The sequence below is a fragment of the Callithrix jacchus genome, chromosome 1 (genome assembly GCF_049354715.1).
Source record: "Callithrix jacchus isolate 240 chromosome 1, calJac240_pri, whole genome shotgun sequence".
NCBI lineage: Eukaryota > Metazoa > Chordata > Mammalia > Primates > Cebidae > Callithrix > Callithrix jacchus.
Genome location: NC_133502.1, coordinates 53,495,162 through 53,567,250, shown reverse-complemented (window position 1 = coordinate 53,567,250; position 72,089 = coordinate 53,495,162). Strand labels below are relative to the sequence as shown.

At 35.4% G+C, this 72,089-nt stretch overlaps 1 long non-coding RNA gene across 1 annotated transcript; it reads left to right on the top strand.

Annotated features, from left to right (window-relative positions):
• The first annotated feature begins 33,256 nt into the window (after positions 1-33,256).
• Positions 33,257-57,326, top strand: LOC118152981 (uncharacterized). The gene is made up of 3 exons (XR_004742073.3): positions 33,257-33,366; positions 34,476-34,547; positions 51,464-57,326. It is a non-coding gene; the product is annotated as an uncharacterized LOC118152981 (long non-coding RNA).
• Positions 57,327-72,089: the final 14,763 nt, after the last annotated feature.

The window sequence follows — 72,089 nt, the reverse complement described above, 5'->3', positions numbered from 1 at the left end:
AAGAATATTTATCCATATTAAATGTATTAATGAGCTCATCATTCCAACATGTAAATTGTCTTTTGGTTTTTGTTCATATAGAGTGATCACTATTCTTCTTCTTATATAACATTTACAAAATTTGATGCCAATACCTTTTTCATGCCTTATGAAACTGCCTTTGCAAAACTTATAACAGCAAGAAAATTATGACACTGAAAGAGATCTGCTCTAACCAACTCCATCTGCTTCTCACCCCCAAGCTCCCCTTGTTCACTTCTGAGCATAGAATGGACTAACTTTGGGAGGAATTTAATTTATATTTTAAATGATAATAGCCCTTTCCCAATACAAAACCAGATGAGAGGGGCCTGAATTCTGCTAAGATGTAGGGTTAGTTAAATCATACCAGCCATTACTCAGGAAGTCACAATATTTGTAATTTCCCCCATTCACTATCGTAGAACCTATGAATACCCTTTTGAGATGTCCTTTCAGGCTTTTGGATTTCTGAACACCTATGGCCCCACTCAAACCCATCAATCTTGGCTCAACTTGCCCTGTGACCCCCACCCAGAAGCATACTCGGTACACAAGGACCATTTTCTATATCCCTATGACTGCATCCCCAACCAATCAGTAGCATCCATGCTCTTGTCTCTCAAATTATCCTTGAGAAACTCTAGCCCCTGAATTTTCAGGGAGATTGATTTGAGTAATAACTTTGCATCCCATGTGGTGTGGCCCACCTCATGTTGATTAAACTCTGTTTAATGCAATGCCATGGTCTCACTTAATTGTTTTTTTCTGTGCAGTGGGCAAGACAAACCCATTAGGTAGTTACACTTAGATTATACTATTAAAACAAGACTGAAGGCAAAAATCATGTGCTACATTCTCAAAATGTTTCTACATTAACCCACTACATACTTACCTACTTGTATTATACTCTATTAATCAGTAGGCTCAGCTACTTTATATCCACAAATATTATCATAACCTCCCTGAGAAATGGTGCTGAAATCTAGACAGTTTCCACCAACTACTTGTACCAGTCTAGTATTTGGAATATATTAATCTGCTATGTCTTGCCATATATAGAAAATATTTTTTCAATTTTTATTGTTTTGAATCAGTGTAAAACATTTCCTAAGGCAAATAACTAAAATTGTAATTATTTACATATTATATTAATATCAAAGGGAAAATTCACTCAGACATGTCCATATAATGTCTCAATAATAATTACATTATTTAACTTTGAAGCATCTCCCTTGAGGCAGAGTTTTGGCCCCATGGCCTTTGCCACCTGGTGCCATGCCTATAATTAAGTTAAGTTACAGGCAAAATGGACTTTGCAGATATAATTAAGTTTGTTGATTAGTGGCAATTAAGATTATGGTATTATTCTGTATTATGGAGGTAGGGCAAATATAATCACATAAACTCTTACAAAACTTTCTTTGTCTGGATGCAGGAAAAATGTGACAGAAGGGAAAGACAGATTTAAAACATGAGAAGGATGTGATGTACTCTTGCTGTTTTAAAGATGAAAAAGCCTGACTAGGCATGGTGGCTCAAGCCTGTAATCTCAGCACTTTGGGAGGCAAAGGCAGGCAGATCACCTGAGGTCAGGAGTTCAAGACCAGCTTGGCAAATATGGTGAAACCTGTCTCTACAAAATACAAAAATTAGCCGAGTATGATGGCAGGTGCTTGTAATCTCAGCTGCTCCAGAGGCTGAGGCAGGAGAATCTCTTGAACTTGGAAGGTGGAGGTTGCAGTGAGCCGAGAGTGCGCCATTGCACTCCAGCCTGGGTTGAAACAGAGAGTGACTATGTCTCAAACAAAACAAAACCAAAACCAGGAACTTCAGTCCTGGAACTACAAGTAGCTAAATTCTGCCAACAATTCTAATAAACCTAGAAATAATACTCTTTGAGCCTCTAGATTTGTTATATAATTATTTATGTAAATTTGCTGATTTATTACATAGCAATAGAAAACTGTATTCCCTCAAATAATTATTAAGTAAAGATTGTGTCCATAAATTATACCCTTCATTTTATAGTTTTCTAAATTATCCAGAATGGCAAATGAATCAATTAAAATGTAGATTATTTCACAATAAAATTGTTTAAACAAAAGTAAATATTTTATTATGTTTATTTATAAGTACACACAAACATATATATTAGGTACTATATTCTGAGCACTATGTAGGGTCCTAGGGAAAAGTTCTCTCTGAAGGTTCACTTATAAAATCATCTTGTAAAAGACAGATTAATTGGAGATGGTGAAAAAGCATATAAATTTGTTTAACATGTATACATGGGAGGCTTCAGAAGGAAGATCCTAAGTTACAGGTGAAATTTCTTGATATGATTTGGCTCTGTGTCCCCACCCAAATCTCATCTGGAATTGTAATCCCCACATATCCAGAAATGCACCTGGTGGGAAGTGATTGGATCATGGGGACAGCTTTCCATATGCTGTTCATGTGGCAGTGAGTGAATTCTCAGGAGATCTGATGGTTTTATAAATGGCAGTTTCCCCGGATCTCCCTTTTCTCTCTTGCTGCCTTGTGAAGAAGGTACTTGCTTCCCCTTTGCTTTCTGCTGTGATTTTAAGTTTCCTCAGGTATCCCCAGCCATGTGAAATTGAGGGTCGATTAAACATCTTTCCTTTATAAATTACCTAGTCTCAGGCATTTCTTTATAGCTATATGAATATGGACTAATACATTGATCCTTTTATGCTTAGGTTCAATAAACTATGGATGGTGATAAAGAAATACAACTTGACAAACAGGGTACGCTTTACTACTAATAGACTAAGTGGGGAGCCCAGGAAGGCCTGTTTCTCCAGATTTTTCTTGGCCTCTCCAAGCACGCATTCTTTCCTTCTGGGTGTCGGGCAGGACCCTCGCTGGAGTGGGAGTCTTATGACCTACACGTAAGCAAGGTAGGTCAGATCATTTCCTCATGGCCAGTTTTTTATTTTTTATTTTTGTTAGATTTATTTTTATGTACCTCACATTTTTAGTTTCTATTATTTTTTTTATAGTATTTTAGGTTTTGGGGTACATGTGCAGAACATGCAAGATAGTTGCATAGGTACACACATAGAAGTGTGTTTTGCTGCCTTCCTCCCCTTCACCCACATTTGGCATTTCTTTCCATGCTATCCCTCCCCAGCTCCCCAACCACTGTCCCTCCCTTATTCTCCCAAATAGACCCCAGTGTGTAGCACTCCCTTCCCTGTGTCCATGTGTTCTCATTTTTCATCACCCGCCTATGAGTGAGAATATGTGGTATTTGATTTCTGTTCTTGTGTCAGTTTGTTGAGAATGATGTTCTCCAGATTCAACCATGTCCCTACAAAGGACACAAACTCATCATTTTTGATTGCTGCATAATATTCCATGGTGTATATGTGCCACATTTTCCCAGTCCAGTCCATCATCGATGGGCATTTGGGTTGGTTCCAGGTCTTTGCTATTGTAAACAGTGCTGCAATGAACATTCGTGTGCATGTGTCCTTATAGTAGAACGATTTATAGTCCTTTGGATATATACCCAGTAATGGGATTGCTGGGTCAAATGGAATTTCTATTTCTAAGGCCTTGAGGAATCGCCACAGTCTTCCACAATGGTTGAACTAATTTGCACTCCCACCAACAGTGTAAAAGTGTTCCTATTTCTCCACATCCTCTCCAGCATCTGTTGTCTCCAATTTTTTTAATGGTCACCATTCCAACTGTCATGAGATGGTATCACAATGTGGTTTTGATTTGCATCTCTCTAATGACCGTGATGATGAGCATTTTTTCATATGTTTGTTGGCCTCATGTATGTCTTCTTTTGTAAAGTGTCTGTTCATATCTTTGCCCATTTTTGAATGGGCTTGTTTGTTTTTTTCCTGTAAATCTGTTTGAGTTCTTTGTAAATTCTGGATATCAGCCCTTTGTCAGATGGGTAAACTGCTAAAATTTTTTGCCATTCTGTTGGTTGCCAATTCACTCTGGTGACTGTTTCTTTTGCCGTGCAGAAGCTGTGGAGTTTGATTAGGTCCCATTTGTCTATTTTGGCTTTTGTTGCCAATGCTTTTGGTGTTTTGGTCATGAAGTTCTTGCCTACTCCTATGTCCTGCATGGTTTTGCCTAGATTTTCTTCTAGGGTTCTTATGGTGCCAGGTCTTATGTTTAAGTCTTTAGTCCATCTGGAGTTAATTTTAGTGTAAGGTGTTAGGAAGGGATCCAGTTACTGCTTTCTGCACATGGCTAGCCAGTTTTCCCAACACCATTTATTAAACAGGGAATCCTTTCCCCATTGCTTGTTTTTGTCAGGTTTATCAAAGATTGTATGGTTGTAGATATGCTGTGTTGCCTCCGATGCCTCTGTTCTGTTCCATTGATCTAAATCTCTGTTTTGGTACCAGTACCATGCTGTTTTGATTACTGTAGCCTTGTAGTATAGTTTGAAGTCCGGTAGTGTGATGCCTCCCACTGTGTTCTTTTTGCTTAGAATTGACTTAGCTATGTGGGCTCTCTTTTGGTTCCATATGAAGTTTAAGGTGGTTGTTTCTAGTTCTGTGAAGAAGGTCATTGGTAGCATGATGGGGATAGCGTTTATTCTGTAAATTACTTTGGGCAGTGTAGCCATTTTCACGATACTGATTCTTCCTAACCATGAACATGGAATGTTTCTCCATCTGTTTGTGCCCTCTCTTATTTCACTGAGCAGTGGTTTGTAGTTTTCCTTGAAGAGGTCCCTTATGTTCCTTGCGAGTCGTATTCCTAGGTATTTTATTGTTTTTGTAGCAATTGTGAATGGCAGTTTGTTCTTGATTTGGCTCTCTTTAAGTCTGTTATTGGTGTATAGGAATGCTTGTGATTTTTGCACATTGATTTTATATCCTGAGATTTTGCTGAAATTGCTTATCAGTTTCAGGAGTTTTTGGCCTGATGCAATGGGGTCTTCTAGATACACTATCATGTCTTCTGCAAATAAAGACAATTTGGCTTCCACCTTTCCTATTTAAATACCCTTTATTTCTTTTTCTTGCCTGATTGCTCTGGCTAGAACTTCCAGTACTATATTGAATAGGAGTGGTGAGAGAGGGCATCCTTGTCTAGTGCCGGATTTCAAAGGGAATGCTTCCAGTTTTTGCCCATTCAGTATGATATTGGCTGTTGGTTTGTCGTAAATAGCTTTTATTACTTTGAGATACGTTCCATCAATACTGAGTTTTTGAGGGTTTTTAGCATAAAGGGCTGTTGAATTTTGTCAAATGCCTTCTCTTCATCAATTGAGATAATCATGTGGCTTTTGTTTTTGGTTCTGTTGCTGTGGTGAATTACATTTATAGACTTGCGTATGTTGAACCAGACTTGCATCCCTGGGATGAATCCTACTTGATCATGATGGATAAAGTTTTTGATGTGCTGTTGCAAACGGCTTGCCAGTATTTTATTGAAGATTTTTGCATCTATGTTCATCATGGATATTGGCTTGAAGTTTTCTTTTCTTGTCAAGTCTCTGCTGTGTTTTGGTATCAGGATTATGTTGGTCTCATAAAATGATTTGGGAAGGTTTCCCTCTTTTTGGATTATTTAGAATAGTTTCAGAAGAAATGGTACCAGCTCCTTTTTGTGTGTCTGGTAGAATTCGGCTGTGAACCCATCTGGACCCGGGCTTTTTTTTTTTTTGGTAGGCTTTTAACTACTGTCTCAGCTTCAGACCTTTTTATTCGTCTATTCATAGTTTCGGCTTCCTCCTGATTTAGGCTTGGGAGGAAACAGGTGTCCAGGAATTCATTCATTTCTTCCAGTTTTACTAGTTTATGTGCATAGAGTTGTTTGTAATATTCTCTGATAATGGTTTGAATTTCTGTGGAATCTGTGGTGATTTCCCCTTTATCTTTTTTTATTGCATCTATTTGGTTGTTCTCTCTTCACATAGTCAAACACTTCTTGGAGACTTTGTTCATTCATTTTTTGTGCTTTTTTCTCTAATCTTGGTTTCTTGTTTTATTTAATTGAGTTGATCTTCGACTTCTGATATTCTTTCTTCTGCTTGGTCAATTTGGCTGTTGAAACTTGTGCATGCTTCGCCAACTTCTCGTGTTGTGTTTTTCAGCTCCTTCAATTCATTCATATTCCTCTTTAAGTTGTCCATTCTTGTTATCATTTCCTCAAATCTTTTTTCAAGGTTCTTAATTTCTTTGCATTGGTTTAGAACATGTTTTTTTAGCTCATGGAAGTTTCTCATTACCCACCTTCTGAAGTCTGATTTTGTCATTTCGTCACACTCATTCTTTGTCCAGTTTTGTTCCCTTGCTGGTGAGGAGTTTTGGTCCTTTGTAGGAGGCGAGGTGTTTTGGTTTTGGTTGTTTTCCTCCTTTTTGCGCTGGTTTCTTCCCATCTTTGTGGGTTTTTCCACCTGTCGGCTGAGTAGTTGCTGACTTTCTGATTGGGTCTCTGAGTGGATGCCCAGATTATTGATGATGAAGTATCTCTGTTACATAGTTTTCCTTCTAACAGCCTAGCCCCGCTGCTGTACAACTGCTGAGGTCCACTCCAGGCCCTGCTTGTCTGGGGTATACCTGTAGCAGCTGCAGAACAGTGAAGGATTCTACCAGTTTCTTCTGCTGCTATCTTTGTCCCAGAATGATGCCCGCCAAATGTCAATCTGATCAGTCCTTTTTGAGGTGACTCTTTGGATATACAGAGGTCAGGGAGCTACTTGAGGAGGCAGTCTGTACTTTATAGGAGCTCAAGTGCTGAGCTGTGAGCTCTGTTGATCATTCAGGGCTGTTAGGCAGTTACGTTTAAGTCTGCTGCAGCAGAACTCATAAAACCCCTTTTCTTCCTCAGATGCTCTGTCTCAGGGAGTGAGGGCTTTCTTTATGAGTATCTATTGCACCTTCCTGCCCAGCTAGGAGGCAGTCTAGTCACTATTTGCCTGCCGTGGGCTCAGCCCTGCTGTCTTGGGCTCCGCCCTGTTGCTGTGGGCTCTGCCCTACTGTCGTGAGCTCCACCCTGTTGCCGTGGGCTCTGCCCTGTTGCCCGTGGGCTGTGCCCTGCTGTCGTGGGCTCCACCCTGTTGGCGGAGTCTCTGTTACAGCGGGTTGCCTCGGCAATGGCAGGCTGCATCAGCAATGGGAGTGTACCTCAGTAGGAGCGGAATGCTTCGGTAATGGCGGAGGCCCCTCCCCCACCTATCTGCACCATCCTGGGTTCAGCTGTGCCTGCAGTGAACCTCTCAACCCTGAGTGTTTTGAATCGCTGTTTTGTTTGTCCCTTTGGGGGCCAGACCCGCCGAGCCTGATCACCTGGCTCCCTGCCTCAGAGCCCTTTTTATCCCTTTTCGAGTTGAAAGGTTGACTCTCTCCCAGCTGTTTCCGTCTCTTGCTGATAGGGCACCGAGATCTGTGTGATTTCTCGTGCAGCGACCCACTGCGCTGGCTCAAAAATCATTTCCCAGGAATCTCCTGGTCTGGCTCACCATCCAAGTCCCATTTAATCAGATGGTTATGCTAATCTGCCCTCACAAATCTCAGATTGCCGGTTTAACAGGGCACCCAGACCAGTGCGTTTTGTGCGGAGTGCCACTGCGCTGCGGCACCGGTCAAAATGGCAGTGCCAGCTGAAACAGCTGCACTGGTGTCCCATGTCTCTCCTACACCCGGGAATTTTCCCTTTCTGTGGGCAACAAAGATCCGTCTGGAAATGCAGCTTGGACTCACCCTCTGCATCTTCACTGAGAGCTGCAATCCTGAGTTGCTCCTACTGAGCCATCCCTCATGGCCGGTTTTTATACAGAAAGGCCAAGGTGAAGTTAAAGTAATATTTTCAGGTTTATGTCTGGCTTTGGGAACAGGTATTATGGTTTCCATTACCCGCCTTTGGGAAGAGAGATTCTAGTTTCCACGGCTAGCTCTGGCAAGAATGGGACTGCGACACAGGAGGGCCAGAAATGATCAGAAGAAAACCTGTTTCTGAGGCTGCTGCTGAGGCCTTTGATTTGGGTTAATGTTTATTGACAACTGTTTCCAACAATTGTTTTAATGCTATTTTAAATTTCCAATTATTGATTTTTAAACCTTTGACTTGATCTATCAGGCTTCTCTCTGATAGTAGGATATTTTATTTTGGATACTTTATACCACTTATGTTTAACTATGATGTTCAGAATTATATGTTTAAATTATATGTATATCCCATTTTTTTGAAAGCATGAAATTTGTAAGCCAGTAAAATGGTTATTAGCCATAACCAGCAATCCATAGTTGTGTAGTGTCTGCTCCTTTTGCTATTTTGTCATTTGTTTATTTATTTATTTTTATAAAGACAGGGTTTCACCATGTTGATCAGGCTGGTCTTGAACTCCTGACCTCAGATGATCAACCCACCTTGGCCTCCAAAGTGCTTGGATTACAGGCGTGAGTCACCACATCCAGCTTATTTTGTCATTTTTTAAATCTCTCTTCAATTCTAAACTAATACTGTAATATGTTTATTTTGTAAAATGAAATACATTTACATCTTTTCTTGACAACTACGTAAGGATTTCGTGGCAGTTCTTAAAGTAATTTTTCCTCACTTTACTATAAGTCAAATGTTCTTTATTAATAAATATATATTTATGTCTTATTTATTAATTTATTAATATAATCAAGCAATCACTTTTGTCATTTGTGAATTGAGGATTTATTAAGCTATTTTAAAATTTTGGCAAACTTTTAAAAAATGTATCTTATAAAGTTTTAAGAATCACTAATTAAAAATATTATATTATGAAAGAAGAAAGAATAAAATAAAAAGGGAATATTGATTCCTTTTACTGTTTAATAAATCTGTAAGTCATTTCAATTACACAAAAATTTTTATAAGTAAAAAATGTATTTTATAAATTATTTGCTTTGTGTCAAAGAACATATATGTCCCAAATCTATTGCAATGTGATTCTACACATCTTTCCTCTGGCTACCATATATTATTTAGAACAAACTAGACAGTATCATTTTTCTCCCACGTTCAATAACATAAAAATTCTACTTTTATGCAATGTTTTAGAAAGAGTTTACATTTTTCTACATAAATTTTCAACATTACTACTAATTTGAAGAGACAAGGTAGAGAACAAACATACTACTAAGTTACATAAATTCTCTCATTTAATCTAAAATTATTCCTGTCCAATATGTGCTATTATTCTCATCTAAAAAGATAAATAATCTGGAGTTCAGCATATTTAGGAAGGTCATTTAAATCATATCATCGGAGAGATTAGGAGCCAGTCTTGAGGAACTACAGTGTGTCTGATTCCAAAGTCCCTGCTACTTATAACATAATCAAATGCCTCCAAAATCTCTAGGTTACCACAAAAATTTACTAATATGTTGTTTCTCTCAACACTACATGTCTTTACCCTTATATAATGTCAAAGTTTAGCATTTTAGATAATAGATTATTATGTATTAGTGTTGGAGCTCACAGAGACTATTTAGCATATAATTAGCAGTGATAAATTACTGCTTTGACTATGTAAGAATGAGTGTAAGCCCAAATCACTTCACTTTTCAAACGCTTGCCTAATTTGAGTGTAGAGGAAATTTCTGCTTTCGGAATGATGAATAACTAAAAACTATCCAAGATATTTTTGCTCAGTGAAACAATCTATGTGCTGTCCACCTTCCAGGAGGTGAAACTGCTTTCCCACCTGCTACTACTGCCATCCCACTTGAAGGAAAGAAGCCAATGGGTATGGGACCTGGTCTGGGATTGCAGGCAATGAAAAGGGTCAAAGCGTCTTTTCTTGCAGCTAGAAAACTATGGTGGCAGGTAGACAAGACATGGCATTGTATTTGAGTTCCTTCTAGAAATGCAAGAAGTTTTAAATAACAACAATCTTTAAATGGCATTTACTGCATTAATAATTTAAAGAAGAAAAGCGGTAAGTCTCTGTAGTCAACAAGAAGTTATTTCATGAAATTCAATAATCATTAATGCTTTTTGCAAAAATACTCATTAAAAGGGGAATACAGTAGTTCAATGACAGGTAAAACATTCCACAAAAAATAGGATTCTGAAAAAAGATTAATCTTGCATAGGTGGTCTGAAAATTTGAAGCACTCATTGGTGATATCTACTAATGCTGGTTGAAGGCTGGAACCTGGGAATTTAGGCTGGGCACAGACAGAGGGAATCTGCTTGGGGGTGGAGCAATAAGCAGAACTTTTGGCAGTAACAGAGTATGCAATGGCAAAACTGGACATCACTGAAATCTGTACATGTTTAGATTATTCTTCAAGACAGATGCTGAATCTCATAGCTATGCTGGACAAGAGGCTTAAGAACGAAAATCAAAACCTTAGAAAAACCAAGTAGAATATCCATCTTGGGCTTAGAAGACAAATGTCTACATAAGAGGCGGTCTCCGAGATTACATGTGAAGGATTAAATTCCTTGAGAGAGTGCCAACTTGGCACTGAAAATTCTTATTTTTCCACTCTTTGGAGGAGTTTTCCTGTTTCAGCAGGCTTGAGGTCTGGTTGGGTACCCTCCTGGGGAATAGGGAAATCAATTAAGATTTCAGTAGCTGAAAGTTAGGGATGGAAATGTCAAATTGGAGACAAGAAATCTCGAGGGTACAAATTAAAGATACTTGCTGTATTTTCAACCCATGTCAGGCTAGGCCAGAACTTCTAAAAAGCAGCATAAATGTTTTCACTCTTTCAACATTGAGACACGCAAAAATCACAGTGAAAAGCACATGGAGGTTCATTCACAAACAAGGGCAAAGTAGTGGTGGGCTCGTTCTTCCCAAAATGCAATCCAGGTTGAACTAAGCTATCTGTGATTGCCTGCACTCTCTCTGCTTAAGAAGTAAACTTTCACTGGTGGGAGATATTGTCTCAAATCTCTAGATTTTGATAAATAAAAAAAAAAATTATTGAATTAAAAACTAAGTGTTATAAAAATAGATACAGCAGTATAAGAGAACAGACAGACAATAAAGGCAGACACATAAGTAACAAAAGTATTGAAAATAGCATATATGAACACTGAATTCTTTGTGATAATTATAATTGGGAAAATGTTTTTAAAAACATGTAAAAAGTAAATGAAATTATGAAGAGTTTTTACCAATAATTTAAATAAAAATAGAATCACAAATAAATTCTAGAACTCAAAGGCACTTATCTAAATGGAAAAGCCAATAACTATATGGTTTAGCATCAGGCTGAACATAGAAATCAGCATTAGCAAAAGGATGGCAGGTCATTAGAAGTGTCCAAACTAAATAAAATATTCCTTCTAAAATGAGAGAAAATTGGCCAAGCACGGTCCCTCATGCTGGTAAGCACAGCACTTTGGGAAGCCAAGGCAGGTAGATCACCTGAGATCAGGAGTTCTAGACCACCCTGACCAAAATGGCAAAACCCTGTCTCTACTAAAAATACAAAAAAATTAGTTGGGCATGGTGGTGGGCACCTGTAATCCCAGCTATTCGGGAGGCAGGGGCAGAAGAATCGTTTGAACTGGTGAATCTGACGTTGCAATGAGCCAAGATTGTGCCACTGCCCTCCAGCCTGGGAATAGAGTGAGACTCTGCCTGAAATAAATAATAAATAAATAAATAAATAAATAAATAAATAAAATGAGGGGAAATCTAGAAATGTGACGATCAACTTCCTATGTCAACTATAATTAAACAAAATGTTATAACATTAAAAATAAAATACAATTTTTCTAAAACAGAATAATATAACCAGAATTGCCTTTGGATTATGTCATTGGTGATAGAGTATGCCAAATTCTCCACAAATAATTTATTTAAAATAAAAAGAAAGATATAAAAGTCAAAATAATAATAATGCACTATTAACTAGCAAAAAATAAACATAACTTAGCATTTTCTCTACTTATTGAGCAATATGTTTAAAAATAAATTTTACAGAAGATGCAAAGTACCATAACTAGAAATTTATAAAACTTTTCTGAAAGTGGTCAAAGAAAACATAAATTGCTAGAAATATTTCATTTACTCATGAACAGGAATATTTAATTTTGAAAGAATACTAGCTTTTCACATTTCTTCCATTGATATAATCCAATTTCAATCGAATTAATAACAAATATGTATGGGCTCTAAAAAGCTTGTACACATTTTTATTGATGAACAATGGTTCAAATAGTTAAAACTTTCCATCTGCTTTTTGAGGTTTTATCACACTGATTAATGTAAAGCTAGATTTGATTACCAATCAAAAATAACATTTGATATATTAATATCATATATTTGCAAGAGGAGTACATTGGTAAAGGCTTTGTCGTTTTAAAGCTTCAGATTATATTTGAAATTATAATTTTGCCTTATTTTGAGTATATCTTCTAGATCCGATTGCATTCATGATGAAGAATTGAAATTCGGATACTTACACGTTTTTGTGGTGGTAGTTTGTCTGATTAAATTCTACAAAATCACTGGTTTTGTGTTTCTATCAACTTGCAGAACTGCTTCATAAATTCAGTTGACATTTTCTTTTCCAATAACAATATATTACTTTTAATATTACACTTTTAACTTTAGAAAATAATGTAGCTCATCTAGACTCCAAATATATTAGCATTTCATGTTTGGGGTAATTATATTTAAAGTCAGATCACTTTAATATGTAACCAATTACAATTCATCTCTCAAATGTTGTCTACAGTCAGTAGTACAAATGGAAAATACAAGAGGTCAAACTGAAAATTATGGAAAATCTAATTGAGATCTTTTCCTTGATCCATACCAAATTAATGTTCTCTCAAGCTTTTATAATTAAAATGCAATATTCTGTAGAACAGTGCAATTATACAACAAAGCAGATGGCAGGATAGGGGATAAAAATTAATCCTGAACCACTTGATGAGTTATGAGCTACAGTTTCAATTTTGCAAGAGGTATTATTATGGAGTACTTAATTCACTAATGGAAATACTTCAGCTTCCTCCTAAGTCAAATGAGTTTGATTGAAAGTATACGTTATCTATAAAATTTAGTGCAATGTTGAAAATTCTATATTAAATGTTAGTAAATTATATCTTATATAGTCATATAGATATCATCATAGGCTATCTAAAGGGCATATCTGATTAGTTCACTCCAAGTTTTAAAACTTTTAGATGTGTATCCATTCAATTACAGCAGAGTTTCTGCACGTTGTACTCTGGACATTTGGGGTCAGATAATATTTACTTCGAGGGCTATTTTGCTCAACATGGTAACACTGTTTAGTGGCATCTTTGGTTCTATTGCTATCTTCATTAGCAGCTCCTATCTCAAGATATGACAATCAAATTCTCTCCAGGCATTACCAAATGTTCCCTGGTGGGCGAAATTGCTCCCAATTGAGAATTATTTACTTACAGTATAAAGTTGAAATTATTAAACAGAATATGAAGGCCTGTGGTGACTTTATTTATTATCTTTCCTTTTCCCTGCCTTTTGTTGGAAAAATATTAATTCTTTTGTGTTTCTCTGCATTCACCTTATGATTTTCAACCTCTGTGTGTTTACTTCTGTTCTCCCTTCTACCTAATCTGTCTTTGTGACCCCTTCACCTAGCAATGGGATTAGTTTCTTTTATAACTTGACTTAAAACTAACCTCTAAAAAAAAATTTTTATAATGCACCAAAAACGAGTTAAGTGCCTTGCTTTGGGGATTATTTACTTCCTTCAGTCTATCTCTGACTTTGCACTTACCACATTGGAAGCAAGGCTTAGCAGAGGAAAGTGTCACAAGGTCATTTAACACAAACACCTAACTCTACGGACAAATTCTGGCTGTTGTTAAAGAAAGACTTGTGAAAGTAAAGCAGAAAGATGCTTTACCAGCAATATTAACTATAGTGTTAAACTATCATCTATCATCTATCTGTCCTCTATCTATTATCTATCTATCTATCTATCTATCTATCTATCTATCTATCTATCTATCATCTATCATCTATTTTTAGTATAGTTTCCTCTAGTCAAAGAAGGTGATGGTGATGCTATATACTCATACACTGATGCACTCATGTACAGCATGAGTACTTCCATATACTTATGCACACCCATCCAACGCACCAAGTCATGGGGCAGGACCTTGGGAACATGTGAGGATCTGCACTCATTCCAAGGGTAGTCCTATGCCCTAAGAAATTCGCCATGAAATAGCAAATACTAACACCATGGCAGGTAAGGAAAGAGGCTGCAGAAAAATAAAAACACATTTTTTAAAAGATAGGTTCTCCACATTTTAAATTTGTATTTGGCATCACAGATTATTTAGGTGAATCTACTTCTGGATGTAATAAAATTTCTGTTCAGGAAAAATCAGACCTCCACCACAACTTAAATTTTGATAATTTTTAATTTACTTAATAACACTAGATTTCTTACGTTTAAGTCTTCAAACTCAGAATCCAGACTTTGAAGGTTATTTTCTATAAAAGCAGGTAATAACATCATAAAACGTGATACTATTAAAATTCAATATTTTCTACAATTTTTAGTAGACAGCATCAGAATGAACTAGTTGTATGCAAGCATGTCAATGACTCAATAAAAAATTATTGATTTGAAAAATTATCTTTAAAATTTTTATAGCTCAATATATATGACCTTATCGAGCCCATATTTTATTTGCCAGAGTTGCAAAGGTTCAATTCATGAAAACACTCATTTTCATCACTAAGTCACAAAATGCTATATATAATGAGGATATGTAATCTCACAATTGCTAGACAGTTATTAAAACTACGTGAAAATTAACATTACATAAAAAAGACAGAAAAAGTGAAAATGTCAAAGAAATCACTTCTAAAAATATTATTTAAAAATTATATGATTATTTCACATTTTATTAGTTCCAATTAAGACATTTTACTTTTTAAAAACCATCATTAGTTTTATATTTGAAAAGCCAATTATGCACACAAAATTAAGTAGCTAATAGGGACAAAAAATTATCTTCTTGCTCCAGTTATAAGAAAATTATAGCATACAGTATCTGTCATTTTGTGATTGGCTTATTTTATTTAGCATTGACATCCTTCAGGTTCATTTATATTATTATATATGGCAGGATTTCCTTCTTTTTCAGGTTCAATAATACTCCATTCCATGTTTATGACACTTTTTAAAGTATTTACCTGTGAATGGACATTTAAGTTGTTTTCATATTATGGCTATTGTGGAAAGTTGCCTTCCAACAGCTAAAAACTTTCAATTATTCACAATGAATAAGCAAAGAGTACAAAGAGACAATCATATAGCATATGCCTCTTGATATGATGCTTTAGAAAGTACTCTTTCAAAAAATAATTATGGATCTGTTCAAACATTTAATTATATCAGCAAGCTTACTGGAAATTCACGAGTCAGAGAAACATGTTAAACAATAGCGTTTTAACAGCGTACCAATATGCTAATTTGTGTTAAAAACTAAGTTTTATATTTTATTTGCTTTATAGTTTTGAGAAAATTATTTTATAGAGACTTTAATATAATTTTAATATAGAGACAACTTTCGGTTGTCTATAAAATGATGGTAAAATATATAAGTTTATGAATACATAGCCTATGCATATAAATATAAATGGAATAAAACAGAGATTAGCATAACAATGCTTCCAAGGAAAAATGAGTTCCCTTATTTGCCCTCTTCTATTTTTCCTAACTTGCCCAATAATCTCAATAGTCAAATTCTCTCAGAGTTGGCTGTGGTCCCAAACAGAAATTGGTCTCTGTGGCTGCTCTTCATCAATAGAATAAGCAGTAATTCATTAAGAAGATACATTCCGAAAATAGATTATTTTCTGATGTGTAATGAATAGCCAAATAATGCTCTGAACAAAATTCAAAGATTTCTCAGCAAACACAGAAAACAAACAACTGCCCCAGCTTCTATTGCCCCATTGAACCACCTGTCTACTTTGCCTCTATACTCTGTTTCTTTCCGAGTACATAAGATACATTTTCCATGTTGTTTAGCAAAGACCAACACTACCAGATCCCATTCCCTCTCACCTACTTGATGACACTGCTCCCACAATCCTCTGTACTCTCTCTGGAATCGTTTTGTGTTCTCTGCACTTTCTACTGAATTTTTAACCACTAGGAGGCAAATATTCAGACCGTCATTCTATCTTAAAAGTAAAGCTCTTTAACCCTGTTTTCACCTTCACATAATTGCTCATTTCACTTTTTCCCTTATATTAAAACTCCCCCATTTTGACATAAATTTGTCAAGACTTGTTTATAGTCATTGTGTCCAGATAAGTTTTCTTTGCTGCTTCATCCACAGCTCCTAGACTTTTTCATAATATAAACCTCCAAGGCCTAGACCTTGGCCATTTTTTCAATGCCCCCTCCTTTGGTTGTCTCAGAAACAGTCTGATAGTGTTAAACTATCTAAATGGTCTAAATAAAGACCATTCCAATTTACAACTCTAGGATGATTCTGTATCCCAGACCTATATACTCAGTTACCACTTGGATATCTAGTAGGTATTTCAAAATTATAATGTAAAAGCCTGAACTCTTGATCCCCCTGCCTTCAAATATGCTATTCCTGCAATCCTTCACATTTTAGTAAATGGCGACTCCATTCCAGATTAATTTTTAAAAATAATTACTAATTCCTTTATTAATCTTGTGCTAACATTTAATCCATTACAAGTCCTGTTTATGTACCTTCAACATATAATTTAAAATCAAACCAATTCTCAACCATTTTATGGTAGATGATATTTTGATACCCCTCCCAGATTTCCTTTATGGAGTAAACTCCCACACTCTAGCTTTTTTGAATGTTGCCCTCAGTTGACTAAAGAAACAAATATTGGAGGGTGAGAGCAAGTTAGATCTCATCCAAATGTTCAGTTAGTTCAAATCAAATTCATACTTACAGACAGGGCCATCAAACAACTCTGAAATGGGATTTGTGCCGCAGTGCCTACTCCTATTGATTTGGTCAGTGCCAGAGTTTGCCAGAGTCGTTTTCCTTAGTTTCCACCCCACACCCTGCCTCTTTATATTATGCTTCATTCCATACTTTACAGGGTATCTGTTTTGTTTTTCGTGAAAATTATTTCTTCAGTAAGTGAGGCACACCACATTCTTATCTCTGATCTATATTGCTAAAATATTTTTCTTTTTTCTTGCTTTCACTCTTTCCCTTCTAGTTTATCACAAACATAGTATCTAGAATACTCTGTTAAAGCAAAGGGCAGGTTATTTTATGTCTCTACTCAAAATATCCCAAAGGTTTCTCACATTGTTCAGGATAATATATACAGTGTGTGTGTGTGTGTGTGTGTGTGTGTGTGTGTGTGTGTGTATATATATATATAAAATGTACATTCTCTTTCTCTCTCTGTATATATATATGCATGTGTGTGTATATATATACATATTCTCTATCTCTATATATGCATGTGTGTGTATATATAAACACACATATATATGTATATATATATATACGCACACATGCATATATATATAGAAAGTGAGAGAAAAAGAGACTGTACAAGCATTTGAAGGCAATAAATGTATTGTAAATTGTCATTGAATTATTGTTAGACATTTCCTTGATAAAAATATTTATTATTGTCACCAAGAGGCAGCTATTTGCACAAAATAATCTATTTATTTGATGTTGACTAGTTGTTTCCTTGTCAACTGCATTCAATAGCGATGCTTAGTCACCAGATGGTTTGTAGAACGATCTGTGTACTCCATAGACTAGCATATTGATGCAAATGAAAACTTTCATAAAAGGTTAAAAATGACAGAAATATACACACACACACACACATATATATATATCAACTGAGTTGCCCAAAATATATGTTTCCAGCTGTTTATGTTCAATGTTCATTGTTAGTATTAAAGAGTGATATTTTACTCTAGGTAATAAGCACCAAAATGCATTGAACAGATTTTTTCTTTTTAAAGAAGCAAACAACAACAACAAAGTTTAGTGATTAAGGCAATTTCACCAGAAATTATCTTACCACAATACTCACTGAACATTTTAAGATACGCACACCATTCTAACACATATTCTAACACATAACGATATGTAATGCTTTTCAAGCTTAAGAATTATTTGCTGTATTTAGGGAAGAAACTACAGTATTGGGGCCTCTCGGCCTCCATAACTGCATAATCCAAATGCTTATAGCCAATCTCTTTCTGCATTCTCTATCTATATCTATATATATTTATCAATTAATCAATTTTTCTGTCATCCTAATGATAATATATAGTTTTTCTGAAGAACACAGACGGTTAAATAGATTTTTAAAATTTAATATTATAAATGTTTAATTTAATTTCTAGGAACAGTAGTGTCCTTAGCCACAGTACAGTACTCAACATCTTCCTCAACAAAATACTCGGTAGGTATCTCTAATAACCCTCAGTCGTTACTAAGACCCACGCCACAGATATTGCCGCTGAATCTTTCAACAAAATATATTATTTCATTTTTTTGGTAACATTCAATAAATTGTAGGGGATAATATTTGATACAATTATAATCTCTAAATCAAGTGTTCCTCTTACATATATTTCCTTGGAATACTGATAACCCATATTCATTGCTAAATTGAACATTGTCTGACATAAGCCCTAATTAGATCGCTAGGTCAACACTACTTGAATGTTACCAATTACCGTGATACAGGCAAATATAAGGCAACTGAACCCATAAAGGTTTAGATTGATCCATTTGATTTCTACTCAAATTTAAGGACTACCTCAAAAACCTAAAACTAAAAGGACTAAAGCTAATCATTGAAATCTATGGGAAATAGTATTAATCATGTCTTATACTAGTTATTGTAATACTATTTTCTAAGATACCAAATAGATATGGCTATACATATATTTAGAAGTGATACATTAAATAGCCATTCCTTGTCTCCCTGTATATAAACACAAAAGCTCTTTAATTTTGATGTCCCTATTGTCTTCAGGTTTTAGTCATACTGAGGGAATGTGTTCTCTTTCTGGGTCCACAAGGGGGCATAGTTATAAGGGCAAGAACTTACCAGCACCATGGCCCATCCCATCTCTCTCCATTCCAGAGATTTAAGAGTTTATGTTTGAATTTCAAGGCCGGGTGAAGAAAGTAAGAGTCAATCACTCCGGCGGAAGTTCTAAGTAACTCCTTTCATTGGCCAAGGGTCTTAGAGAAGGTGGGGATTCCTTCCAGGTTAAAGACCCCCTTCTTCCTCACCCCTTCAGCTTCCATGTTTGGATTCCTTTCCATGAACACTCCCTTCGTGGAAGCTGTTATTCTCTATCCTGGATTTCCCCTCTGGAGTCCTCTTCCACCCTTTCTCATGGAGGCCTGTCTTCCCCTCTTAAACTCCATCTCTCCCTCTATTCCCTTCCACTCAGTGTGGAAGCTGCTTTCCTATCCTGGATTCCATCTTTCTGGATTCTCTCAGTGTGAGAGTTAGCTGTTTTTTTCTCTCTCATTCTCCTGTTTCTCTCTATTTAAATAAATCACTTTCTACAAACACCTTTGAGTCCAGCATTTACTGCACACGGTGCACTGTGCCGTGGTCCCCTCTCTCATTCTTGAGAGGGCAGGAGACCAATAACCTGGAGAAGCGTCCTCTCAGGGGAGCTGAGGGCACCCTGAACCCCAATATTACAATACATGCGTGTTTTGCTTTATCATCACTAAATTGAAATAGCCAATACCTATTTTCCTTTTAACGAGAAGGTCAACAACCTTCCATCTAGTTATGAATCATGGGTTTAAAAAACCTCATCATATTTTTCAGAATTTATTAACTATGACTTAAATTACTTTAAATTTTCTTGTAATTTTTCTTTTAGTCAATACATGGGTAATTTTTTGCTGGATTCCAATAATAGGGGAGCTCTGAGATTGATTCCATATGTCAGTTTGTATCTTTAGTCCATATGGGATGTATATGCCCAACAAAAATATATAGCTTTATTTAAACAAAGTGAGTAATTTAGCACATGATTTATTCCAGTAGTGTCATTTCTCCATTCCTGACGTGCAACAATCTGTTCAACATTTTATTTCAATTATTGAAAGATAGAATTAATAAATTAGAAATTAACAGAATTAATAAATTCGTATTATATAAAAATTAAAATAAACATTAAATGTGCCCAAATAACTAAAGGAAGCCATATCTAAATTGAGCCAGTTGAATTAAAGTGTAAGAATGATTTCCACTAAAGAGAGAATATCCATAAGAGTGTGTGTGTCTGTGTGTGTGTGTGTGTGTGTGTGTGTGTATAAACCCAGAACCAAAAATTCTGGTTTTGAAAAACAAAATTCTGATGTTGAAAAGTACAACTGAAAAATGTTTTAAATCTGTAAAAAAAAACTCAAAAGCATGTTTGAGATGACAAAATATTCAGCATCTGATCTGAGGAGAATAAAGTCAAAAAAGAATAAAGAAAAGTCAGCCAGGCGCGGTGGCTCACGCCTATAATCTCAGCACTTTGGGAGGCTGAGGCAGGTGGATCAGAGGTCAAAAGATCGAGACCATCCTGGTCAACAAGGTGAAACCCCGTCTCTACTAAAAATACAAAAATCAACTGGGCATGGTGGTGTGTGCCTATAGTCCCAGCTACTTGGGAGGCTGAGGCAGGTGAATTGCTGAACCCAGGAGGCAGAGGTTGCGGTGAGCCGGGATCGTGCCACTGCACTACAGCCTGGGTAACAACAGCGAAACTCCGTCTCAAAAAAAAAAAAAAAATCAGAGCCTTGGAGACCAAGAGGACACCATCAAGCATGTGCATATTAGTAATCCAATCATTACTGCAGGAGTAGTTTAAGACCTCTCATGATGCTTACTCCTCCAGAAACAGATTATGTTCCTTTGTGTTATGTCTACAATATAACCAGAAATCAAGACTTGCTTTAATGTAGTTTCACAAAATGGGATGATTTTAAGCCTTGCTATTGGCTCTAGTGAGAGCTGGTCTACTTACCTTTTTTATGAGTCTACTTACCTGATTTATGGGGCAGTCTTTTGAGTCCTAACTCAAAATAAATGGAAAGTTTACTAGCTGCCTTCAAAGTGACAAGACATGGGATTCCTTTTTTTATAGCCCTAGCATCTTGAAGTTGTCAGTGATGCTAAGCATCTCAGGATTCTAGGGCCCTTTTCAGAGGATAACGAAAGCAGCCCCTAATTCTAGGTTCCGTTCTACAACTTTATATATCAACTCTTTAATTCTAGCTCAGTAATTTGTCACTGACTTTTTAGTTGTCAGATGCCTTTCAGCAGATATTTTAACTTTTGAAATAGTATGTTTAATGATGTTTACTGGAGAGATCAATGAAACAAAACACACACACACACAAAAATACTAGTGACATTTCAAGGTAAAGTTTCATTATCAAAATAATAACGAGAAAGGTTAAGATGCAAGCATACAAATATGAACCCATTTTATTGTTTAAATTATTTTACTATGTCAAAGTTATATTGTTTAAGATTGAAAACTCTTCTAATTTAGTATTGCAGCTTAGTTACCATGATCAATTCTCTCAAAGATAACAACAAAAAAGGGATGGATGAAAACTGTGCATTAAAATGGATCAAAGAGTTAATGATACAACAAGGGACTACTCAAAATCTACAAAAAATGCTTTCCCAGTTTAGAAAAAAGAAAAGTAAGCCTGGTATTTAAAACTGCTTTAGTCTAAAGATCAAAGAACATGGTAAATAATGTGGATACATCTGAGAAAATCTAACTTTACAGAGTATTATCAATATCATGCAATTTTAGAATTACACAGAAAAATAAACACATGCATTTGAACAGAACTAATACTAACAAAGGTTAATATTCTAAGATATTTGCAATGTCAGGAGATGAGTAAATGTACCTCTTAATGTTAAGCTTGATGGAATGCAGAAAACTATTGTATATTTTATATGCAGAAAACTATTGTATAGTGACTAATGAAAACAGTGTAAACTTTAAAACTAGTTGAGAGAAAAATGAAATTATAATACATATTATATCCAAAAGAGCATGGATTATCTTTCATCCCAGCTCTGGCTGGGTCATCCCTCCATGAAGATGGTCTCTCCAACCAGCTGGGATCTGGGATCTGTAACTTCAATTCAGTCCTCATCTTTGTGGGTGGCCCTTTCATTCTGTTCAGGCGCTGACTTGCCCACTGTTCACCTGGACCTACTGTTCACCTGATCCAAGCTCCAGTGCTCCAGACTGGAGAGCCATACCCCCTCACCACCACATCTGAATACACTTCTTCTCCTGTTTGTACTTTAACACCCACACAAGCTCAGCATTTTAACACTTCTTGGTCTCTGACATCCCACAGATATCAGATGGAATGTGATGGTTGCCTCCATGGGACAAAGTAGGCTCTCCTGTGAAACATCAAATAAGGAATATGAAGATTTCATAATTTTTGTAAAGATGCAAATAAATTATGCTCAAAGTTGAGAAGGAATAGAATAAAATATGTAATCAGAATCCATTACTATCTGAAAGTATTCTTTTTAAAGCTCCCCATGGCATTTGTGATTAGAGTCTTGCTTTAGTTTGACTGAATAGTCAGCTGAATAGTGATCAGTATGTGTGAGAAAAATACATGAGACCAGGGAAATATCAGCATTAAATGATTAGTGGCAATAATACCAGTGCCCTGAACTCACAGGCCCTCTTCTCATTAGCCAGTTTGGAAAACTCACGATTCACAGGACACTGGGTGAGTACACAGAAGGGTACAGTCTCAGTACTGGGAAATAATTACCACTAAATGAGAACTGATCAGATCCCACCTAACAAATCTTATAACTATCAGGTCAATTGTTCCTCCAGTATGGTCAAGAAACTAAGAAACCTAGGATAGCCTTATTTTGGAGGGCTAACCATAGCCACCTGTAAGTTACCTAATGGCATGATGAGCTGTTGTGTTTCTTCAAGGTCTCTTAAACACCAAGGTACAAGTGGCCTCTTAAACACTTGTACCTCAAGGTCTCTTAAACATTAAGGTGCAAATGGCCATGTTTTCAGAGAAAGAATATTTTAATGACTGGCTTAAAATAAGTAATACAACCCAGTGGTCTGATATCCCCAGAAAGAAAAAGTGTTTATTAAAATTATTGGTACTCCCCTTTCCCCACATGCATACATGGTATATGTATCAGTTAGTAGGTACAGGTTGACAGTGTGTCTCCCAGCCACTTGGTAGGCCATAAGTTTCACAGTCCACTTTGAATAATCAAGTCAAGTTTTGTTTTTCAAGAACTGCCTAAGGGCGGTCTGTTCAATCTGTCTTATTGTCCTTGACATCAGCCAGATGACAATCATCTATCATGTGGAATGACAAGTGACAGTAACAACAGTGTAGTTTACAGCTGTTTTGTATGAGAGGTGCAGGATCTAGGACATCTCCTGTTGTTTCTGATAGATGAGAGTCTGATTCCAATTTAAGGGGTTTGCAATGGTGTGAAGACCCGCACCGGAGTGTTTTCCTTCATGAAAAAGGATTCAGAAGTGACTTCAAAATAGAAACACCACTAACATCTCTCCCAGACCCAGATGTCCTGTGTTCTAAGGCGATTCTTCTCTAGGTACTTAGTTGCTGCCTTCCCTCCACCGCTGCCAAAATAATGGTATATCACTACAGTAGCTAGACATTTTTTATTTGCCCAGTAATCTTCTCATGCATAGATGTTTCTTGCGGAACGTCAGATGTAAAAGGGACCAGGTAATTTTACATTACTTATAAAATCTCATTACATCTCTTACTTTGACTAAGTCTAAGGGGGACTCAGCAAGGAGGATACTCAGTGGACGGTAACTAGATGCTGTAGGTGAAAGAAGAAAGTATAACACCCAGGAACAGTCAGGATGGAATTCCAAATTTTCAAGAAATATCTTTATCTTCATCAATATCTACAGAGAGGAAATAATCACTTTCTGATGGCAGCACATTTAGTGACCAACATGCCTTAGTAGGGTCAAAGATGTCAGTGAGATAGTCAGCATATTTAAATGTATTGTTTAGGAGATCATTCAAGTGCTCAGCATACCAGTTATAAATGAATGGTGGAAATGTAGAAGTCCCATTAAATAACTTGACATGAACATTCAGTGGCTTCTGAGATCAAAGGTGCGCCACTGTTAGTTGAGAAATGACCTGAAATGCTGGAATTACGACAACAATAGTTTCAAGAGTTAATGTGATGTAGCCAAAATCAGCTGATCAGAATGGAGTAGCATCATCATAACCTGAAAAGGTATCATCAATTGTGAGGCATCACTGGTAGCTCTCAGAAAGGGCTCAAAAATCATATGCACTCAAATTTTCAGTAACAAGTGGGACAACAACATCCCAACTGGGTCAACTTTTGTCATATGTCTATAATATGGCAAGCAGTGGTAGCTGTACCCTCTGCATTGGAAATACAGAATTATTTACTTAGAGCCCAATCTACGTGAATGATATATTTTCATGCCTGGTATGATGACAAATATAGGCAGAAATAGTGGGAACTTGGGTGTAATTTGATCAGCAATTTGCTTTCAGTCAGTGTCATCAGAGAATGTTCCTTTATAGTTGTCACCTACATGTGTAGCCCAGACGGTTTGTTAAAAGGCTGCAATTTGTTCTATAGTAAGTGATCCTAAAGATGTGTCTTAAATCTACCAGTCTATAGTTTTCTGTATGCCAGATAAACAACCAGACAATTAGCAATGGCCCAAGGGTCAGTAGAAGGACAACAAATTTCATTAAGTATTGAAGAAAGGGCCAGGCGTGGTGGCTCAAGCCTGTAATCTCAGCACTTTGGGAGGCCGAGGCGGGTGGATCACGGGGTCAACAGATCGAGATCATCCTGGTCAACATGGTGAAACTCCGTCTCTACTAAAAATACAAAAAATTAGCTGGGCATGGTGGCATGTGCCTGTAATCCCAGCTACTTGGGAGGCTGAGGCAGGAGAATTGCCTGAACCCAGGAGGCGGAGGTTGCGGTGAGCCGAGATCGCACCATTGCACTCCAGCCTGGGTAACAAGAGCGAAACTCCCTCTCAAAAAAAAAGTATTGCAAAAAGCTATGAAAATGATCTTGAGGAAAGCAACCATATCAATTTTTGGTTCTGCTTAGCTGGTTTTGAGGATCTACAGCTATAACAATTTCGTGGACACCATCAGTTTTCAGATTACATAATAATCGAACCAGGCATAGAATTTAGTGAAATCTCTGTTAATTGAGAGTCCAGGTGATTCAAGAACTTTGAATTAGGTAGCACAGTCAGGAGTAAATTTTCCTCTAAAGTGACAGCTATTAATTTTTCATGCATAAGTGAGATAATCTGTTGTCTGTATTCTTGAATATCTATACCCACTTAACAAGTAAGGCTTGTTGGATACTGCTTGACTTGCCAACTATTGGGTTTAAGTTGATCTACCTCCAAATGACAATATCATGTCAGAGAGTCACAGACTTCAATGTGACAGAAGTTAAGTTTCAACAGGAACAAAATAGCAAGCTAACAGATCATTCTAAAAAATGGTACAATTAGTACTAACGACTGTATGGAAGACTAGCTCAAAACAGAATGAGTTCCTCTAAATGGAAGCTGTTTCTCTTTGCCAAAAGTTCCAATGAGCAGAATCATCATTCACAGAGACACATGGTTCAAATAAATTACTAGCCTTGTGGTGTCCTAAATATAGAGTACATTACACCTTGCTGGACAGTTTCTATTGTTTCATGTCTACTGATTTGAATGACAATAAAAAAATTTAATGTGTGAGTTAGCTTAAGAACTAAGGAACAAGTAGAATACCCAAGCAAGGCACAAGCTTTTTCCAATAATAAAGAGCATAATAGGTGGGAAGCTATTTTTATGTTAGGGCAGCTGAGAAGTTGTTTCCTGACTGCCAGAGGAATTCATCATTGTAAATACGCGGACATACTTCCAAGAAGGTTTACTTGTCAATCAGTGCAATTTGTCAGGTTTTATCATTACGGCCTTCCGGAGAAGGTATGATAACACCAAGGTCAGGGGCATTGCATCTGAGTCTTTGCCATCCAACAAAATGTTATCTCCATAGTCAAAGCTTTGACATCAGAAGGTAGAGGCACTCACGATAAATCTTGACACACTCAAGGCTGGCTGGAAAGTATAGATGGTCCTGTACTAAAAACATACCTTGGAGCCTTGTGACATGCATGTTAACTGATCTTGATCCTGGTATTTCTGAGTACATGGAACAGCCAGAGCTGTAGGAGCAACAACTTAATCCATTGCAAGCTTCCTGTGTCACTGGGAACAGAGGGCATACTGAGATATTGCATCTCATACTACTTTCTAATGCCTTTTAATCTTTAATTAAGCTAATGACTTCTCCTTTCTCCTCCTGGCATTCTAAACTGATTATGTTGACTCCCCCAGGAGATTATAGGGAGGCAAATTGGCTAGCCATGTATTTGTCCCATTAGCACTTCTATACATGTGGTTTTTTCTGACTGGGAGAATGCTCTCTGGCACTACAGGACAGGAAGCACGAGCATACGACACATTCATTTCTAGTAAACCTTATTATATAAAAGCAATAATAATAAAATGAATTTACCCAAAGGACCCTACCTACGTGGTCATGCTAGATTTCTTTTCTCACTATGAACCCTGTCCAAACACTGACAATTGAATAAGTATACCTTTCTCTTCCACAGTCAAGGGTAGGATGGCAAGTTTGCTTTTCATATTCAACAGATCTGTAATTATTTGAATCTCTTCCTTCAAAATTCTGAAGCATAGTGAGGTGAACACATATGGACTTTGATTCTCTTGACGATAATGTCTGCTTAACCCTACCTTTATATCTTTCACCTTATATCTTTCATCCCCACCTTATATCTTTCACTATAAAGGCCCAGAATTCTGGATATAAGGAAAAGGACTAATAAGGTCACAAAAGGGAGTGAGGTCTCCTAGAAAAAGGGCTTTGCATTTACTTTTTCTGCTGAGGGCCTGGTAACAACTATGGCTTAACCAAATAAATCTTCTAGTGTTTTCATCCAGTGTTCCATAATGGACAGTGAGAATCTCATTGCTAACACCAGTTTAGCCTTGGGTATCCCTTGACTCTGCTCCAGAAGAAGCCACTTATTCTACTTTCCAAGGCTGCTCACGATGCAAACATCTATGAAGAGATACTTCAGAATAAAATGAGTTCCTCTGTTTGCAAGATGTGTAGTAATGCAAGTGATCCAACATGAATTCTCTTTCAGCAGTTGTAGCAACATAATTCTTTGATGTTTTTCTTCTTGTTTTCAGAAATGAAGAATGGAAACCATATTTAACGCTTTCTTATGTTAAACAATTCTCTGCCAAACATATATCCCCATCCCTGTCTAAATAATAATTTGATAAAGCATTCTTAGCTGTGTTTGTACTAACCAATATCAATGAGAACACATGGACACAGGGAGGGGAGCATCACACACTGAGGTCTGTCGGCAGGGCGGCTAAGGGAGGGACAGTGGTGGGTGGGAAGTTGGGGAGGGATAACATGGGGAAAAATGCCAGATATAGGTGATGGGGATGGAGGCAGCAAACCACATTGCCATGTATGTACCTATGCGACAATCCTGCATGTCCTTCACATGTACCCCAGAACCTAAAATGCAATAAAATATATTTAGATAGATAGATATATTTTTCATTTTCTATTCTCCAAAATACTCGCTTTTTTTTTAATTGTACTTTATGTTCTGGGGTACATGGCACTGTTTACAATAGCAAAGACCTGGAACCAACCCAAATGCCCATCAGTGATAGACTGGACAAAGAATATGTGGCACAAATACTTGCTTCTTAAGAATCAGCTGTGAACCAACTAAAATAACGTCATTATCAAGACTTACACACGACTCAACCACCAATATGCATGTCAAACAAGTGACTGCCTGTGCCCACCAATGCAAAATTATTAGATAATAAGCTACATTGAATCCTGAATAGATCCCCACTTGTAAAAACCCTTCTTCTTCTTCTTCTTTTTTTTTTTTGAGACGGAGTTTCCCTCGTTACCCAGGCTGGAGTACAATGGCGCGATCTCGGCTCACCGCAACCTACGCCTCCTGGGTTCAAGCAATTCTCCTGCCTCAGCCTCCTGAGTAGCTGGGATTACAGACACGCGCCACCATGCCCAGCTAATTTTTTTGTATTTTTAGTAGAAACGGGGTTTCACCATGTTGAGCGGGATGGTCTCGATCTCTTGACCTCGTGATCCACCCGCCTCGGCCTTCCAAAGTGCTGGGATTACACGAAATACCCTTCTTAAATTTATACAGACCAGAGCTAAAATTCATCTCAAAGTTTTCTCCTTGAAAGCCATGATAGGCTCTGTCAGGCTGGTGTTCAGTTTAATGTCAGTAAATATAATAAAGTTAGCTTTGTTTGATCAACGGGAAGAATGCTAAAGGTATAAATGAGAACAAAATAACTGTATAAAGTTAATCTTCACTACTATTGGTTTTGAAACTTCATATTAATTGTCCCTAAATAATCATCACTTGACAAGACAACCTAACAGCGTAAGTGGAGGGAGATAAACATTCCATATTTGAATAAAGCATCCCTAGGAGTAATTGGACTAATACTGAAGAAAGACACATTGCATTTCCAATACAAAATGCCCTCATATTTTATTATAAGGTAGAATAGTATTATATATTTATATTTTTAAATCATCTTGAGTACTCAAATGTATCTGAGCTCAAGTCCCCTCACTTCCTAGATAGTTATATACAATTTGCAGCTAGGATTACGGCACTTTCTACCTGGCTAATTTGAATAAATTTGTAGTGTAATTTGAGTTTTCCCATTACTTATTTTTGCAAAGGACATATATTTTAGAAAATTAAAGAGCTAAATACATTAAAATAAACCCCCCAAATACTGACACCTAAAATTTTTTTTTATGCTCAACAAATATTTTAAACATATATATGTATACAATTTTATTTCTAGTAAAGAAAGAATTTATGTGTTGTTTTTATGTTATCAGTAAACAAAATGATTTTATTACATGAATTTATAAAAAAATATTCTATTGTTATTTATTTTTATTTCACTCAAGTAATGAATGTTTTAGCTCACAGCCTCCTTTTTAATTCTTCAAATTTCTACCAGCAAATAAAAAAAATTGAACATAAAAAAGTATAATTTATGCTGTTAGGGTAAAATTATGTGGAATAAAATAAAAATAAATTGCTATAGTAAAATCATCTCTTATTTTACTTGTTTTATGTTATCAGCATTAATTTTAAACAAGAAAAATCAGCATAAACATAAAATATATTTTTTAAATTATCTTTTTTTAAATTTCTGAAATGTAATATTTTCAGCAGTTCTTTGATAAACCCTGAGGATTCTGAGATGCACTTTTTTTTAATATCTCAGACGTATTTAATTAGTCCTAATATTATTGCAGTATTATATTTTGTTTTGTCTTCAATGATCACTGTACAAGAAAAAATAAAAATTTTTCCACTTGGTGGTGCTGGTGGATAATATAAAAGCCAAATTATTCCTGGAACATATGTTGAGAAAGCTGGTTACAGTGAGTTAAATAAAATTAAGAGAAGGACAGCTTCATTCACCTCTGTCATTCCCTATTTTTCATTTCTCCTTTTGACACAAAGAGTGGAAATTAGGCACAGTGGTTGCTACTGATGGCTCGGGTCCTTGCTAACTAGCAAAGAGAAACAAGATCTTTAACACAAATTTCATGGCATTGGAGACTGACAATGAGGTTATTAATTTCATTTTTAAATCGTCTCTGCTTCAGTGTAAAAGATCGCTTTAATTACACACATTATTTTTATACTCCAAAAAAACAAGTTTTTGTATGACCGTTCATGTTTTTATGTGGCATGATGACCACTCAATTGTAATATTCTGTTCTTGATGGAAATGCAAGTCTTTTAACATGCAGTTGATGTGTTTATACCAAAATTAATAGTAAATGCATCTACAAACATGAGTAACTGTTCAATTATAGTTGTTGTCACACTACTTTCAGACAGTGAGAAACAAATCACTCAATGACATACACTCTGTATAATAATTGTTAAAACTTGCCTTCAGAAGCCTTTTGCTCTCTCAAAAGAAAGCTCTCCTGAAGTGGTCACAGTTTTTCATATTTACTTGGCAGTGTTTTTTACTTGGCTCAGCTTCAGGTTTCAAAATTTTAAAAAATGTATGCATTATACAATATTTATGAAGTATTCAACCCCATATTTCTTCAGCCACATAAACACAAGAGAATGATGTCAATGATATATTCATATTTTTATATTATCTATTAACCAGGGACAAGTCCATGAATTTCTTATGCCCAGAGTTAACCTAGACTGTAGTGCTCTACAGGGGGTGTGAGATGGCGAAGTTATATGGAAAAGATTTTCAATGATAAAATGAAAGTTTTTAGTTTCTGCTTCACTTCAAAGAAAAGAACCCAGCCGACACATACTCTTTGTCACATTGGTAAGCAGATACAGTATTAACATCTTTGACATGGAAGAATAGGCAGCCCGAGGGCCCCAAATTCTGCTTCTATGCAGATAAAAAAATAAGCACTTAATTCTTCTCTTGAACAACAACTGTTTTAAAGATAAGGCAAAGGATGACCCCAAATCCTATTTGTAACAGTACAAGCCCATTCAATCTTGGGGTCATATACTACTTGATTTGAGCACTAATGCTTTTGATTATTTTAAATGCTTTTGGTAACAATGCAGGTAGTCAGTGAAAAAACTGACCCACTTTGAAATGCATGCAAAGATCCTTATGAAAACCCACACTCTAAAAATCCACTGATAGGAATGGAACACAATCATTCACCTTCTGTAATATAAAGCATAATGAGCTTATGTGGGGTATGCTCATTAGCAAGATCTACTCAGAACCAATTAAAGAAAATTCTACTAGGCTGCCTAGTATAAAAACTTTTATCACAAATCTGTTAATATTAACTATTTCTTAGACCTACAACACATTTGGCTTGTTTTCCCAGTAATAAACTTTTGGATTGTTATTCTTTATTCTTTACAAAAATAATTTCTTTATTTGATCAATCACTTACAGTTAGCTCTTTAATCCAGGACAACTTTTGTCTCTCCTCTAAAATAAATTAAGAATTAATTTTCTTCTTAATTAATTTAACCATATAAACTAATTAAACAAACAAAACATAACAGATAACAAAACAATTGAAAACTTCTCCAACAAAAGAAGCTGGACATCATTTCTCTGACCTATTGCATACATGCTGTATCATTACATTTGTCAGAGAGGATAGAAACACTTAATTGATTGTATGTCAAAGAAAATCTAATGCAATCATGGCTTGACCATTTACAATTTGGTCCATCACTTCAACTCTAGAATGTAATTTTCTCACTTATAAAATGGCAAGATTTGGCTATCAAGAGCCTAAAATATGATTATACTGAACTGAATGTATTTAAGTTTGAAATATAAAACAGGTTTCAAAGAATTAGCATAGAAACAAGAGTGTAAAGTACTTCATTAATAGTCATGTATTGGTTTTATGTTAAAAATAATAATTTAGATATTTTTGATTAAATGAAACATTAATTAAACCATTTTAATCTGTTTCCCTTTGATGTTTTATGTGCCTATTGTAAAGTCTGACATTACATTGGTTAACAATTTTGGCTTGCATTAGCTTTCTATAAGATAGTTCTAGGGCATAAACTTTAAAAGATTTTTTTTGGTTGTTTGTTTTTGCTTATCGTGGAAAAATAGATCTCAATCTTTACCCGTTAATTTGAACATGATATAACTGCTATTTCATAATAGTCTTTTAAGTTAGTTAGGAGGAATATATTCTGGTATTTTATTGCACAACAATGTAGCTATAATTAATAGTAATATGTTACATATTTCAAATTAGCTAAAAGAGAATTTTAAATGCTCTCATAAAAATATATGATAAATATTTGAGGTGATAGATATGCTTACCCTCATTTCATCATTCCACATGTACATATGTATCAAAACATCACACTGCACTTCATAAATATATACAATTATTATTTGTCAATTAAAAATAAAATAAGGCTGGGCACAGTGGTTCACATCTGTAATCCCAGCACTTTGGGAGGTCGAGGCGAGCAGATCACAAGGTCAGGAAAATGAGACCATCCTGTCTAACACAGTGAAAGCCTGTCTCTACTAAAAATACAAAAAATTAGCAGGGTGTGGGGTCACATGTTTGTAGTCCCAACTACTTGGGAAGCTGAGGCAGGAGAATCGCTTGAACCTGCAAGGTGGAGTTTGCAGTGAGCCAAGATCGAGCCACTTCACTCCAGCCTGGGTGACAGAGCCAGACTCCACTCAAGAATAAATAAATAAATAAAATTTTGAAATATCCATGTTTAATTCATTATTTGTGTGGTGATGTGTTTTTTTAATAAAGTGTTTCTTTCAAGATTTCAAAAATATACTCAAGATTGACAATCCAACCATGGTCACTCTCTCAAAGAACAAAAACATTCATACTTGTGAATTTATCATTTTTGCTAAGGACATAAGTTTCAGGGTAATTTTGGCAACTGCGAGAGAGGAAGGACACCTACTTGTTCAATCAATGCGCCATCTAAACCCTACTTCTTAATTGTGGGACATCCTTACATGTAGTACTCTTTTCAGTCATGAAAATTAAATTGAGACGCTAACTGGACCATATTCTATCACTAAAATTAGGCAAAAACTCTCAATACAAAAAATACGCTGTGTGAAATACTATAGCATGGTATTCTCTTGATTTGGTTCGTCAGTTTCTATTAGCCGTTTATTAATAATTTGCAATACTGTGAATTAATACATATGTAATAGAAATGTGTTATGATTTAGCCTGGACTGTTTTTTCAAAGCAAGGGATTATTTTACAAGGATACCTAACTCTCATGGGAGGGGGAACACATTGGTACTTGTGGGGAGCAGTAGCCATCTTGTAACTATGTTGCTTAAGCTTTTGTTCCTCTTACCTAAACCTCCATCTTGTGGGCTTCCCTTATTGTTTAAGTTTCAAATTCCTCCTAGTTAGGAGGCTAGCCTGCAGCCTCGTCTCCATGGTTACTCTCTGACCTCAGCCCTCAGAACTTCCCACCCTTACTTGTTTATAAGCAACCGCCTTGTAGCTAATAAATGAGACTTGATCAGATTCTTGACTTGTCTCCATTCTCCGCGTCTCCTCTCTCTCTTTTAATCCCCACTCCCTCCCTAGGGTCTCTGTTGCTCGTCCGGCGGGTCGGGACAGGTACTGTTCTCACTGTTCTTTATCTATAAATGTCTATCCGTTTTTTTGTAAAACATACCTTTTTGAAGCCTAAGTTTTAAGGGATATCCTTTTATAGCTCATTTTATATGTGTATGTGTGTGTGTGGATGGATGGATGGATGGATAGATGATAGACAGATAGATGATAGATAAAAGACAAAAACACATTCTCAAACACTCAGTTTGCTAACTTGTCTAACTTGTGTCGTTTTCAAAAACATAATCTATTCCATGCACAGTAAAAGTTACTTGCTCTCATAAAAAAATGGCTTTATTTGTTAACGTATGTATTCCTTTGAAAAATAATGCCATCTTCCTGCTCTTTCCAAGGCACTGAACTGTCTATGTACAGCACTAGAAAATAAAATAAAACCCACAAGATTGGAAACTATTTTCTTAATGGTAATTGTTTCAAATGATGAGTTTTGGTGCAATAAACCCAATTACATTTCTGTTCTTTGTTAAGTAAACAAAAACTACTGAAGAATGCTGATATTAAAAACAATCATTAAGAAATTCTGTAGTTTTCAAATTGAACTCTTTACATTGAGCCATACGGGTTCATTTGTCCATTTTATAATGAAAAAGAAAGATGACAACCAAAAATGAATTATTTTAATCATAATACAAAACTGAAATACAAGAAGATTGTAAATAAACTGTTTTGTTAAATATAAGTAAAAGTCATATATAATAAATATATTAAAAAGCATTTGAAAAACATGAATATTAGTTATTTTCAATGCATATTAAAATCATTGTTTTTCCTTACTTAGTTTTATAATATTAAAGTTAAATAAGAGAGTATAAGTGGAATATTTACTATATAATATTGAATAGTTATTACTGATTTTAGGCTCAACTTTTTGCCTTATCTTACTTTTTAGTAGAAAAGAATTGCTTATGGGGTAAATGAATATATGCTTGTTTACTACAAATTTCGCGAAAATATATGATGTAATATAATGTATTTGATATGGAAAGTTTTCAGTGACATCTTAAGCACCATCCCATGAAGATACCAACTATTTTGTCATTATTATCACTTGGTGGTGTTTTCTTAATACTTTTTAATTTAAATTTTTGCAGCGCAGAAGTTAAATCATGTTGCTGTAGGTGTGTGCATTTAATTGGCAGATTTATCCTTCAATATATGAAAAGGTAATTTATAATTTAACTATAATATTCGAATAACTATTTATATTTTATTTTTTAAATCTCCCGATTGATAAACTTTTACTTTTCTTTGTTTCTTAAAGCAATTCGTATGGGAGTGTTTTTTACCATGATGTATAATTGTAAATGAAGAGAAACATTTATAAACAGCACTAATATCATAGACATAATATCTCTCGCTTCTCACTGCAAAATTTATGTAGTAAAATATAGTTATGCTTTAAAAAACTCTGACCAGCTCTCTTTTAAAGGAATATATAATCAAAATCAACAGAAAATTATAAATCTAAAATGACCCATACATATTAGAAAAATATATTTTCTTTCACACATAAAAAGTATCTTTCGTGGCATTGTCCTAAAGAACGGAGTAGTTTGGAACCAGAAAAAATGGAATCTGGAGCCAATGTAGGCACTTAAAATATATGTGACCTTGAACAATTCTTATTATTTTTAGTGTTCTTCAGGATTTTTAAAGCAACCAAATAATACAACTTCAAAAAGCAAATTTTTGCTATTGTTTTTGCTTTAAAAATAAATATACATATGTATACAGAGAGAAATATGTATATGTGTGTGTATACACACACACACAGAGAGAGAGAGAGAGGATTTGGAGGACAGTGAGTTTACTTGTGTTGACTGCTTAGTTGCTATTGATATGATATTATAGAATAAGAATATCCAATATAAAGTACAGAACAAAGTCTTCAAGATAATGAAAGAATGGCTAATGATCATTACAGAAAATTACCTAAACATATTATGTAAGCCGGGAGTGGTGGCTCACACCTGTAATTCCTGCACTTTGGGAGGTCAAGGTGGGTGGATCACGAGGTCAGGAGATGGAGACCATCCTGGCTAACACAGTGAAACCCCATCTCTACTAAAAATACAAAATATTAGATATGCGTAGTGGTAGGATCCTGTAGTCCCAGCTACTAGGGAGGCTCAGGCAGGAGAATTGCTTGAACCCGGGAGGTGGAGGTTGCAATGAGCCAATATCTTGCCATTGCACTCTAGCCTGGGTGACAGAGTGAGATTCTTTCTTAAAAAAAAAAAAAAGTGTTATGTAATGCAAGCATGAGGACTTCAGGAATTGCATACATGAAAATTCTAGGGCAACATTACTGCTAAGGAGAAGGACCATATGGCCCAAGTAAGGAAGGTCTGAATGATATTACAGCCTTGTGAATCAATATGAATGGGAGAGTTAGTGTTAAAGATGACACTGCCTGCAAGTAGCATATTCTTCTCTGTCAGGAAAAGAATCTCTGAATATCTGTACTTCGACTTAGCATTTGCAAAGTAACTCTTTTTAATTGAACCACGGTTTTGTTTTCTGTAATTATAATCTTAATGGAAGTTTTTTGATGAATTCTCTTAGTTTCAAGTCCTTATTGTGGCCTCCAAATGAGCTGGCCCCTAGCTTTCTCTCCAACATTCCCAGCTATATCCCTTTCTCTGTTCCTTATCCTCAGCAAACTAACACAGGAAGAGAAAAACAAGCACTGCATGATCTCAGTCATAAGTGGGAGCTGAACATGTGACCCCATGGACACAGGGAGGGGAACCACACCCACCAGAGTTGGAGGGCTGGGAGTGAGGGAGGGAGAGCATCAGGACAGATAGCTAATGCATGCGGTGCTTAAAACCTAGGTGACAGGTTGATAGGTGCAGCAAACCACCATGGCACAATTATGCCTATGTAACAAGCCTTCATATCCCAGAACTTAAAGTAAAAAGAAATAAATGTGAATTACAGTTTTGCTTCACAGCATTTGAAGGTGATTTGTACCTACCAAATGTCCTTTCCCCAAATATTCACATGATTTCTTTCTTCTCTTCGTTCAACCTTCAACAAAACACAAAGGCCTTTCCTAATTGTATTATCTAGAATAGCATGGCCTTCCTCTATATATCCTCTTCTCTTAATTTTTAAAGAATATATAACTACCTTTCGGTACATTACACGTTTGCATTAGTGAGTGTGATGAACTCTAGCTTCTGTAACAATCTCCTCCAAAAAAAAAAATATGCTGGTTTTGTCCATTAAAAGTAGACTTTTGCTCACGTTACACTTCTGACTCTGGTTAGCGGGTTTTTCTCCAAGCAGTGACCGTTGGCTCATAAATCCTTCAGTTATGTGCCCTGCTACTGCCATTTTTAGAGTATCCTTAGCAGTAAGCAAGTAAATTAGCAGAGAGAGAGAAAGGGAGAGAGAGATGAAAACAATGCAGGCCTTGTCATGGCTAGCTTTAGGAGTGGCATACATCAATTCTTTCCACTAGCCAACATCCACTCATATGTCCCCACTGTAACTGAAAGAAAGACTGGAATATGTCAGTCTCTATGCTGTATATGTACTCAGAACAAGGAAATGGAATTGGTGACCCTTTAACAAAGGTCTACCACAGTATTTAATTGTCCAAGTGTTTCTGTCTTCTGAGTTACTCAGATATCTTGAGGGCAGAAACATTACTTGGTTTCCTGCTCTATTCCCATTGTCTAGAACATGGCACACAGCAACTACCAATAAATATTTGTGAAATAAAAAAATAAATGCTGTCTTTTATTTTTCTCCACATTGGCCTACAGGCTGATAACATGCACTAGAGTCACAAGAATCTGCGAGTGTTCAATATTTCTGTGCTAACCGTCACTGATAAGAATAGTTGAAAGACAGCAGCTTTGTTTCATCCTTATAGTCAGCTCAGGTTTTTAATTTGATTCATTTTGGTAATACACTTGCATCAAGCTGTTTGGTATGTGAAGTAACCTGACTTCCTCTAAGTATTAAACAGAACATGAGAATATTTAACTTCATATAAAATTGTATTACAAAATACAGTTGAAATTTTTGATTGGAATTTTTACTTCATCTTTTAAAAATCCCAGGAAAGTGGGCTGAATATTGCATTTAATTCCTCAAAGTACTGGATTATTTTTATAACATTTGCAAAGAACTTACCACAACACTATAAATGCTCTTGATTTCTGTAACAATATAAAAAAGATGGTGTCTTAATTACTATATTTTACAGTAAAGAAAGATGGGACTCAGAATCTGTCACTTCCACAAGATCACGAACTGGGTTTAAGCAGATGAAGAACAGAAGGTTTTAAACTGATGCTTATTCCACTGGACTAACAAACACAAGCATTTATGAACAAAGCTCTCTTAATCTCCATAACAATTTGCTTAGAAAATTATAAGAGTTAGTGATTTTTAGGTGAATTCTTTGATACTATTGACCACAGTTTTGTAATCTATTGGCCACAAGAAAACATTAATTCAAAACTCCATGGACCCTTTTGTCAGATAGGATGAGAACTTCATGTTGGTTTACCTAGTAGAGATAGGAATAAGCCAGAAAAGGGAGAAAGGGAGGAAATATTCAAGTCTACAGAGGAAGATCTAAACCAAACACGGTTTTCAAAAGTTGGGTTTAATCACTTCATATAGTTTGGTGACCTTCCACTGCATGAGAACAGCAGTCTCAGAAGGAATCCTCTCCAAAAAGTGGTTTGGCAAGAATGTCCGTCCAGGTTAAATTTGTGTCCGAGGCAAGCAATCAAATGCAAATTTTACTGTCAATGACAGTTGTAGAAATTCACAAAATGAACTGTGGTTCAGGGTGGGTTACAAACACAATAGGAAATCAGAGTAAATTACAAACAAAATCCTAATATTATAGATGAAAACAAAAATGAAATAAAGAATGGAGTACAGGTAGATACTGCAGCATATTCCATAACGGAGCATCGGTAAACTTCATGCTGGCACCTCAGATTATATGACTAGGCTGCAGAATATTTTCAAGACGCACCTGTCAGCAAAGATACAAATCAAAATACTAAGAATTTCTTGGTGCTTATTTGTCCAGTACCCAGGCAAGGCGATGGCCATGAATTAATGGTTTCTTCCTTTAGGGCAGGGAGGTTCTGAGGCAATCATATCTGGAGGGATGTCCAATGGCAGTTTTAAACTTCTAAGATGAGAAGCTACTGGAAGGCAGGATGATTAATAAAATTCTATAGTATCATTTTTTAGAATGTTTCTGCCATATTTTCAACTCCCTCATAGGTATTTTGAAGAGAGAAATAGTAAGATGACATATAGAAAACCAATTGTGAAAGTACATGAAACTGTTTCCTTTTAGAGAGTATATTGGCATAACATCTATAAAATATTAAAAAATGGAAAAGTCTTTTAATTAAGAACTTTTTATTTCTATGTCATGTGCTTAAACGTTTAAGTTTCAGTGTCTTATTTGACAATAATTTAAATTTGCTTTAATATAAACTATAGTAAGGTATTTATGTCTATAAATTGTCATATTTTAATGCTAGTGTAGACAGAATAAAACATAAAACTGATAGGTCCATGCTTATTTCCTTTTTGTAAGGCAAATGTAGATTTTAGTCATTTTGGTTTTGCATTCTTTTTTTTTTTTAAATGATGTACCAGAGAAATTGAGTCACTTTCTTGGCTATGATTTGGAAACTGTCTGGGTAACCTTGGCTACGAATCAATATTTTTAAAGCTGGATGTGGTGGCTCACTCCTGTAGTTTCAGTTATTCAAGAGGTGGAGGCAGGGAGATGGCTTGGGCCCAGGAGTTTGGGCTGCAATGAGGCGTGATCTTGCCGCTGTACCCCAGCCTGGGATACACATAAAGACTCCATGTCTTAAAAATACTTGAAAATTTAATGGTTTAAATGAATTTGATGTGTTAACATTTTAGATATTAATATTTGTTACTTCATGTGTTATATCATCTTCCAGAGTGTGTTTTCTTAAAATTTCATTAAGACCTTGCCTATTGTGTAAATATTTTGGTATTCTAATTGTTCTGGTTTAATTAACTCTTCCTTAATGACTTGTAATACCTCTGCTGCCTTTTATCAGGTTTTCTATATATAGTTGGTCTAACTTAAAATTTAGTTTCTGTTGCATGGACTGATGTTTCTACCCATCAGGAATATTAAACTGTCTCTAGTTTTATACTTTTATAGTATATTTCTGCTAGGAAAAGTCTTAACACTTTGGCAGATTAATCTAGGAGATGAGAGACTGTATCAACTCATTGCGTATTGTAGTCCGGGAACAATAAGGCTGACTTTGATTATCTTTTTATCATTTGGGAACCATCTCCTAAGAAGCTTTGTGTGCCTTTCGTCAGGTTTATTCCTAGCTATTACTGATGTTGTTTTCCATTTTGAATGGGATCATTGTCTGTAATAAAAGAGGAACATTTATTTTATATGATAATTTTTAACTAAGACATTTGATTAATAATTGTTCTAATTTAAATAGCTTTTATATGGGAGTTCCAGGATTTTCTATGTCGTCAATCAAGTCATTTAAAATTAAATATGTTGTATTCATTTATATGAATTCTTGTGATATTTACATTGTTTTTGATTTTATTGCATAGCCCAAGACCTCTAATTCAAGTTTGAATATGCATGATGAAAAGGGTTGCTTTCTTCTTATTTCAATTTCAGTTCTCTTCAATGATAAATATACTGTTTATTTTCAATATATGTCATTTGTAAGTTAAATATATTTTATTTCTTTTTCCTGCAATCTCTTTAAATCACCAATAAATGTTGACATGTGTTAACTATTTTTAGACATCTACTTGTGAGGACCATAATTTTTCACTTTCCAATTATTTGCTCAGCATACATATTTAATTGGTTTTCAGACTAGAATCCTTAAAAATGTTCAGAACTTTTCTAGGGACTGTACAGGCTTCAACGATTTTAGGAGAATCAATTCCAATTGTGTTTTTTCTTAATATAGATGTGTCTGAAAATATGCACACATTCCCCTTTCCCAATTGTCCTTCTTGCATGTAACCAAATGAAATCTTAATTTTAATCTTTCTTGAATAAAATTAGTTGCCACTGGTTTTTAAATACCTTAGAATACAAAATGAAGGGAAAAATTAAACATATTTGTGTCCTTTAGTTAAGGTGTCCTTAAGCCAAGAAAGGCATTAGGTCATTCCTCATCCTATACACATTTTGCTTAAGAGTGGGTAATGTGTTACAGGAATGGGATATTCTGAATCCAGAAGTGGTATAACAAAGTGGGAAAGCTGACACCTTCATTTAGTAACCTCATCTCTTTACCTCCACTATTATTATAAAAGAACTCTTCACTGCTAATGGAGAATTCAACAAGAGAAAAGAAAAGGCAACATCCTTAAATAACAATGAGTGCTATTTAAGTGGCATTTATTTTGTTCAGGTTAAGTACCTATGGCAAGCCTCTCTACCTTATCTATTTATCTCTTATATTGTAGTTTCCTACCTTTTACCCCTTACTTGAAAAACGAATGAACGTCCAATGCCTTTGTCATGTGGCATTGCTTTGACTTCCATTAGAGTCACTTGAGTATTTATCACTGGTCCCTTTACTTGGGGTTTAGCCTACTTAGACCACTGGAATATGAAAGAAAGAAAAGTGGCAGTGCAAGTGTTTCAGGCTGATGTTTTAAGAAACATCAAAAGTTTCTACTGAACTTTTTGCATGCTCACTTTCCACCATGAGAAAAATACATTGCAATAGCGACACTACTTCTTAAGTCTGAGTCCCAGAAGGAGAACAAGTAGAGCAGACTTAAATTGGCCTAAGGCCTAGCCTACCTTCAAATAAATACCAAAAAGGCAGACCTAAGAACATGCACACTGAAAGAGTGAGGGCTGAAGAATCATGTTATCTGTCTCACACAAGACAGTTATCTAAGACAGGGAGGAAAATACTTGTATTCACATGTGTATTTGTGTGATGTTTAGTAACTAACTCTGAAAAACCCTCCTTTTAATCATTGTGAATAATGAGCACTGTTTTATGTAAAATTAGGAATTACTTTTTTTGCACTTGCTCTTACCTTTGCTCTGTAGTTAAAACAGAGCAGGCAGCTCTGCATTTCCCATGAACACACATAGGAACATTTGAAAAAACATAACACAATATAAACCCATAAGACAGACACATGTACAGTTATGTGAAAATTGTGTATAAAAGTTTTATGCTTCATTCTTCTTTTAAAGAATAAACTCATCTTTAGTGTTATTATAAACTTTGCCTAAATTTAATGGACAAAAATCTCATAACGCAGTGAACTCCTAAATGAAGAAGGTCTGTTCACTGACAGGGAGAATCGTCACACTGTGAAGAAGAACAAGATTAAAAAAAAAAAGCCTTATGTGAAAGCTAATATTTCTCTGCAAAAGGACTTGGCTGAAATGGAACACTAAGGATTATATTTAGATACTGGTATTCTTGCACTCAGAGGATGCACAGAAGGAGAAAATAGAAACGATTGAGACTGATGCATGTGTTATAAATTCTAGTTCCGGAATTATAAATATCCAAAGAACAACCTGGATCATTGGGAAGGCTAAATTTAGGACAATCAAACATTGCTTCAGGTTTTCATTTAAAATGTATTATATACATACAATACAGGAAACTTTACAAACGGTATGAGAACTCACAAAATAATTAAAGTAGCAGGGCATATGTATACTAAATGCTTTAGTCAACATGGTTATTTATTTTTTTGAGAACTACAATCCAGGATGCATATTTCTTAGGCTCAAGGATATCCATTGAACATATTGTATTGTCAAGGAGATTGTCACAGAACCTCTTTTACAACTTGTCTATCAGCCTCTTCAAAAGAGAATGAGAAAAAAAAGAGATTCATTATTTAAAGGTCCAACAGCTATTAATGCACAGTTTTGGAACCATGTATATATTCAGAATCATACTGGCCATTGCACTGGTCAAAACAAAGCAGTTATTAATTATGGTAATTAAATAACATTAACAGGGGAAAAACTAGGAAAACAGAATTGTGGGCCACAACCCTCAATTATTTAGAAATATTCCTGGAGAAATAAAAAAACAAAAGGGAGAGTTACAAAGAAAAGCAATGTAGCATTTGATAATTTATGTTTGTAACGAAAATATTAGTATAAGAAACAATGGAAAATCAGAGAATGCATGGCTTAGACACAAACCTTCTGTAACTTCCTCTTCTCCTCAGCTTACATTCAAAACTAATCATTATTGAAGGCCTAAGAGAGAAGTATCTCAGATCACAGGAGAGAATAGAGGGGCGTATGGCCCTCTTTGTAAAAGAGCATAAATCCCTTCAGGCACAGTGGCTCAGGCCTATAATCCTGGCATTTTGGGAGGCAGATCCCTTGAGGTCAGGAGGTCCAGACCAGCCTGACCAACATGGTGAAAGCCCTTCTCTACTAAAAATATAAAAATTAGCCCAGCAAGGTTGCACAGACCTGTAATCCCAGCTACTCAAGAGACTGAGGCACGAGAATTACTTGAACCCCAGAAGTGGAGGTTGCAGTAAGCTGAGATAGCACCATTGTACTCTAATCTGGGTGATAGAGTGACACTCCATCTCAAAAAAAATCGTAAGTTCATTTTCCACTTAGGAAGTTTGTGAGCAAAAAAGAGAAGATTTCATGGGTCAAATTATTTAATAAGAACCCAGATGATGAAAGAGGCACAATCTTTGTTCTAGAGTCTGACCACTTAGATTGGGGTATGATAGGAAAATGATAAAGAAAGGAGTAAGCATAAATGTATGTTTGTTCAAATTATGCTTACTGATGATTTTGATAAATACCTATCTTATAAAACAACAAAAGAAACAGTGTGTTCTTTATTTCCTGAAGGTACTGGAAAGTCAACAGTAGCACAGTATTTCTAGTGTTCTCTGGGACTTTGAAAGGACAAAGTAATAGTTCAGGTATAATAAGAAATTGCCAAGAAAAGTCATGGCTTCATAATCATGAATTAATTAAATAAAGATGTAAAGAAGACGTGATGAAAAGCAATATGATTATAGCAACCATCCTGTAATAGATCACAGTGGAAGGTTGACAAAGAAGAAGATACTGTCTCTGAGTAGAAACACTTAGCAAAGTAATGCACCTGACTACAACAAAACTTTATATAAAGGTTAAGCCAAATATGACTCAAACTTTACAAAATTTTGAGGGAAAATTAATCCAGAATATTTATCTTGAATAGAATAGTCTTTAAACCACAAGACAAAGAACAGAAATATTTATAAGACATAGAAATCCTATATCAGGCTGGACACAGTGGCTCATGCTTGTAATCCCGGCATTTTGGGAAGCTGAGGCAGGCAGATCACCTGAGGTCAGGTGTTTGAGACCAGCCAAGTCAACATGGCAAAACTCTGCCTCTACTAAAAAAAAATGTAAAAATCAGCCAGGCATGGTGGTGAGTACCTGCAGTCCCAGGTACTAGGAAGGCTGAGGCAGGAGAAGCTTTTGAACAGAGGAGGTGACAGTTGCAGTGAGCCAAGATCATGCCACTTTGCCTGGATGACAAGGCGAGACTCAGAAAAAAGGAAGGAAGAGAGGGAGGGAGGGAGTGAGGAGGGAGGGAGGGAAAGAAGGAAAGAAGGAAGGAAGGAAGGAGGGAGGAAGAGAAGGAGGGAGGGAGGGAGGAAGGAAGGAAGGAAAAAAGTCCAATGTCAGTGAAGAGTTATTCAAATAAAATCAGTTTCTGACAAATACTATCTAAAAACCATAACAACGAATGGCAAAAGAGAATCCTTATTTCAAAAAACTATAACCTCCAAAATTTAAGAACTCAAGACAAATGAGAAAAGTGCAGGTGGGGAATATTTTTCTCAAGAAGAGCATAGTGAACAGTCAGTAAACTTTTGTAAATGATAATAAGAATCACTGCAATACATCAGCAGAAATGTAATGAGAATGAAAAGCAAGGGGCAGGTAAATATGAAAGCTATTGTGGGGGTACGGTTATAATTATCAAAATCTGTTAATTGCCCAAGGGTCATAGCATTAAAGACTAAGAATTCAATACTTAAGTGGAAAGCCTTGATAAGTAGAAAGAGTATATGTACTTACAAACTAGTATATATTAGAAACTCTGAAGAAGGGTTACTTTGTGCTTATTTAAGTTGATTGTCATTGTTGTAGCTATAATTAGGTATATTATTTATTATCTTATGAAGCCATTTATGTAACATTTATGGAGAACCTATTATGTACAAGGAAGCCATGTGCATATCAGAGTAGAGAAAATACTGAAGCTATGAGAGTTTAAACACTTACCAAGGGTCCCAGGGTTAGCAAGGGTAGAATCGAAACACCTGCCTGTTTGACTTCAAATCCCACTTTCTTTTCTTTACCTAAACATATTTGGAAAATAAGGTAAAAAATAATAAAACAAGAACAAAATATGTACTTATTCATTGATTCATTTCTAAATTCTAAGCTTTTGTCCTGGTACTCAAAGAGTTAACTCAGTTTTTCAAGCAGCTGTGTCTTCTGAGCCTTCAGAGCTGTAGGTGGAATTAGATTCAGTCAGATGTGGGTTTGAAGCTAGACTCCCTATTAACTAGGTATGTGACCTTGAGTGAGTGCCTTAACCTCCCTGAGGTTGAACAAAGCTGTTAATGAGCTCACAAAGCTGGTCGCCTAGAGTAGTCCTCACAAAGTGCAATTAGGGAAGGGAAGCAGGCCAATTAGTAATCTGAAACAGGGATTGATTCAAATAGGCATCAAGAATGCATAGTACTGGGTTATATCAATCAACCGATCAATTAGTCTGGGTTAAGAAGGGAGATGTGACAGATAGCTTGGAGATGTATATACTAATTCTGACTTCTTTTGTATCTTAACTTCATGTCACCTCTTTTTAAAGGGCTGTTCATCAGAGAGGCAATGAGCAGTTTGAAAAACTAGAGCACTGAACTTGGAAGAAAAAATTTGGTTTATTTTAAGATTATTATTGGCTCATTGCCAGTATTATGGCTTAAATTATAAAAATAAGAGCTAAGGAGATTAGATCCTCAGTACTATTTATTAGGAATATACTGCTGACTACTACTGCCAGTCTTTGAATGTATCTCTGAACCCCAGTTATCTATTCTGTGAAATGAGGGTTAAGGAATAAATAACATGACATGTCTTTGATATGAAAGTTCTATAATTGTATGGCTTGAATTTTAACAAAAGCAACACAGATAGAAAAGAAAGTTACAAAAAAATTAAAGCTATGCACATATTAAATATAAATTGTGACTGAAAGTAAAGAGTCCTACATTAAGAAAATATTTTTCAGTTAACGCATTCTCTAATCAATCATACTGTTGGAGTTAAAGGGTGATTATGTGTAATATACACATAAGTATATAAAATATACAGGCAGAAAAGAAATCAAAACTAGATAAATATTTGAAATATTAATTGGGTAAAATAAGAATATTTGTGTAAAAATTGTAAATGTGTAGTAGAAATGGAAGAAGTAAAAGCACGTATTGAATCCTACCAAATAAAAAACAAGGATTGCTGTTATTTAAATTTAAAAGTCTAAATATTACATGTAAAATAATGATATACATGCATATGACCTATCACATTTAATTGAAAAGGAGAAAGCTTTTGGACATTAAAAGAAGGAAAATCAGTAACTCAAAGATGTAGCTAAGTATTTAGTGAAATTCTGCTGAGACAGTTTACGGTACCAAAAAAATTGTCAGTGTCCTCATTTTTATCAGATAATTATATGAATTTTAAAAAAGTGTACTGCATTTCACCCCCTTTTTTTCATCATTTCATGAATCACAGAATGCCCAAACATTGTTGATGCTTATATTCTGTGATTGTAAGATGTTGACAATGAACTACCTTGCCACCTGGTCTGATTCTGTTATTCAGTATCTTTTTATTTGTTATACATGGGATTTTTCTATCATCCTTATTTAATTCAACCAGAAAGGGCTGTTAAAAGTGCTGTGCTTGTTGTTCTTGCATCCTACTAGCACGGTTGGCCATGAGACATGGTTTGAAATTGAATGTCATTAATAGCTCAGCAGCCTATTAGTATCCCCTCTGTATGAAGGCATGTGGGATTCATAGAGAACAAGCAGGGACCTGTGGTAGTTTGATCTCACAGACACCATCCCTTCTAAAATAAAGTAAAATGCTTAATCAAACCACAGGCCTTGATGCCGCCTCATTTCTGCAGACCCATACCCCAGGCATATGGGTTTGTCTCATTTTTAGATACACATAATAAAATGGTCATTCTGAAAGTTCATTCATGTGGGCTTGATACAACTGCTGACACAGTGGGCTTGTATTCTTTTAGAACATGGGGCACAGTGGGTGTTTGCAACAGGCCCTATTTGCTAGTCAGCTTTCACAATGGATCACAGTCTAAGTCCTTTCACCCCAGGCTTCAAAATTGAAACATGAACCCTCTGAGAAATCTTTCATGTATTTCCTTTAAACTAGGCTGCAAAAATAATGAGCAATTAGCTCTTGTAATGATGCACTGCTGTTTAGATGAACGACTTGTAGATAATTCAAGTAGCCCATTTGGATCCTGGAGAAAAGAAAAGAAGTCTACCTAGGATGAGCCTTCCTATTTAGTCTTCAAAGTCCTAGGTTGCTCACCACCAAGCTGAGCTTCTGAATAAAATGGTTGCTTTTAGCCTCTATAAAATGTTGGCACCCTGTCAGAATCATGTTTTTCAAGTTTCATTTCCTAGTGCCAAATTTTCATGCTATATAACTTTTTAGGTAGCCTCCAAGAAAAGTTAAAGCTTTAATATCAAAAACTGTCTTCCTTTTCTACAGATTTAGTTTGATTAAACAGTTTTGTAGCTTTTACAGTATGTAGGATTCTCATTAAAAATATTGAAACTCAACCCTTGATCCCTTTCTTTGAAAGCTAGTCAAGGGCATGTCTGTAAGCTGATTATTTTTGTTTGTGTGTTGGTTTTCCTACCAACAGGAAAAAAACCCCACAACAGATCTAGATCATATTAGATTTAATACATCTAAAATATCTGAAACACCTTTTCCCAGTTCATATAGTTTGGTAATCTATATTAATGAATCAAGTTACTTTGAATTATTTTTCCATTTTGTAAATGGTGGGAACTCTTCTAGAAAGCTCTAAAATTCCAATATTAATATTTAACCAGTTTAAAATCTCATAGGGAAAATATTTTTCAGGCACAAACACTCATATTTTATTACCAGAAACCAGTTCCTTATGGTGAGTAATGATTTTCCATCTTTAATGTTAGATAAATAGTGCTTCAAAATAAGGTCTTACAACAAAAGGGCAAAGAGTTAACAATACTTTCTCTACTGACTGTGTAACTTCTTCAGATTACTTAACCTCTTTAAGTTACATAATTTTTCAAAAACTTTATTGAACTTGGTGAAGCAACTTTATTGAAATTGCACCCATGTGCAATTATTTATTAACACCTTGGATCAGATTAGATTATCAGATTCCTAAGACTATTATAGAAAAAATAAAATGGGACACTGATAAGAACATTTTAAAGGAAAAAGGAAAAAAAATACCTAGAACATATGGCATAAGAGACCACCACCTAATAACGTACTCTAATAAATTATTTGTAACTAGAAATCAGAGGCTCTCATGAGACACCAGTCTTCTTTTCATCAGAACCTATGTTTTTTCATCTTTATCTAACACATGATACATCCTTCAATTCCTAGCACCTAGCATTTAGCAAGAGTTCAAACTTTACTAAATAAAAATTCATGGCATTTGGTTTCTGGAGTCATGAGTACACGGAGTAACATCAGGATATAGAAAGTAGAATAAGATGCTATAGACAAAGGGTTTTCCTATATTTTTTCCATCATATTCTTTCATAGATAAGTTCTGATGTATGGCTTCCTTTCTGTGAGTGTATAAAAGCCTGTCTTTAATATCTGCAAAATTATCTCTAGAATCTTATTCTGCTTGAACTAGAAACCATTTGCTGATGGCAGCAAAATATCCAGGGCAAAGTCCTCTTTGAAGCCCTGTACTACCCCAGGACAGTAGGGAAGGCAAAATCTAGAAATGTTAATGGCTCAGTGATACAAAGTAGGAATTGGAGGACAGAAGTTCCCTACGTACCAGACTCTTATGTTTTTTGTAAATCTATTTTATCCTCTCCAGGTAATGATTCAGTATGAATGACATAATTTAGATTTCTGCAAAGCAGGAATGTATCTCTAGCGAAGGATTAAGGACTAAGAAAATTAGAAACACTCCAGAAGCTGAAGAGGGTGGGAAGTTAATACATGGCTAGTAATGGAGAGAGCAGAACAAAGGGCCTGGGGGGATTATGAGTCTAAAGACCACTTCATCAAAAATTTGAAGTGAGGAAAATCTATCAAGTAAGAAAGCAACAGAACGGTTTATTTAGCTCACAAAACAGACTTTAGATGATTCTTATTGAGACTTTCTAAGCAAAAAACTTGTAGCGAGGACACAGCAAAAACTGTACACATGAGGAATCAAACAGAATAGTAAATCCACCATTTTTCTGCATGGCAGGGCTTTAATGTCAGAAAAGTTCCTGACAAAGAGGATACAAGGCCCACAGGCTCCTTTTTCTGCCCCTAGTAATGATCTCATGCATTCCAGAGCTACAGGCGCTTAGAAGCATAGAATGCTTACACCTGGAAAATAACTTTCTGGGTTATCTAAGTTTTAAGTAGTGCATATCTTTCTTATGTTAGCTGTGTTTGTTGGTGTCAAAATATTCATTTTTAAAACCAAGTTGCCTGAGCAGTTTCAGTGCTATTTCCATCCAACTGTGTACAAAAATTTTAAATATTTTTTGTTTCTGTTTAATAATTTTAGCAAAGCAGCCACTTGAATGCTTCATTTATCTAACCTTAAACTCTTTAGAATGAGCAAGCAAGGAGCTGGACAGTGGCTAGCCCGACTGTTACAAAAGGCAGCTTCTCTGTGGAGCTCCGACTCTTCAATCTCCCTGATACCCTGTGATCCAAACCTTGTTCCTGCTCCAATGGAGTTCCAATTCAAATGGGAACATATAGCACTAAAACTATGAAATTATGGCAGAAAAAAACATAAATGGATAAAGCATCTCATAAATTTCTATTGTTTTCTATTGTAAACAGTGCTGCAACAAACAAACAGTGCTGCATGTGTGTTTATAATAGAACGATTTATAATCCTTTGGATATATACCCAGTAATGGGATTCCTGGGTCAAATGTTATTTCTATGTCTAGATCCTTGAGGAATTGCCTCACTGTCTTCCACAATGGTTGAACTAATCTACACACCCACCAAGAGTGTAAAATTGTTCCTATTTCTCCACATCCTCTCCAGCATCTGTTCCCTCTGGATTTTTTGATGATCGCCATTCTAACTGGCCTGAGATATCTCAATGTGGTTTTGATTTTCCTTTCTCTAACGACCAGTGATAATGAGCATTTTTTAATATGTTTGTTGGCCTCATACATGTCTTTTTTTGAAAATGTCTCTTCATATCCTTTGCCCACTTTTGAATGGGTTTGTTTTTTTCTTGTAAATAGTTCTTTGTAGATTCTAGATAAGACCTGAAACCAACCCAATGCCCATCAGTGATAGACTGGACAAGGAAAATGTGGCACATATGCATCATAGAATACTATGCAGCCATAAAAAGGGATGAGTTTGTGTCCTTTGTAGGGACATGGATGAATCTGGAAAGCATCATTTTCAGCAAACTGACAGAAGAACAGAAAATCAAACAATGCACGTTCTCACTCATAGGTGAGTGTTGAACAATGAGAACACATGGACACAAGGAGGGGAGTCTGTTGAGGGGGGCTGGCGGGGAGAGTGGGGGGTGGGGAGGTTGGGGAGTGATAACATTGGGGGAAATGCCAGATATAGGTGATGGGGGGATGGAGGCAGCAAACCACCTTGCCATGTATGTACCTACGCAACAATCCTGCATAATCTGCACATGTACCCCAGAACCTAAAGTACAACAAAAAAAATTTCTATTGTTTTCTACATTTCCAGAGGACCAAATGAGTAAGAGAGAATTAAACTTTGAATGCTTTTCCATTTTATCTTTTGCTGAACTACACACTTAGACAATATTTTGAGGGGAATGAAAGTATAAAACTTTTTTTTTTTTTTGAGACAGAGCTTCACTTTGTTGCCCAGGCTGGAATGCAGAGTCGGGATCTCAGCTCACTGCAATCTCTGCCTCTCGTGTTCAAGCAATTCTCTTGTCTCAGCCTCCTGAGTAGTTGGCATTACAGGCATGCACCACCATGCCTGGATAATTCTTTGCATTTTTAGTAGAGACAGGGTTTCACCATACTGGCCAGTCTGGTCTCAAACTCCTGACCTTGTGATCATCTTGTTTTGACCTCCCAAAGTGCTGGGATTACAGGTGTGAGCCACTGCGCCCAGCCAAAATGTGCTCTTACACCCTACCCTTGAACCTTGCTTTTGCTGAACTCTGATCATTTACTTTTCACCTGTCTTTGACCATCTCACCTAAGATCCTACATTCCTATTGAATCTCATATAAAAAAAATGTATTTCAAATATGAATACTTTGCCTGACAACTGAGCCACACCAAGTATTTTTTTCCTTTATTTCTTCATATATAGACAAGAAAACAATAATGGTGATATGATAAAGGTGGTATCTTGGGGATGATACCTTTAAAATTACATTCACAGAAAAGGATTTAGAAAAAAGTCTCATTTTATTTTATTAAAATTATTATTAATCTTTCTCCATTTAATTAGAGTCCGTCATAAAATGGAAGCCATCTGAACTTGGAGAGGACTACCTGGAAAGGGAAATCATTTTCCAACTACCATTGAAGGCATATTCTATAAGCTCAATTATTGGAAATTTTCTTTAAAAGAAAACTTAGAGTCTAAGAATCAAATTTCTCTAATTGCCTCCTCAAAGATCTCTACTAGCAACAGATGAAAAAGAAAACAGATGAAGTTGACATATTAAAAAGAGAAATGTCTGTTTTGTCTTTCCAGATCTGCTTTCGACGATTTCACATTGAGTACTGTTTCACTTTGAGAGCAAGTTTCTAAAATGGTAGGTGTGACATTGAGACACTGTAGGAGCTGACTGAGGACAAAGACTGTACAACATAGAATTTTTCTTTTTTTCATTTTTCTGCCAGTCTGAAGTCAGATTGACCTTTATTCCCTCTGGCTTTTACCCTTAAACTTTTGTGTCTCGTTAAAGAAGTTGTTCTAATTTTAATGATTAAGGCTTTTTATAAAATTAAACATGTTTACAGGAAAGGGATCTTGAATTCCAAATGAGAATGTCTCAGACATACCTAAGGAGAAAGAGGTCAAATTTTTAAATCAGATTAGAATCATCCTATCTATCACAGTGTTCTCTTTATCTTTCTGCCCTGTTGTCCAGTTTCTAAGCAGAATGAGCTCTGCCTATTAAAATTCCTCCAAAGAGCATGGCAACAGGAACTTGATTAAAAATATAGGTTAAGATTCCAACTACACAAGGGGTACTAATTAGTAAAATATTCTTTATTTTAGTGTTGCACTATTCATACTTATTAATCCTCTTCAATATTTTATATTTTTATTTTTCTCTGTTCTATTGTTCTCACGAGGCTCTTATTTATTTGCTAAATCATGTCCTTTTTATATTTTAGAACACCGGGAAATTCTGAGATATAAAAGACAAACACTCAGCTCATATGTCACTTTCTCTGGTTGGCTCTCTTCCCTTCTCTGATCACAGACTGGGAACAACAGTTGTTTGGCTCCTTGATAAGTACTTTCACTCATGACAAGGAGGTGGTTATTAGCAGAATTTTCCTCGTTGAAGTGCCTGGGCTTAACTTGTAGATTGCCCAATCTCAGGTTGCACTGTGTGACAGTGAGCAAAGAATCCATTTATCTCCATCTGTCTTCATTACTAATTTATGTGTCATAATAATAAACAAAGAGTATCTCACAGTGATGCTGCGAAAATGAGCTAAGATATTCTAATTAAAGCACTTAGTGTAGTGTGTGGCACCTATGAAATACTTGAAACTGGATTTTGTTAATTAGTTTGAAGTTTGGGTAAATGGTGTTGATCCAGATTTGGAGGGTCTCAAGTGCAGTGTGTGCTCTACAAATATATGATAAAACTAATGCATCTCAGGAGGTAGAGCAAGCCTAGAAAAGGAGGCCTTGGACAACCACCTGGTGCCCAAAGATATTCTTATATATATAAATATCTTATATATATAAAGGGGAGTGTATATTTCTATATATCCTATTAGTTTTGTACCTTCAGAGAACCCTGACTATATATATGAGCTAATTAAGGAGTATTGACCCTCACGCTCATGAGGTAAAGTCCTACAATAAGCCATCTACAAGCTAAAGAGCAAGGAAGTCAGTCTGAGTCCTCAAACCTCAAAAGTAGGGAAGCAGACAGTGTAGCCTTCAGTCTGTGGCTGAAGGTCCAAGCACCCCTGGCAAGCCACTGGTGGAAGAAGTCTGAGTCCAGAAGCTGAAGAACCTGGAGTCTGATGTTCGAGGACAGGAAGCATCCAGCACGGGAGAAAGATAAAGGCCAGAAGACTCAGCCAGTCTAATCCTTCCACATTCCTCTACCTGCTTTTATTCTAGCAGAACTGGCAGTTGATTAGATGGTGCCCACTCAGATTGAGGGTGGGTCTGCCTCTCCCAGTCCACTGTATCAAGTGTTAATCTCCTTTTGTAACACCCTTGCAGACACAACCAGGAACAATACTTTGCATCCCTCAATGCAATCAAGTTGACATTCCATATTAATCATCCCAGGTATAAAATTATTTCTTCCTACATTTAGGTAATCTGAGAGAAAGATGTCCTGAATACAGTTAAAGATTCTATGGTACAGAGTGTCTAAGGTAGCAACTCTAATATCATGAAACTAGTGGATAGTTGGTATTGAAATTTGAGTCAAGGTGATTGAATGTCTGATTTGATTGATCAGCAAACCAATGCTTCATCTAACAGTTGATATTTCTTAAATCTATATGAATTGATTTATTAAGTATTTATTTGATATTTACTATTGATATGTGCACTTTCACCATTTATAGACAGGATTATATTCTTAAATAATTTACCATGCAAGGGAAGAAAACTAGGTACATCATTAAGTTTAATGCAAGGTATAATACACTGAGATAATTAAAATTGCTATGCATGTTAAGAGGACAAGAAGTTAAAATGACTAAAATTTTTGGAGTACATTACTTGGCTTAAATTGCGTGATCATGTAAATGTATTACATCAGTTCTGATGGGTAAATTTTATTATTCTCTCTTCTAGATGAGATCACTGAGAGTGAGAACAGCTAAAGTTGGCCCAAAGTCACACAGCTGGTGTAAGGCAGAGCAGCATCTAAATATCCTGGACTAACTTAAAAGCTTGCGTTCTTAAACACTTTTGAATCTACTTCCACATCCAGGCAGTGGAGGAATTAAAGGCCTAATGAGATTGGTAGTATTTAAAATGATGTATTAAAAATGGGTAGATTTTTCATAGAACCATAGAATTTCATAGATGAATGGGGCTTTTTGACATTTTCTGTTTCCACCCCTTTGTTTTACAGATGAGATCAAGATAATTGTGACAAGCAGAGATATGTAGAAAGATGAGACAAAAAGTATATTTTTTGCAGGGGAAGTAGCATAAACAATTGTACAGGTCTATTAGAGAAGGTTGGTATTTTGAAGTAAAATTGGGTAGATCAATTTGACTGAAATATAGTCTATATATATGTAATTGGTAGAATACAAGACTGGAAATGATGGTTGTGGCTAGAAATTGAAGCCTCTGAAAATGACTGGCAGAGGAGTTTATAAATGAATCAGTAGGCAAAAACCGAAATTACTTTTGCACCAACCTATGAGGTTGTAATCACTGAGAGCTTAGAATTTAGGAGAAGTGTAAAGCGAAATAGATAGTTTTGTGAGTTGGTTAATACAGGTGCCATTTGAAGTTTGAGGGGTTGATAAGAATTGGAAAGAGTTCTAGAAGAGAAGAAAGCAAGGAAATGAACTTAAATGCTTTAATTTGAAGAAGAAAAAGAAATTGGAGGAAGAGGAGTAGAAAGAATAATAACATGAAAATCTTGTGGCAAGGTGAGAAAGAACAACATGAGAAATAGATGGAGAATTAGAAACTGTCTTACAAAGTAAAAATATGAAAAGTTCTATCTGCAAATCTAGATTGCTATCATGTGCAGACTATATCTCATTATTCTACATCTTATGATATATTTAAATGAAGTATTAACAGCTATGTAGCTTGAAGTTCAGCTAAATAAACTAATGTAACTTAGCTTAGCATGTGTCAGAGTCTGTGGTGGAATCTGGAGATAAGAGTCTGAACGTGGTGCAATTTCAAACCTTTGCTTGTTCATTCTACACTATCTACCTAGTGAAACAGACAGTAACACATCATAGCTGTTCGTTTCAAATGGAAATGCTATAGCAGAGGTCTGTAAAGGATTTGTGTAAAAGCAAGATTATCCATGCGGTCTGTGAGACATATGTTCATGGAATGATAACCACTGATACCATTCAGAAGATGGTTCAGAGGAGATCATAAAGAAGAGGTGGGCTTTTGAGAAAGTGAATTTTATTACAGACAGAAATAAAAAGTTCTTCAGTATATTGCAAGGAAGTTTATGACTCAATAATAGGAAAGTAGTAAATGTGAAGCTAGAAAAACAGACAAGAGCTGGAACATTGGGGACATTGGGAGTTATATTCAGAATTCAGCTTTAATTCTATATAGAAATGAGTATTGTAGAATGGATTTAAATAGAACTTCACATAAACAAATTGACATTTTTAGAAAGACCATTTTACAGGCAGAGTTCAGGACAGATTATAGATAAATGACATCAGAAATATAGAGGCAAGGCACCTGCTCAAGCAGTCATAGCAGTCACTGGGTGAGGGAGGTAATAATTTAGAACTATAGCAACAGTGGGATTAAGAAGCAAAATATTTACTGTAGTTAGAGAACAGAAGTTTTATACTTATAAAAGATGGACTTCTGTATGAGTCATTCAAACATAATAACTTGCAAGTGTGAGTTAGGGAGTATACACATGTGTTGTTGCATATTCTAGACATTTATATTGTTGGGGAAATATTTGTCAGAAGTGAAGATTAAATCTCAATCCAGGGCATCTATTTAAAAAGTTTATCTGTAATAATGTGAATATTATTTTTGGAGGAAATATATCAAGTTATACAAGAAATGTTACCAAGTGACTTGTAACTCTCTGGACATGTCCCATGTGTTACTGAAGTGCTGTTTGATCATGGAAGGCAGAGCCTCCCTGTCCGTAGTTAAAGCGCGCTCTCCCTCTCTCTCTTTCTCTCTCTGAACAGAAAAGTATGTAGAATTGATTCAATGAACTTATTGCACAAATAACATATTGTTGTAGTACATTTAAAATTATTTGTAGCAATAGATGGTATCAACATAATATGAATAATGAATGCATGCTAAATGCAGGTCTTTTTTACTGAAGTCAGCAGAGTCTTGAAGGTCAGTTTGACATACCTAAGTTAGTACATGTGATTCAATTTAATAAAAACTCATTGATCTCTTTCTAGGTGCCAATCATTACACTAATACTGGGACTATAGAGGGGGTCACAGAAGAAGACAGACTCAGCAAATTATAGCCAGGATGTAAACCTATCCATTAAATTAAAATCGACTGGGAGATACATTATATATCTCTCTTTACAGAGAAAAAGATGCCAAGTATCAACTCTAGAGATGATTCTAAAATCTAATAACCAATTAGGATTAGTAATTGTATTAATATCTCAGAACTTCCTAGCAGACAGAGATTCTAACAGAAAATATTCACATTTATTGAATTAGAAATATATGTTATTTGCTGTGCTGAATGAATGTGAACATACATTCCAAAACTTAAGCTTGCTGCGGTAAATATATTGAGACAGAATATTACCTTTTAACCATATTCATGCTCTGTTGTATTTTGCTTTTACTGTTTGTAAGTAAAGATTAATTCTTTATTCCAATATTCAGAATGGAGAACAAGTGCAGTACATAAAGTTTAGAAGCGTAACCACTGAAATAAGCCACAGCTTTACTCCGAGTTGTTGGGTCTCCCTGAGTCTTGTTTAGTTTCTCTTTTTCCTCTGATTTTAATGGGATCTAAAATATCCACACAAGTACTTACATGGATAAAGAGAGAATTCTGATTTTTGACACTTTTATCTGTCAAGGAGATAGAATCCATTCAGTTAACTTTCATTTCTCAATGTTAAAGAGGGGGTAAGTATTTTTTTTTTAAGTTTTAATTCATGCTAGCACAATGCAAACAAAACAAAAAACTCCACAAAGCATTCTTTGTCTTTAGCAAACAACAGAAAAATTGCAAAAGTGTGGAGTGGAGAAGCATGTCTGCGTCATACTTCAGTAGCAATTACTGTGGATGATGGTGTTGGCTCTCTCCAGGAAATGTCACTAAAGAGACTGGCAAGAATAAGCTTTACCTATTTGTGGTGAAAATATAACCAAAGGTGGTGGTGGTGGTGGGGGAGATGTAAAGCTTCAAGCATACTAAAAATACGCTTGCCCATTTTAACTTCATTCTTCCTCTAAGTAACGAAAAAACGATTAACATGTACTTGGTCTTATAAGAATTATTTGTACTTTTTCATTAAGATGGCTGCTTTTACCTATACTGACTGATATATTGCTGCTGAAAAGATAAGTTCTTGATTGTTATATACTGAAATGAAAGCATTTCCTTTGTTCTGAAGAGAAGCTATATCTACTTTATTAGAGCCTCAGGGCAAGAGTTTGCTCATGAGGTTTTAAGCATGTGCTTTTTATGTCTTATTTCCTTGAATATAAAATAACATATATATGTGTGTGTATATATATCTACATTTACTTGGAGGAGCTAAAATTTTAGCTACTCAACTTAATAGATGAAAATCTTTAAAACATGTATAATTCAGATCTATTAAAGAGATTACAGATTTTAACTTTAAGATTTCATTCATATTTTCATAAGTATTTAAATTTTATTTAATGGTTACATTAAATATTGTCATGAAAGTAGCATGTGTGCTATTGATTACAATACAAATGTCAGAATCAGATATACTTCTGTTTTTTTATTATTACAAAATTAATTTTACCTGATCAATGTAATCTCATTTAAAATTTAGAAACAGCCCCACTGTTCCTTTTAATGTCTCAAAAACTGTTGTTAATTAATTGAGACTTAATCGATATAGACATATCTAAATGCAACAGAATTTTACACAGTATAAAATTATTTAATACACTAGATCTATGTTTTTCAGTACTGTACATTAGCATTGTCATATTGCTTTTTGTTTGTTTGTTTTTGAGACAGGGTCTCCTTATGTTGACAGGTTGGTTTTGAATTCCTGAGTTCAAGGAACCCTCCTGCCTCAGTCTCTCGAAATGTTAGGATTACAGGAGTAAGCCACAATGTCCAACGTATTATATTGCTTAATGCATGATGTGTGGGGGCTCAATAAATATTTGCATATCAAATAAATAAATAAATGAATCAGGTCTAGTATCAGCTTCATAGAAGTTTAAACTCATTAATTTCTATCTTATTATTTTCATATGGGCCAAAGAAAACATTATTGTTAAGGAAACATTGTTTTCCAAATAAAATTATTTGAAAAGGCAATTGTATTTTCTAGGGGAACACATCACCTCATTGAACTCCTTCATTATTATTCAGGTAAATTTCTTTTTCAAATGGAGGAAAACAGGCTCAAAGTAACTAATATGAGAAATTTTCATTAAGCATAAGAAAAATCCTGGCAACTTATAAAGATTTTTTGTTTTGTTTGTTTTTCTCAATGTAATTATTTTATACATTAATAAATAATTTGACATTTAGTACACCTTCCAAGGTATCAATATATGACATAGTCCTTTATAAGTATATAGTATTCTGTAGTGATTAAGAATAACTATTCTCACTAATCAAAAATTATCTGTATGTTTATTATATTTTTAATTTTATCTCAGTACATTTATATGCATAGATATATATTAATATAGCTGAGATTATACAGAAATCACTGTATCTTTACAGTGAAATTTATTATAGGTGTGCATAGGAAAATTTAATTTAGGCAACTATGATTATATGATTTTGGAGACAGAAATATTAAGTGAGTGAAATATCTAAATAGAGGGGACAAGGACACAGATATTTAAATGGAGTGCACAAGCTGGCTTATGCAGGTGGGCAGATGTGAGGTGGAAAACAGAAAACTGTTTTTCATTTATTAAATTCAAATTCCCAAAGCCCTGTAATGGTTTGAGCATTTCACAAAGTAGTGTGTAATTAACGTTCAAATGTACAATACAGACTTTTCATATTTCTTGGCTGCTAATAATATTTTTAATTACTAAGAAACTTCAGTCTGTTTCAATGTCAGATGAAAAACTAACTGTTGAAATTAATAGATTTATTTTTCTTTTTATTGTTTATTTATTTATTTATTTATTTTTCAGATGGAGTTTCGCTTTATCACCCAGGCTGGAGTGCAATGGCACAATCTCAGCTCACTGCAGCCTCTGCCTTCCTGCTTCTAGCAATTCTCCTGCCTCCACCTCCAGGAGCTGGCATTACCGGCATGCATCATCACGTCCAGCTAATTCTGTATTTTTAGTAGAGACTGGGTTTCTCCATGTTGGTCCCGCTGGTCTGGACTCCTGACCTCAGGTGATCCGCCTGTCTCAACCTCCCAAGAAATCTAATAGGTTACTTAATGATTGGCTTTAGTGACTTTTAGATAGACTGCCTATGCTAATTCACTTTACCTCCTGTATTTAGAGCTAGGTATAAATACATTTATACCTAGCTCCAATGTATTTATAATTTCTAAGACTTTCTAAGGTGAATTTTTAGATATTTAGATTTATTTAGTAAATAATTAGAAAATATTTACTAAAAAAAGACAGTAATAGTATTATGCACTTTATATCTTCGAAGAAAATATAACGTAACTGTGCTGAGATGCAAAAAGAGAAAATTATTCTAAGCAGCATCTGGATTATCAATGAACAAATTACCATAGCACTCTTCAGATTTCTTTTCACCACCTGACAAATTTCAGAAACATTTTACAGTGCCCATATGGAAGGAATTTCCAGATGGGAATGAAGCATTCTGAAATTAACATTGGAACATGAAAGAGATAAGAACTACCATTTAGGAAAAAACAAAGCCTTCACAAATGATTCTTTTATATATTCTTGAGAGCCCTCATAAGAATCATCCCCATAAAAGACTGGTGGCCATGCTACACAATTATAATTCACAGGCACATACACACATGTACACACACATATTCAGGAAGAAGAATGACAGTAAGGAGGAAAAGGGACAAGATGCAATCAGAGGCAAGAAAGTCCATACATCAAATACTGATACTTTATAGGTTAGTCTAGTAGTAACTTATTTACATCATTTCCCTCATCTTGCTCAGGTACTTCATGGAAATGTCTGGAATGATGAGATTTATGACATATATTTAATTGAAGACCATAGGCATAAGGAAGTAAAATTGGCTCTGGCCTCTTTAGTGCTGTCCCCCAGTAATTTAACTGGCCAGTCATGCACATTCCATATTAAATACTTTTACACATATATAATGTAATAGTAAAACACATGAAAAGTGTCTTACTATTGGGCAAATGGATAAAGGCAAAACAAACTAAAAACTCTCCAGACTTTAATGCAGATGATAAATCCATGAATAACAAATAATGAATACAAAATAAAAGACTTTATGCACATGATAACGGTGGTTTTTTCCTTTGATTGCTTTAGCATTCAAATCTTAGACATATTTGATGCTACTTTTAAGTTGTATTATTGACTGTTTTCTTCTTTCTTTATTCACGATAAGAGATACCAGAGTACCAAAATAAATCTATAAATTTAAAATTAATTCCAAGAAATAGTGTTCAAGACAGCCTTAATATTCCTCTCAGCTTGACTAAACTGTAGGCAAGCTTCTTGCTGCCTCTGACACCCTGACTTTCCTCTCATCCTGGCTCTTACAACACCCAGATTGCCCAATCACAGAAGTCTCTTCACTCCCTTTTCTTAAAGCATTGACTTTAGAAAATTTGTCAGTCAGTTCTTTCTCTGCCTCTTTGAAATGTAGGTAAAACCGGCCGGGCGCGGTGGCTCACGCCTGTAATCCCAGCACGTTGGGAGGCTGAGGCGGGTGGATCACAAGGTGAAGAGATCAAGATCATCCTGGTCAACATGGTGAAACCCCGTCTCTACTAAAAATACAAAAAATTAGCTGGACATGGTGATGCGTGCCTGTAATCCCAGCTACTCAGGAGGCTGAGGCAGGAGAATTGCCTCAACCTAGGAGCCGGAGGTTGCGGTGAGCCGAGATCGTGCCATTGCACTCCAGCCTGGGTAACAAGAGCGAAACTCCGTCTCAAAAGAAAAAAGGAGAGAGAGAGAGAGAGAGAGAGAGAGAAATGTAGGTAAAACCTTTGAATAAGCCTCTTGTTAGTATTAAAAATTAGAAATGTGTCTATCCAAAACCTGAGAAATATCTCTTTGAAATGTAATCATCAAGGAAGATAGGAATATGGCAACCCTATCCCCCCCTTTTGTTGTTGTTGTTGTTTTGTTTTTTGGGAGAGTAGGGGCCTAACTTAAGTAAGTACCTTGCTCTAAGTATAAAATCTTTCTCTTGTCATAAAATAAAGCAAATTTATTTTGCCTATGTGTTAAGCCAGTTAGCAAACAGACGACCCATAGAACCCTCTACCCCATCTCTTAAAGTCTATTCTGCTCCTTGTTTCAATGCAGTTGGGTTCGTAATGTACTTTGGCTTTTCTCTACTATTGTAACAGACTTGAATAGAGTCTTCCTTACCTGTTTAACCTTTCCAGCACAATTTTTGCTTTGGCAGTCATTACAAAGGATTATAGAATACTTTGACATGTTAAAGGCCTAAAAGAAATTTATGCCTATGCTGACCTTTGAATTCTACTGAAAATAATCATTTATTTGCAATTCCTTAATGATGATCGGGTGCAGTGCCTCATGCCTGTAATCTCAGCACTTTGGGAAATTGAGGGAGGCAGATCACCTGAGGCCAGGAGTTCCAGACCAGCCTGGCCACATGGCAAAATCCTGTCTCTACTAAAAAATTAAAAATTAGCCAGGCATGAGGGTGTAGGCCTGGAATCCCATCTACATAAAAGGCTAAGGCATAAGAATTCCTTGAACCCGGGAGGTGGAGTTTGCAGTGAGCAGAGATTGTTCCACTGCACTCCAGCCTGGGTAACACAGTAAGACCTTGTCTGAAAAACAAAAACAAAAACCAAAGAAAATTCCTTAACGTCGTGGTATTCATATAGTCATATTTTGATATTATATATAATTATATTCACTGATTAAAATAAATCTGTGAATCTTCAAATAGTATACAATTTCATTGAATGTGAGTATCTATATAATAAATGATAACAGAAAATAACATTTAACAATTTATTCTGCAACAGAAATTGTGCTTAATGGTTTTCACATATTGGAAAATGGAATCTTTGTATAATACTCTAAGGGAGATAATATTATCATTTTTATAGGAAATTGAGGCTTAGAGCAGTTAATTTAATCATGTATGATTAACTTGTATGATCATCCAAGTTAAAAATATTTGTAAAGTATGACATAGTCCACTTTCCATTTAATATAGATATATAATACTGATATTATTTTAATATTTCAATTATATATAATTCTTGAAGTATATATAGTGATTTTCTTTCTTATGCTAAATAGATCCAAATAGCTGATCTTGATTTTGCTATACAGATTAACTTATTCCATACTTTTTTTGGGGGTGTCTCATAAACACCATCAAAGCTTTGAGCTTATTATTTACAACTGAAGTAAAATTGAAAAGACCAAAAAGCAATTTTTTGGGGGTGCAAAGTGTAACCCTAAATTAAACAGAACATTAAATGAGTGCCTCTGGTTTCAAATAATCTATAGATTTTTCTTGGATAAAAATATTTTTTCTAGCTCGCAAATTTTTATAAATTATACCTTTGGGTTCTTCACAGTATTATAGATGCCATACAGATTTTGGAGTTATATGGAATTTGGTTTTCATTCAGTCTATAGTACATGGTTTCATGGATCACATAATTTCTCAGATACAGAATAATCTCTACTATAAAATGGAAATAGTAATAATAAATGTTTATACAGTGAAATTAAAATTAATTTCAAATAGAATGTTATGCTTTATTTGTTTTTGTCTTAACTGAGTTTCTTCTGCTTTTAGTTATTTCTGAATTTATATGATAATCAATTATATTTTGTATAACCAGGCCTATTTCAATTTCAATTAATGGAAATCTATTTCTAAGTAGTAAAACAACAGAAGTAAATTATATTTCTTTATTTAAAAAAGGATGTCAGTCTTAGAAATAGCTAGCCCAAGTATTTTAATGAAATCAGAGACTTTATCCTTTGATTTCTTTTATCCTTAGATGTCTTTGTGATCTTAGGCCAGCTCAATTCATGGCTGCCTATTTATTCAGGCTTACATACTTATAGTTCTCTGATCACAGAGGAAGAAGCTACTTTATCCTCAAAACAATTTGAAAGTTCCTAGAAAAGGACACACGTAGGCCTGTCTACACCTTGAATCAATGTCATTGTTGAGGAAGTGACACTTACTCACCTCTGTGACAGAGATGAGATATTGTAAATGAATGGCTGGTATGCGATTGCAAGTAACTGGTCAGTCAAAATAATAGCCCAGGTTTTTTATGCCCTAGTAACAGAAATAACTAACCAGGGCATATGTCAAACAGCTGAGCTTGAAATCTTCTCTGAAAATTATGCTGTGCTTAATTCATATGTTCTTTATCAAGAATTAACATTTTATACAGCATTGTTAATTGCAAATACAATAACATATAACATCACCACTGAGTAATATAAATGCCATAGGCTAGCTTCATTAGATTAATGAGTCAATGACTCCAACTTTGATGTTTCTTCCAATTATGCACAATGCACTGTTTCTTTCAAAAGAAGACATCTAATTAATTAGATACAAATGTCATCTATAGGTCATTGACAGCTAATATGATCACTGATGATTTAGTTTAGTCCAAGGCAACTTAGTACTCCTCTGGGACTTCCAGAAAATGTCATATTTGAATCAAAAAGTTCTTCTGCAGCTGAAGGATTACAGAAAAGAAAACTAAATCTCTAAATCTTAAACTTTTTCACATGGAGTAACTCTTGTTTAACCCAAGTGATAAATGCAACTTTCTCAGACACACATATGTGAATATTGCCTGTTAGTCATATAAAGTAATTAGGTGTTGGAATTAAGCATGTTCTTGAACAAGAAAATTTTTGTCATTGCCAATATTTAAAATGTAATTCTTCTTCAAGAGAAGAAATACTATCAAATTCACATTTGAACCACTAAATCATCATGACAAAATAATCCTTCACAAATTTTGGTTATGTTCATCCATAAATGTATGAAGCGTAAAGTAATTTATGACTTGATAACCTGGCGAATACCTGCTAAATATTATTATTTTAAGTCAAAAACTTATTTTAAGTAACAAAATAGTAGTACAAGTGAATGAATGAAAGTGGAATAAAAATTGTATGAACAACCCATAAAATGTCTAAAAACCTCATATGATTTTAAACAACTATCATAAAAAGACTACAATCGATCTACTCGCAACATTTATATGAATTGCCCAAATAGCATGACTTCAATTTGTAAATGTAATTATTAAGATAATAAAATATTTTTACATTTATAGTTTACCCACAAAATAATACCAAAACTTTTTACATTCTTACTTATGGCATCTTGCTACCTTTGAAAAGTAAATGACTCTTTAAAAGTACTCATTTCAAAAATGAAGTTTAATCCAAACACATTTATTTATAGAAGTCAAACTTCACTTATGATATTTGGCATAATACATTGAGTTATGGAAAAGGAAAATTTTCGCTTTTTCTCAATGTTTTATAATTTTGTAAGAACAAAGTCTTCTTATGTTATTTGTAGACTTAAAATTTTAAATTCAGAAGTAAATTTATACATATATATTTTTATGCTTATTTTAACAGTTCTCATTTAATAATGCTATGATCGAATCATTTATTTGTTTTACTAAAATACAATTCAGCTGAATTTTGTTTTTCAGGTTATCTGTTCATTCATATTTCTTCTATATGCCTTTATAATGCATGATGTCCTAAGAAAACATTGCTACATATATTAGCTGTGTAGATTCTTCAGGGCTTTGTGGATTCTAACTACCATTGTCTAGCATTTATTGTTTACATGGAGTTTTGTTAAGCATCTATATGTCTGTATAAAAAAGATTAAGATGATATGCTCTTAAAAGCAATCTGGGATAAATAAGAATAATTTGTTAAAAACTATCATAGAAGTTACAATCTACACCCAAATCTTATCTTGAATTGTAGCTCCCATAATTCCCATGGAAGTCATGGGAGGGACCTCGTGGGAGGTAACTGAATCATGGGAGTGGGTCTCTTTTCCATGCTGTTCTTGAGACAGTGAATAAGTCTCATGAGATCTGACAGTTTTCTAAAGGTGCATTCCCCTGCACATGACCTCTTACCTGCCACCATGTAAGACAAAACTTGACTCCTCATTTGCTGTCCACCATGATTGTGAGGCCTCCCAAGTTGTGTGCAACTGTGACTCAATTAAACCTCTTTCCTTTATATAAATTGTCCAGTCTTTAATATGTCTTTATTAGCAGGGTGAGAAAAGACAGTAAATTGGTACCGGTAGAGTGGGGTGCTGCAGTAAAGATACTCAAAAACATGGAAGTGAATTTGGAACTGGGTAACAGGCACAGGTTGGAACCATTTGGATGGCTCAGAAGAAGACAGGACTATCTGGGAAGGTCTGGAACCTCCTAGAGACTTATTGAATGGCTTTGACCAAAATGCTGATAGTGACATGAACAATAAAGTCCAGGCTGAGGTGGTCTCAGATGGAAGTGAGAAACTTGTTGAGAACTAGAGTAAAGGTCACTCTTCCTATGCACAGAGACTGGTGGCATTGTGCTCCTGCCCTAGAGATCTGTGGAACTTTGAACTAGAGAGAGATGATTTAGGGTTTCTGGTGGAAAAATTATCTAAGCATCAAAGTGTTCAAGAGGAAGCAGAATGTAAAAGTTTGAGAAATTTGCACCCTGACAACACAGTAGAAAACCCATTTTCTGGGAAGAAATTCAAGCCAGCTGCAGAAATTTATAAAGTAACAAGGAGCTGAATGTTAATCACCAAGACAATGGGGAAAATGTCTCTAAGGCATGTCAGAGATCCTTGGAGCAGCCTTCCTATAATAGGCCCAGAAGCCCAGGAGAAAAAATAATGTTTTTCTAGGCTGGTCCTAGGGCCTCCTTGCTGTGTGCAGCCTAGGGACTTGGTGCCCTGCATCCCAGCTGCTCCAGAGGCCAAGATACAGCTCAGGCCATGGCTTCAGAGGGCAAGCCTGAAGCCTTGGCAAATTCCATGTGATGTTGAGCCTATGAATGCACAGAAGTTAAGAACTGAGGTTTGAGAACCTCCACTTAGGTTTCAAAGGATATACGGAAATACCTCAATGTCCAAGCAGAAGTTTGTTGTAGGGGCAGGCTTCTCATGGAGAACCTCTGCTAGGGCAGAGCAGAAGGGAAATTTGGGAGGTGAGCCCCCACACAGCATCATCACTGGAGCACTGCCTAATAGAGCTGTAAGAAGAGGGCCAACATTCTCCAGATCCAAGAATGATAGATCCACTGACAGCTTGTACCATGCACCACTTAACAACAGCCCATGAATGCAGCCAGGAAGGGGGATGTATCTTGCAAAGCCACAGGGGCAGAGCTGCCCATGACCATGGGAACCCACCTCTTGCATCAGCGTGATGTGGATGTGAGACATGGAGTCAAAGGAGAACACTTTGCAACTTTAAGATTTGACTGCCTCAGTGGATTTCAGACTTGCATGGGGCCCATAGATCCCATGCAAGTTTCAGCCAATTTCTCCCATTTGGAACTGGTGTATTTACCAAATTCCTGTACCTCCATTGTATCTAGGAAGCAATTAACTTGCTTTTGATTTTACAGGCTCTTAGGCAGATGGGACTTGCCTTGTCTTAAATGAGACTTTGGACTCTGGACTTTTGAGTTAATGCTAAAATCAGTTAAGATTTTGGAGACTGCTGGGAAGGCATGATTGGTTTTGAAATGTGAGAAGAGGAGATTTGTAGGGGACTGGGGGCAGAATGACATGGCTTGGCTGTGTCCCCACCCAAATCTCGGTCTTGAATTGTAGCTCCCATATTCCCATGTGTTGTAGGAAGGACGTGGTGGGGAGGTAACTGAATCATGTGAGCCGGTCTTTCCAGTGCTGTTGTCATGATAGTGAGTAAGTCTCACAAGCTCTTCTGGTTTTATGGGGGAGTTATCCTGCACATGCCCTCTTGCCTGCCACTGTTTAAGGCATGACTCTGCTCCTCCTTCACCATCCACCATGACAGTGAGGCCTCCCCAGCTATGTGGAACTGTGAGTCAGTTAAACCTCTTTCGTTCAGAAAATTGCCCAGTCTCAAGTATGTCTTTATTAGCAATGTTGAGAAGAGACTAATACACTATACATAAATCTAATTAATTAAAATGCCAGGGAGAAGCGTTTAGTTTAAAAGTGTTATGAATGTTACTAGCTCCTAGAATTAGGGAAGAAATGATCAAGAAATAAAATGCCATTTTCTTGAGCCTTGATGAGAAGCTGTTATCATTGTTGGAGAGAATGATTTAGAGACTTGGAATCCTAAGAAAAATCATAAAATGCAAATGAGAAGTGATGTTTCTAGTAAATGGCAAGCATTACAGAATTTCACTGGTATCTAGAATGCATAAATGGGAAGATATAAGAGAAAATATTTTAAAATATGTGTGAGCTAAAGTAACAATAATTTAGTTTCCCTAAAAATAGCTGTTTAAAAGTTTGTCTTTGTTTTTGTCAAAGAGTTTTCACTAAGTAAAAAACTTATTCAGAAAACTTTTGGATAGTAACCTCACAGCACTTCAGAGAATAAATTAGAATTAAAAAACGTGGTAATTTTAAACTTTTTAAATGTGTGCTTCCCTATTTTAATTATTACAGACACCCATGAATTTCTTTCTGTTATACCACTAAACTTTAATTTATTTGAAATAACAGGAAATGGGCAAAATTGCATACATATAAAAACTAAACATCTAAATAATAATTACAGAATTTAATACTCTGTAATAATTGAGATCCCCTTAAAACTCTACTCCAATCTAAAAGACTTTTACTTATTTGAATAATTTAACTACAGTTTTTACAATTTAATTTGCTCTATATATACTATCTATTTGATCTACATATATACACAATGGTAGGTGTAAGTTATATCTCAGGATGACTTATAATCAAGTCTTAGGCAAGATGGTATTCAAAAAGGGAATGTAAACAATAAAATTACTAAGTGGTGTTCTGTTTATATTTATGGCCAAATTATTTTTAATTATACATTTTGATTTTACTAAGAAATTAACGATTTTAAATACCACAAATTCAATTTTACTTTGAATTTCATATCAAGAACTATCTAAATAAATTCTGCCCATTCAATTTTTGAGCAGTATATTCATGTATTGATGGTAATTGATAGCCGGAATTATTGCTTTCTTGGAGACTGGCATTAACTGCATTAAAAAAAAAAAAAAACCCTGAACAATATGATGAAAGAGAAAACATTTAAAAATATTAGAAGTACATATCAGAATGCTTTGATCTACTCTAAGAGAACAGAGAACACTTCTGTGATGAAGTCATATTTAATAGCCTAAAACTAAAGAAGTGGTTCTCAAAGTGTGGTCCTCTAGGCAGCACCTGGAATCTTGTAAGAAATGTAATTTCTAGAGTCCCTCTTCTCCCAGGGCTACTGAATCAGAAACTCTGAGTGATGAGATCTAGCAACATGTCTCTTAACAGGCCATCCAGGCAACTTCAATGTGCAGTTAAGTTTGAGGGTGAATGACCTAGACTCCCAAAGGAAGAGAAGGAACTGAGAAGAGGGACAGGAGTGGATTGTTCCTGGCAAAATGCACCAAGGATAAAGGGTAGAGTCTGTGGAAGAGATGTTCTGCTCAAAGGGCTTGAAGACAAGGGCAAACATGGTAAAGGTAAAATGAGGGGAAATGAGGCTAGGTATGTGGTCAGGAACTCACTTGTATAGAACTTTATTTGTACTTCATTTTAAAAAGGCCTTTATTACACATTCATAGTATGTCATTTTATACAATGTCACAATTTTTTATTCCTTATAATATCAATAAAACTAAAGAATCTGATTAAGGAATTTTATATATCATCCTTATTATGTCACCAAAAAGTGGTGTCTTTTTTTCTTTTGTGAAACCCTCCTTTGGTCCTTTCTTTTATTTGTTACTAATAAAAATAATAAAACTCAGTTGATATGAATTAAAAAAACCACTTGATTTTCAACTGTATTGTAACTTTAAGGAAACAAATATGTATAGAAATAAACTAGAAAATAAAATAATTGCTTCCATGCTTACAATGCTCTATCGTATCAATCATGTTAGACTTCAGAAGGCACTTTTGCATATATTATTGAGTTAACTATTTTTACATCCTTTATAACATCTATTTTATAATTATGAATATTAAAACCTTTAACCAAATTCCATAGTAATTAACACCTGTACTATGGCATGAGCACAACAAAGTTAAATATGTTTAATCTGTTTCCTTTCCTGACATACCTCAAGCAAGCACCTAGAAGAGGGCATGAATCATACTGGGTACTACGTGAATATGTTGGCTCAATGAGTATTATTTTTTTTTTTTTTCTGAGACAGTCTTGCTCGGGCCCCCAGGCTGGAGTGCAGTGGTGCGGTCTCAACTCACTGCAACCTTCGCCTCCCAGGTTCAAGCAACTCTCCTGCCTCAGCCTCCTGAGTAGCTAAGATTATAGGTGTGCACTGCCACGCCCAGCTAATTTTTGTATTTTTAGTAGAGATGGGGTTTCACAATGTTGGCCAGGCTTGGTTCGAGCTCCTAACCTCTTGATCTGCCCGTCTTGGCCTCCCAAAGTGCTGAGATTACAGGCATGAGCTGTTGCACCCGGCCGAGTATTTTAAAAAGTGATTGAATCACTACAGCATTATCGGCTATCAGTATTTACTGATGTAATATGCCAAACATTTCTTTGGTCATATAATTTTTAAATCTTTCATTAGATTTTAAATCAATGTGTGGAATGATTTGACATATGCACGTTCTACATGTAAACAGACATAATTTTTTAAATTTCCTATCAACTGACCTACTACAATTTTATCTGGCAGAGGTGAAATAGCACTCAGTTTTTTTCTTAATAGCTACTGTATATATATAAATCTGGTTTGTTTTGGGCAGTCATGCAAAGTGAAAGAATCATCTGTCTTATGCATAAAATCAAACAGTGAGTAGTCATTGTGACAATACATAGAAGCATCTATTTGTTCACCCTTTCAACCATGGCAGAGACGGATTAAAAAGAGAAGAGCGAAGATGCACATTTTTCCATTATATGTTTTTATATAGCCCCGAATAAGGTTGTTACAGCTAGAAGTTTACAAAAATGTATTTTCCAAATATGCTTCCCCATATTAAAATGCATGACAGACCTGGCAACCTTCTACATATTTATATCCCACTTCCATTGGACTCACAAAATGCAGGTTAAAAAAGGATCTCTGTAATACAATGGATGAAGGTAGTGAACAGGAGTAATTGCCTAAGTTTGTACCACACTAGATACATTTACACAATTTATTTGTGTTTTTTCGTCCTAAAATAAAATGTATACATTTAACTGGAAAGGATGATATAAAACCAGTATGTAAAACTGATGTATAGGAAAATTATTAGATTACTGAAAAACAAATTTACACTTGGCAACATTTTTCATAAATGTTAAGCAAACCGAGCCCCTCAAATTATGTACATACTTCTCTCACCCCACACACATACACGCACACTGACACACACACACGCACAAACACATCATCTCCATAGAAGACCCAAATATTTTTTGCAATGAAATAAGCTTTCAAAAAAAAAAAAAAGGCAAGAAAGAAATGTATACATTTATGCAAAATACAACGTGCTTTCATTGTTTTGGCTCTTCTATTTAGCACCATGATGGAAAATGTGTTTGAACCATCAGATGGCTTCCATTATAAGTAAATATGGTTATACTCCAAGCACCTTTACTTATTAGATCTGATTTACTCCTTAGCAGTAGCAATTCTTAAGCCTAATGGTAGAAAGTGTGACTCTAAATCACATTTCCCTTAGTACAATGCTAAACTTTGATATGCCCCCAGCTGACTTAGGGAAAGCAAAAACTTCTTTCCGTTTGGAATATGGTACTCTGAGGAACAAATAGGATATGACAGCATATACCTCGCTCAGATACAATGTTGAAAAACATGTGCCGTATTTGTTATTAAATATAGAATAAGAACAATTATTTAAGGAATACTGTAGTTTTATTTTATTTTAAAAATTCATGAGATCCACCTTTATTGTTTTTTTATGATTATCTTTAAATTATATCAAATTCACTGAGTTATTTTTAATAATATGTCAAACATCTGTAAAGCAAAAACAAATTTATGGGATTTTTATTGCATTAGTGTAGAAAATACCATAGTGTAAATCTCTATAAATTTTTTTGTCTTTTACATGTTGATTCTTCTGTTCTCATTTTACTACTCTCTGAAAAACCATATATTTTAATTATTTTGAAAAAGTCAGATTCTTTATATTTTCTAATCCCATTCCCGATCTTATAAGACTGTGGTCTCTGTTGAGTACAGTAAGAATATAAATCCTGTAACATTATATAGTTACAATACTGAAAATCTATTTAAATCTTGGTTTTTAATGTTTTAAGCTATTCATTTACATTTTTTACTTTTTTATCATCTGTTAGTTGTTCACCATGTTTTTGTCTGTTGTTATACACGTATTTGTTGTCTGAATGAATATTTTTGCATTTATATTCTTTTGTTTCTATTCATCTTGGGGTGGGACCCAGTAATAGAGCCCCAAGGTGAATAGAAACAGATGCCTTGGGGTACAAGCAATGGAGTTCCAGATTTCACATAACCTGCTCAAATCTTTCGGCCCCATCCACCTTAGCGTCACGATGCCCCTGACGGGCAGTTGGTGGCGTTCCCTGCCCTCTCCTGGGAACCCCCCTGGTGAGGACTCACCCAGCCCTCCCGCCCGGCCCATCCCTTGAAAGAAAAAAAAAATTGCTGTTTTGTGATTCCTCCCTTCTCTGTTTACCTCTCCAGGATAGAGTGATGCCCCTATGTTTCTAAAAGAAAAGGTATTGCTTTCGAAATGTTTAAAATATATATTTCTTATGATATGAAGCAGAAATACTTTCTGGAAGTATAAATGCGTGTCTGGTGATCTTTGT